The sequence below is a fragment of the Anthonomus grandis genome, chromosome 5 (genome assembly GCF_022605725.1).
Source record: "Anthonomus grandis grandis chromosome 5, icAntGran1.3, whole genome shotgun sequence".
NCBI classification, from domain to species: domain Eukaryota; kingdom Metazoa; phylum Arthropoda; class Insecta; order Coleoptera; family Curculionidae; genus Anthonomus; species Anthonomus grandis.
This window is the reverse complement of record NC_065550.1, coordinates 14,343,465-14,404,412: the sequence shown is the minus strand read 5'-3', so window position 1 is coordinate 14,404,412 and position 60,948 is coordinate 14,343,465. Positions and strand designations below refer to the sequence as shown.

Here is a 60,948-nt window from a genome sequence, read left to right as displayed (position 1 = left end):
ATTCTTTACGCTTCTCAACTCAGCGCTTAATTGCACATGCGTACTTCATCAATATCCTTTGTAGTTTGTTAATTGGGTATTAAGTTTTGTTTTATTGTTACAAATATTGTTTAAATAAAGAACTTCAAGTGAAAGTTTTTAAGTTGTTTTATGAAAAAAAGATTTAGGAATATACAGGCTAATATTTAATGCCTCAAATCAATGCGTTCAGCCGAATCTCCGCATCGATACTCTAGTAACCCAGCAGATTAGAGCTTAGGATCAGCCGCTAACGTCGGCTGAACGTTCCCATTGTGTGCCTATAGGCCATATTGAATTTATTTTGGCAGATTGCTGATTTGCACAATAAATTTAATAACGACGTATGTTCGTGACCATGTGGATAAAGCCTTAAGCTGCCATGTCATCATTGACAAGTATTGATTGTCACTTACAAGAATGTCAAACATTTATATTTTGTTTTGTTTTTAATTTTGTAAAAAATATAGGACTGTAAAAATTGAGTTTGACTTGCCGGAAATAAAATAGCCAAAGTTGTATTATAATCAACAACTTTTCTTTTAAATGGTCATTTTCGACAAGCCGTACAACTATGGCTTCCGCACAAGATGCTTGGTATCTTTCACTTTTAGGCCTTGCAGAGTATTTTAGGGCATCAAACCCCCCAATGATTAAACCCTGTATACAGTGTCTACAGGCGGTTTTTAATTTCAAACCTCCACAAAGGGTTGAATCGAGAACTCATTTGCAGCTTGGGAATATTTTATTAAATTATACCAAGAACATTGACTTGGCAAAAAACCATTTGGAGCAAGCGGTAAGGGTTTTTAAATTACTTTAAGCATCTAAAGAATTTTTCATAACTTAAAAATCAAAGCTTAAAAGGTTGGCTCAATGATGTAGTAAAGAAATGTATATATTAAACTTTTTAAATGATGCATATCAATGCATCTCAGCTTAGGACTAAGGTTGGAAAAATAGTTCCAACTTAAATATTATACCATGTTGTAAATGTTATTTTTAGATTTTTATTCTTATTCTTATTGTTAAAAATTTATATTAATAAAACCTAAAATTTATTATTTTTCTCATAGGTTAGGTTAATATGATTACTAATAATATTTCTGAGTTTTGTTAAATACATTTCTGTGGTATGTCACATATTATCTAATTAATGCTGTATACCATAATATGAGAAAAGATCTTATATAAAGGAGAACTTAAATGATATTTATTGTGTATTGTATGTTATAATAAAATTGGCATAATTAATTAAATTGCACGAATAATGTCAACTAAACAATTAATATATCCCCGGAATTTTCTAGTAAGTTAATAGAATATCTTTCTCTTAGCCCTGACACAGATCTCATGAGGAAAATCACAGCCAACTTTACTCAAGCCGTGAAATGATAACATCGGCAACATGGCTTCTCAGAGGATCATTTCTTCATGGGGATCTTTCAATTGAATAAACCAAATTTATCTGCATATTTAACAAAAACAGTACCTCTTCCTAGAAAAAGTCTAGACGAAAGAAATAGTGAACAACAAAAACATAAAGAACTTGCCAATGAAGCCTCCAAGCAACTTGATTTCATAACAAATTTTCAAGATCTTATGAGTAATTATTCCTAAAAAATTCTAATATCTGACCTGTGGAATGTAAGAATTGTTGGGGATACAAAACTATATTTCTATACTTTAAACTTGAATAATGCTTGTATAAATATTATTAATCAAATATCAACAGATAGTGACCCACATGTTAGTCTTTTTAAAAAACAATGAGTTGTCCCAAAATGACCCAAAATGGATTTTACTTTTCAAATTGAAATTAAATAGGTCATTTTAACTTGAAAATCTATTAACTATAATAAGGTATAAGTCTTCTGATTATTGTGAGCCTAATAAACCACACTCTTCATCTCTAGAGAAGTTTCATGACTTCATTAACCAAAATGCAGATTTCTTAAAACAGGCATTAAATTTATCAGAAAATTCTGATTCACACAACTTAGAGGATGAAAAAGAGTGACATTTGTAATCAAGTAGTAGTTTTAATAGACCAAATAACTTTACTTATTTTAAAGCAAAAACATTATTGCCCATCAACTATAGTAATGTCTTTTATGTTATAAAATATATCCCCTTGTGCATATGAATTGCTTAGAGATTATTTTAATCTACCCACCAAGAGGTACCTACAGTATCTTTCTTCTAGCTTTGATGTGTCACCAAATTCTGACTTAGATAAAACTAATGACTCCACTAATCATTTAAACATTGTATCCACTTCTTTAGCACCAACTGAGAAAGTTGTTAATTTATTAATTGATGAAATTTATATAATTAAAAGACTAGACTATAGGGGAAAAAGTGTAATTGTTACGTTGCCAACTGTTATTTCGCGGCTTGAGTAAAATCGGCTGTGGCAAAATAGACAAGAAAAAATATAGAAAGAACATTTCTTTCTATGAGTGATTAGTGCTTGCTAACCTTTTCTCTATGTCATTTATTATTATTAGGGAAGTTATCATCCAACTGTTATGCGATTAGATTAATAACACATTCTCTGGGACTTGATGTGGCCAAAATTGCCTACCATGCTCTTATTGAGTCTTATCTGAGATACGGTATTGTGTTTTGGGGTGTGTGCTCTCAGTATTTGTTCAGCTCTCTATTTATTTTGCAAAAAAGAGCCATACGCTACATGTGTGCAGCTCCCTTTCGTAGCCCCTGTAGGCCATTATTTTTAAAACACTCTGTCCTGACATTTCCATGCCTTTTTATTTTAGAGACTGTTTATCTTATCCACAAAAAATATCGCCATCAGCTTGGCCCCCCCCTCCTCGGGTTACAATCTCCGAACAACCTTCTCTTTACCTCTGCCTATCCCAAAAAGTGAGCAGATTAAGTCCTCTTTTGTGTACGGGGGCAGAAGGCTTTTTAACCACCTACCCCTTTATATAAGGCTAATAAATTGTGAAAAACGTTTTAGGAAAAATATAAAGAAACTCTTGCTTGCTAAAGCATTTTATTCTGTAGACGAGTTTTTAAATACAATTTTTTGACAGTGAAGAGTTTTGCGCAGCATAATGTGAATTCTTACTACCCTTTCTTTGGGTGTGTTCTATATTCTATGTATGTAAGAATTGTTAAAATTTTTATATTTTTGTAAAAGATTATGTTGTCAACTATCTTTAAGAGTTTATATAATGCTTTGTTAACAACAGATGATGTTACGTCACAATAAAGCTATTTTTGACTTTGGTATCTTTCGCCTTTTGACATTTTTATACTACCCAATCTACAAACATTAGCCTATTTTTATGGGTAATGGTATTTTTTACAGCCAATAATGTCCATTACAGAAATGTTATTTGACATTATCAATTTTTTAAGTTAAGTAGGCTTTGTTATTGTTTTTGTTTTCATTCGATGTTCATGTTTTACAAGGGAAATTTTTTTTTATAGTTTTATTATTGGTTTTTAAAGAACCATATTATAAATGAATAATAATAAAGTAGTAGAGTAATAATTTTTTTGTAATTACAAAAACATATTATAAATGTTTATTAATAAAGTAGTGGAGTAATAAAACTCATTTTATTCCTTTCAGAGGAATCACTCGGAATTTCCCAATTTCTGGGTATACATAAGCATGGATAAACTATATGACTTTATAAACTTAATGATCATTTTAAACCTTAATAAGGTAGTTAGCAAGGCAAGAGAATTTGTTGATTTTCAAATCTCTTACAAAAACGTGCCATACCCACAAGAAAATAAATATATCTTTTTTTCAATGTACTAAAAAGAGACAAAAGTAAATGCAAGACTATATAACCTCTTTCTATATTTCTGTTCCGAAGGCTGCCGATGGCAACTCGAACTCTACCCAATTGGAACCAGTTGAGATCGAGAGTAGGGTTTAGAAATTTTTTCTATAAAAATAAGACAGAAAGGTTTTTTCTATGAATTTAGAGAGTTCGCTCGTTGATTAAAATATGCAGCGCATGAACCTTAACTCCTATTCTGTACCAGATGTCCCACTTAGAATGGTTTTTAGCTATATTTTTAAAAGTTTTAGCTATTTTTTTTTAGCTATATTTTTTTTCTAGTAAATTTAATTTACTTTTCGATTTTGCCATCAAAATTATATCATGCAATTTAAATTTTTTTGTAAAAATCAAAGTAAGATTTTTTAATTAAAATGAATTCTTTTACCAATTTTACTAAAAATTTTCTCGTATTACTGGATACAATGTTTAAAAGTTTTCACTACCTTCTCCTAGTTTATGAAAGTCAGTATGCCAATGAGGTTTTAATCAAAATAATGGAAAATATTCCAAAGTTTCTCATTATATTAAAAAAGGTACCTTAAACTGACATTTTCTGGAGAAAATTAGAATCGAATCATTTACTTTTAATTACAGCTTCTCTGTGGCAAAATTTCAAACTTTGCCATAAAAGTTGCGCTCTCTAGTGCCAGCTCTAAGAATGAGAAAATAATTGTCAGCAATTTCTCATGGTCTCTGATGACAATTTTTTTTCCACTTAAGACCTACAATATGTAGCATTTAATCAAATCAAATATTTTTTAATATATTACAGTATGTGTTTGTACAAGTTAATTTGTAAGTCTATTGGCAAGAAATAAATATAAAACAGTAGAAATTGAAGTTATTACACATTAATATCTATACACAATTCATATAAAATATAAAAAACAGATTAGGTTTATGTGTATTTAATTATTTGGAAATATATAATTTAATAAACATAAACTCAAGTTATACTTCTTATGAACATGATTTAAACCATTTTTAATGTAGTTATAGAAAAGAGCTTTTGCTTATAAAAGGAATCTGACAGATCTCGAAATAATTGAGAATTGCAAATAATCTTTGTTTTTTTATTTCTCAAAAACAAATCCGTTGAGTTTTAAGTGTCCTATGGAAAATGTCATGTTAAACTATGAGCCTATTCTATAGCACCATTCTAGCAAATTTTTGGGTCTGATGATGGGCTTAAATTTCAAGATGCAATAAAGTTTCTTCTGATTGCTATGCTTTTAGCGTAATTTCTTATAGTTTAGATTTTGACATAGCTTATTATGCTCTTGTGGAGTCTCACCTGAGTTATGGCATATGTTTTTTAGGGCACAAGTGCTCAATATAGGTTTGACGCACTATTTTTACTTAAGAAAAAAGCAATTCGCTTTCTGTCTAAAATAGGAGTCGTGAGGTCCACTTTTTTGTTCCTTTATATTGCTCTGTTCCTTATATATCTTACAAACTGCAAGTTTTATAATCAAAAATCATAAAAACAAAATTATATTTAACGAAACGAGATAATTCTTTTGGTACTAGGCTCACTTACAGTTTCAGGTTGCCTATAGTACACAGTGAGAAATTTAAAACATTCATTTGTGTGAGAAAATCTTTAACCACCTGCCTCTTGAAATTAGATCAATAGACTGTCCTGTTAGACTTAAGAAAGCTGTAAAGAAAAAATTGGTCTCAAAGTCTTGTTACACTCTGGAGTGTAACAGGAAATTATTTCAATGTAATTAGCTGGAATTAGTAGTTTACATTTCTTTTATATAATTAGTGTCTTTTATTTTTTATTTTAATGTTGTTAAATTTTCAATGTATATTGTATACACACCTTTCATTTTTATACTCAAGAATATCATTCTGTACTTCATGATAATTGTATTTTATTAGGATTAATTTAGCTCATAGCAAGGCTACACCAACTCTGTGATAATAAAGCTAGTTTTGAATTTGAATTTAGATTTGAAAAAACAAATTGAATTTGTTACGTTCAGATGTGATGCCATCAGATTATGAAATTACTGCAGCATTATTAATTTTAAGGAGGAAATTAAAATACAATGAGGCCAAGTACTGTACCATGTATCTAAAATCAAGTTTTTTAGTGGCGCTATAAAATCATTCAAAAAAGTAGAATAACTGTCTAATATTATGCAGTGTTATATTATTTTTAATGACTGTAGCAATGTTCATTCTAATACTTCAAAAGTCTCATTTGCAAAGCCTTCATTTATAAAAAAACCAAAAGCTTTAATCACAAGTCTATAAATATAAATTGAAATATGAGGGTGGTTCCAATATGATCGAGACAAACGCTCTGACACATTTATTTGTAATCGGAAAAATTTTCAAAAATTTACAGTTTTTCTAGGTGCTTTCCCTTACTAGGTATATTTATTGTACCTTTTTAAAAGTTTTTTTTTAATGCCAGTAATTTTTTGGGCAACTCGGACAGCCATGTGCGCAAACAAACTCCTCTACTCCTCTACCTCATTGTTGGTGTTGAATTGTTGACCTCCGAGGGTTTCTTTCAGTGGTCCAAACATGTGGTAGTCGCTGGGTGATAAATCTGGACTGTAAAGAGCGTATTTCAGTACCTCTCACTCCAATTTCGATATTGTATCGAGCGTGTGACCCGCGGTATGAGGAAGCGTTATCCTGAAGATGAATCGCACTTCGGGTTAGATTGCTCCTTATGTCGCGCTACAATAATCTTATTACCTATTAGAACTCGGTAAGCCACATCTGAATATCCAACAAGTATACCACATTCAGCCTTATCCCATTTGGAAGTTCTCTTTTTTTAGGAATTCTAACAAATATTTTGCTAACATAAATTCTTAAATATTTGGCATCAGGCTTCTTTCTAAAAAAGATTTCATAAGGAATCAATCTCTCTATGGTGTTTGCTAGAATTCTGTTCTTTAAGAAAACAACTGTTTTAACAGCCTCAGGCCAATAGCATCGATTCATTCGATTCTCGTGTGTTTTCAGAAGGTAAGTATGCAGAGGGGTAGAGAAGTCTGCAGCATTGATTGAACAATGGGTGCACAGAAAGTTGTGCGCGGCATATTTTTTCTGGTGTGATGCTGGTTCGTGGTCGACAGTCATGTGGCACATTCTCGACTATTTCGCGTCCACCATTGAATGCTTTGGCCTATTTACACATCATCCTTACTCAGGCACTCACTACCGAACTGATTTCCCAAAAACGAGAAAAAGTTCCGTGTTTTAAACGCCTTTCCACACAAAAGAACGAATGAAAATACGTTGCGCAACACGATCGGTACTTGATGTTAACTCAAGGTCGTTAGCACGCGCGTGAAACTAAGCTCCCGACGAAAACTATGCCACATTGTTCGTAAGGGATCCAGTTATCACATACTCGAGCCACAACTGTCGTTTAAAACATACATGCAACGCTACAGCATTTGTCTCCATCAAATCTGAACCGCCCTCGTATATTTAAAAAGATGACACGTTTTTTGCCGTCTTACGAGGGATCGTCCAAGACCTAAATAAAGTACAGTTTTAACCTAAATAAGTTAAATGCATTGAATTAAAAATTTCTAAAACTACCTAAAATAGACAAAACAGCCACTAACACAACCAGGACGGAAATTTAAAATGTGCACATTATTACACACCAACAGGTAATAAACTATGGTTAACTTTTAAGAATGCATTCAGAAAAAATGTAAATAAAGTTAATAGTTGCAACATCAAATGAAAAAATAAAGAAATAAAAAATAAATAATAATAATAATAAAGAAATGAAAAATATATATTTTTTTTTGGCCTACCAAAAACAAAAGCATATGATAAAACAAATCATCAAAACGACTTGACTAATTGGGTTGGATGAAGCATAAACATGGTGAACATAAAGAATAAAAATTACTAGTTAATATTGTTGAAAATCAAACCGGGTTCAAAATAAAATACATCGTTCACACAAACCAAAAGGGGCTTTTCATGGCTCTAGTGGAAACCAGATTGGTCCAATCTTCTTCCTCAATTACAATGATATTTCGACGGCCGCCCAATCTTGTTTAGTTCAGTACTTGGTTATCTTTTTTAATGAAAGAAATATGTACTCGAGGGATACTGTATATTTGATCATTACAAATTTTAAGATAACTTAAACTTATACCATATTTTTTAAGGAAATCATTAGTCTGCCCTAAATAATTTTGATTAAATAATGTCTAGCATTATTTTTTGCAGTGGAATCTCTCACAGTCAATTTCATCTTTTGATGATGTTAAATTTGAAGCCGCAAGCATTTTGGCAGAGCTATTAGAGCAAGAAAACCAAACTGCTCAAGCAAAGCCAATTTTAAGGAAAGCTATTGAGTTATCTCAACACAATGTTTATTGGCATTGTCGTTTAATTTTCCAGTTGGCAGTAAGTCAAACCCATTTTGAATTTTTACATATAGCTCACATTTAAAGGAATTAATTGTATTTCTTTGTAGCAAATTCATGCAGTTGAAAAAGAATACGCGTCGGCAAGTAGCCTTTTAGGAGTTGGTGTCGATTATGCTCAAATTTCAAATGCTTACTACACTAGGATATTGTTTCTGTTAAGTAAAGGAATGGTAATTAGGCTTTCAATGTCTCTAAACATTAAATTTAATAATATCTTCTTTTAGCTTCTTCTAATTGATAAAAAACATTCTGATGTTCAACCTGTCCTAACCCAAGCTGGACACTTAATAGAAAACTGGACTGGGACAGCATACCAACGAGAGTATTTAAAAGTTTATTTTTTAGTACTTCAGGTTAGTATGCCATTATCAAAATCTGATGTAAAAATTAATATTTGTATATTTAGGTCTGTCATTACCTTATGGGAGGACAAGTTAAAGGTGTAAAGCCTTGCCTTAAACAGCTGCAACAAAGTATCCAAACAATTATGCAACAAGATGATAGTAAGTCAAATTATATTGATGTTAAAATTTGATTTATTATCGTCATTATTTCTAGCTTTTCCCTCAAGTAGTCCAAGCCAAGAGCAGTTTCTTTGGATGCCAAAGGAACACTTATATGTTCTTGTGTATCTTTTAACTGTTATGCATAGCATGCAAGCAGGTTATATGGAAAAAGCACAAAAGTACACAGATAAAGCTTTGTTACATATAGAGAAGTTAAAAAGTATGTAAATTTTAATTAACACATTTATAATTCATGATGTTTTAATTTATAATTTTTCATTCCAGTGCTTGATAACAAGCCAATCCTTTCAGTTTTCCAACTTATGCTCTTAGAACATATAATAATGTGCCGACTAGTCATGGGAAATAAAACCCAAGCTTTACAAGAAATTTCTTCTGCAGCAGCTTTATGCAAGAAAAATCCAAAACTGTTGGAAAGTCATGGAGCTCAGCTTCACACTTTATTAGGTTTATACTCAATGAGCATGGATAACATGCCGACAGCAGAAGCGCAGTTCTTGGCAGCGTTGGATGTAAATATTCAGTTAAAAATTGTGATTTTTTAATAGCTATTATATTTATTTTTCAGGCCTCACAAGAACGAGAGTTGTCGACGTTCGCTAATTTGAATTTGGCGATAGTGTATCTTAGAGGAAAAAGAGAGAGCGATTTTAACGCGTTGTTTGATAGAATTAATCCAGAAAATTTGCCCAGTCAATCTCATAGTTTAAAAGCAGCTGCTTATTATGTTCAGGGATTGCAAGCTTTTTTCCAAGGGAGATTTAACGAAGCTAAGTAAGTGTTTGATTTATAAATATTTCAGAATAAAAAGCAGTTAGTAATAAGCAACAAGTTAGGTAATTTGTTTTTTTTTTCTAACTTTCGTTTTTCGAGCAACCAGTGGCATAACTATCACTAGTTATTATTAATGCACTTTTACAAGAAAAATACTACGACAGTTACTTAGAAAATTATGACTTTGTGTTGTCAAAAATATTATATAGGAAAAAACACTTTTTTTAATCTCTGGGATCTGTATACTTTTGCCCCTTACTTCGGGCTAGACCGTTTTTTTGCTACGATCCTACCGCTTTTCTCATTAGGGTATGTAGAAGTTTATGTCTACTCGCGGTCGAACTTTTTTGTCTGAAGTACTTATTGTACTTGATACATATAGATCGTACGTGACTCCTAGGTATTATTTTGTCTAGCAAATATGTTAGTAGTTTATTTTTGAACAGGCGTTACATAAATGATAGGAAGAAAAATTTAAATAAACACTAAATATTAATGTATATGTAAAAAGTAATTATATAACGTATTTATGAATAGACACGTCATTAAATTTACTCACCCATAAATAAATCGGCAACATGTATTCTGAATACGTTGTAATCTTTGTTTCCATAAAATATATATTGTTTTCATATTTTCCATAAAATATGCACTCGGGAAGATCGAAGGTATTTCTTTGGAAACATTAGCTGCTAGAAAAATAAATTCTATTAAATACCAACAGTAAAAAACTCAAATAGATTATAAAAAAATCTCATCCATTATTCTCCAAGAGACCAACTTACAAAATAGACGAAAAACAAAAAAGAGAGAATGGTCAGCCAACATGTATGGCCTTATTGGACTTTAGTAGGGCTTTTGACACCATTAACCATGATATGTTATTGGCGAAATTAAAATATATTAGTATTTCAGAGAGCGGTATAAATTTTTTCAAGGATTATTTGCGTAATAGAGACAGTTGTGTTATGGTGGTTCGGCAGTCTGAAAAGCAAGCATTACTCGAATTTACACCTTTTAACCAGGGAGTTCCTCAAGGCTCTATAGTATCGCCGTTAATTTTCTCTATTTACGTGGCTCATATGTACAAAGTAATAAAACACGCCACTTTGCAACAATATGCCGATGATTCTCAAGTTTATATTCCAATTCACATTAATAATATAAATCTATCCTATCAAAATTTTAATAGTGATTTAATTAGTCTACATAAATATGCAGAAAATCATAATCTTAAGCTTTATGCCACAAAATCTAAAATTCTTATTATGTGCTCCAACTTTAATATAAGGCAAAGGCTCGAACACAACTTATCCTTAAATCCTATATCTATTGATAATACTTCAATTCCTGTTGTTTCCGAAGCAAGAACTTTAGGCTAACGCCTATTTAACAGCTCTCTCTCTTTTGAATTACACATAAAAAATAAAACGAAAACTGCTTATTTACGTTTAAAAATACTTTTCAAGTTTAAGCGAAATTTATCGGAAAAACAAAAGCACTTATTATGCGATAGTCTTATTTTGTCATTATTTGATTATGGAATTATGGTGACGTAGTCTATGGAAATTCTTTATCTTCACAAAATAAAAAAATTATACGAATTAAGTCCAAAATTCCTGTATGAGATCCTCTTATAGTATCCCCTACAGAAACCATATATCGCCTTATCTCAATAATAATAAAGTATTAAATATGAACAATAGAAGAAAGCTACATATGTATAATTTTTTATATCGCATAGTAAATAATAATCAACCATTTAATTTAAGAACTCAGTTTCAAGAATTCGAACATGCGCATGCCACACGAAATAACAACGTTTTTATCGTACCATTGCGTAGAAGCGCAGCATTTCAACGTTCTTTTAAGTATGTATCTGTTCAAATATGGAATGGCTTAAACAATGACATAACGCAAATGCCCTTGGGAGCTTTCTCTGGTCAAATAAAATCTAAACTACTTATGGAACAAATAATTGGCAATTAATTCAAGTAGGGTGATATATAAAATGTGATAATGCGTATAATAACATAATGCAAGAAATAGTAACATGTAACATAAGATATTTACATGTGTATATAATATGCTAATTTTCAGTGGAGTGTTCGGAGATTATATTTTAAAATTCCGTTTTTAGTATTATTCTTTCTTTTTCCGTAACATACATACGTATATTTTTTGATAGCCTAGGTCGATGCACGCATCTTGGGGTTATTTTTTAGAGTCTTTTTTCTCTCCTCTCGTCTCGTCTTTCCTCTCTCCTTGCGCTCGTCCGTTGTCGCACTGCCGCTGCCTGTCTTAAAATCTTGTAATTAATTGTATATCTTACTTTGCATTCCTAGATAAAAACGTTATTTTTATTTTTGTAACATTATTTCTGTAAATTGTATAGGGCTTTTTCATCCCTTCTTTGCTTGTGCTTACTAGGGAAAACGGTTTTATAATCGAGAGAATAGTCCTATTTGTCAATGTAATTTTTTTTCCTTGTAATTTTTATTGACTTATAAAACTGTAAATTTTGACAAATAAACCATTTCGATTTGATTTGAAAAAAAACATTATAACCTAAAAATTATTGTTTATTTATGTACTGTGAAGTGTGTGGATGGCTTTTGATGCTGGGTGGGGATTTTCGGACACCACATTTTAGGACCATTCCTTTCTCAGTCGAAATTTAAATTCAAATTATTATTTGAATACTAACTTAACTACTTAAGGAACAAATTTTGCCGAGTTTAAATGATTTTGCCGGGGAAAATCAAGAGGTTTGGTATCAAATGGATGGTTGCCCGGCGCATACTACGTTTGCTGTTCGGGAATATCTAAATAAAGATTTCAATGGGAATGTTATTGGCCCGCAACACGTAATATATTGGGCACCAAGGTCTCCTGATTCTGTGAGGCCATTTAAAGACAAAAAATAAAATTTACAAGGATTGAGTTATCTGAATCTCAAAGACTTAAAAAGTGCTATTCCGATGGAATGTAAAAATTTCAGTTTATCAATGAGCAAATGTTAGAAATGAGTTTTACGACCGTTGGGGTGATTGCTTAGCGGCTTACGGAGGAATATTTGAACATTTCTTATCAATTTTTTTTAAAGTTAATATTTTAGATTTAATAAATTATTTTTAATAGAAAGAAAGAAAGAAAGAAAGAAAATGTGCTATATTACGTAAGACAACAAAATCTTGTGTACAAGGATCCTAAAAACTAAAAAATTCCAAATTCACTTTAAATTTCAAACAAACATAACATCTAAAACACTTTACCATAAAATTTACACACATTGCCAAAATTAATCATAACAAAACAGATTGAGAAAAAAAAGCATCTTTTTGAAAAATTTCATTAAAAAATAAATAAAGCTGTCAATAAAACAGAATTTAGAGGAAGTAAATAAAATTATTTAATAGGAAACAAAACTAAAACGCTAAAATGATGTCAGAGCACAGGTTAAAAGGTATCATTAAAAAAATCGTCAAGGCTATAATATGCCCTGGATAATAAAAGTGATTTTAATTCCTTTTTGAATTTCTTAACTTCTAAAATTTGTCTGATACATAGAGGAACATGGTTGTAAATTTTTTTGCTAAGGTATATAAGTGAGTTCTTGGTGAGGGAGGATGTAGGGATTGGTAAGGGAAAATCGTTAACCTGGCGAGTCATATGACCAGTGTTAGAGGGAGGTTTAGGACATTTATGAATAAGAGTAGCTGTTTCTAAGATAAAAAGAGAAAAAAGAGTTAGGATTTTTTGAGATATAAAGAGAGGTATACAAGAATCTCTTAACCCAGCGGAACATAGGTATCTAACTGCCTTTTTTTGAATCACAAAAATTATGTTTAATAATCCCTTGTTGCTTAAACCCCAAAAAGGCAAGCCATAACGAAGATGGGACTCAATAAGAGAAAAGTACACTGAACGTGCAACTACCCCTCCGAGCTCATGCCCCGCCATTCTTACTGCAAAGCATCCAGAGGATAATTTTGATGCAAGATTTAGGATATGACCTTCGAAGCGATCATCAATGGTAATACCAAGGAACTTACAGGTTTCTTTGTTTTGCAAGGAGGAGTTTTCACTAAACATAAGGCCCTGAACGTCACACTTAAATCCCATAATAAAGGTTTTGCCCACATTAAATACAAGCCCGTTTGCAGCACACCACTCCGATAAAATCTTAAGATCCTTAAAAACCTGGGCTCTAACATTATCAGAATCTCTATGATTCCATAAAATGGTGGTATCATCAGCAAACTGAACCACTTTGCCCTGCAGTTTTAATGAACCCAAATCATTTACAGAGCAAAAATAATAGTGGTCCTAACACTGAACCCTGAGGTACTCTAGTTTTAAGGGATCTGGAATCGGATAAACATCCAGATACTGTAACTCTTTGGGTACGATTAGACAGATAGGATTCCAGCCATTGCAATGCCACACCTCTAAAGCTATAATTATTGAGCTTAGACAGCAGTATTCCATGATCTACACAATCAAATGCCTTGGATAAATCGCAAAACACTGCCGCCTCGGACTCTCTAGAATTTAAGGACACATAGACACTCTCCAAAAAGCCGAAAACAGATAAAATGCAATTATGGTGCAAAAAAGATAAAATTCTGATTTTTGCAAGTTTTTCAACTATCTTGGAGAGGGTAGATAATATAGAAATTGGACGGAAATTACAAGGCTCACTCAAATCTCCACCCTTATAAAGAGGGATAACCACTGCCTCCTTCAAACATGCTGGAAAGATGCCATTATGAAAGGAATTGTTTATGGCAGAAGCTAAGTCATGCAATGCTGAGTCAGGCAAAAGGAGTAGAAATTTTGATGATATCCCATCAGCTCCAGCTGATTTATGGTTTTTTAAGCTTTTAATTGCATCTCTAATATAAATTAATAAGTAAGGCTAACAGGATAAAAGAAAAAAGAATTTTGAACTGACACTTGTTGAATATAATGCAAAGGATCAATATTAGTATTCACATCCTTGAGCAATAAATGAGGAATATTACAGTAATAATCATTTAAACTATTTGGTCTTACTTCTGGTTCTGAAACTTTCTTGTGAGAATGCCTGAAGTCATTTATAATTGACCAACATTCTCTCTGCCTATTTGAGGACATATTCAAGCGGTGACTATAATATTTAACCTTTGCTGCTTTTATCGTCTTTCTGTATAGACTACGATATTTCTGATGATAAAGAATAATGTTTGCATTAGTTGTAAACTTGCACAACTTAGCCAAAAAACGGAGGTTTTTAGCTGAAGTTCTGAGACCTGCTGTTACCCATGGTTTTCTATTTTTCATTTTAAGCCTCTTTTTAGGAAAACACTGATTGATCTTATCACATAGCACATGAAATAACAAAGTAAACGGGTCAGGAGCCATTTCAACTGCATTCCAATTAACCAAAGCTGTAGTAGAAGAAAAAGCATTAAAATTTGCTCTGCTGAAAATTCTTCCTATATAATGAGATGAAGGAAATACAGTGTTGCATGGAATCCTAGCGAGAATGGCTTCATGGTCAGAAATACCAGATGAGAGTACTCTACATGACACATCATTTAAATTTGTACACAAATAATCAATAGTAGTTGCAGATGAGGATGTTATACGTGTGGGTGAAAGAACATGCATCTTCAAGTCATAAGATTCCAATATACTTAAAAGGGATGTATGATATGATGGCAAGCTTACATCAGTGAAGTTAATATTAAAGTCACCAGCCAATATAACTATGGAGTGTAGAGACAATGGGGATAATAGAGAATCAAGTTTGTCCAGGAACATACCAATATCTCCTGTGGGTGGTCTATAAACACAAAGAACATATAAATTAAATCGCTTACAAAAACAAAGGGAGAATTCAAAAACCTTCTCCAACAGAAAGCTATCATACTTATTAATTTTACAGAAAAAAGCTTCAATTGTTTGTTTAACTAAAATAGCTGTTCCTCCATGTATGGAGTGTTGCCGACAAAAAATTGATATAGGAATATAATCAGATATTAAGAAACATTCGTTAGGCTTTAACCAGTGCTCAGTTAGTAATACAATATCAGAAAAATCACATGAATCAAGTAAAAGATGAAGCTCGTCCATTTTATTTCTTAGAGACTGTATATTTAAAATAAAACTACTGAAACTTTTCGCATGCTTATTTTCAATATTATTTATAGAATGTGAGTGAGCTTCATCTTCTGTGTATTTATCTATAAAAAAGAATCCCTATCACAGTCAGTATCTAGAAGTCCCGGTTGATTACTTGGTTTTATTGTGGACACATTTTTTGATGAAATGCTACTTTGAAATGTTTTAAAATATGGGTATGCAAATCTGATCCAAATTTGCTGGCATGATTGGACTCTAAAATTCTATTTAGATTAATATTATTTGCGTGAAATATTCTATAGAGAGCCTTATTGCTATTATAAATTACATTATGGTTTGGATACATGTAAGGGCTTGTCATCACTAAACTATTGCTGTGTAAATGTATAAATTTTTTTAAAATATCGAATGATGAGCAAATACCATTTAACATTAAAATCAACATATCATTTTCTGTAAATTCCTTAACCATAGATGATGCAGTATAAATCAGTTCATTGTTTGTACTTCCTGGCTTCAGGAAATACTGGACTTTGTAGTTAGCTTCAAACTTCAGACGCAATTTCTTCATAATACTATTCTAATAATTTTTTTTTAATATATTTTATGGTTTATATTAAAATAATTAATTTGTATGCACGTGTACGAATTTTTAATAATAATTTAATTAAAACCAGAATTCTATTATGACAACTTTACTTGGCGGTTTAGCCTTACCTAATTTTCTCACCTTGAGCGATACCTGTAAGTACTGGGGGATAAAAACGATAAATTTTTCGCCAATATTCTTTAAATTACTCTAATATATTTTTTCTCTAAAATTATTAGTAGAGCCAATATTTGACCCTTTTAAAAATTATTTATTATTAATTTGTCAATATCAAACCAAAAACAGTAAGTCCTCGCAAATTAGTATAATCTATTGAAAATAGACGAAAACAAAGAAAAACACAAAGTCACGGTCTCACAACATATAACCACAGGCTACACGTGTTTCGCTCTAGTTGGAGCTTGGAGCATCATCAATTATTTGAAGTTTATCACCAGTCAAGGTAATAAATTTTGGCTGCCATAAAAGTCTTTACTAAAATTTGTTTTTTATTTATCTTTTTTTATTGCCGGTGCATATGAGGCAATAAAAAAAGGCAATTTTTTTTAAAGATTTTTGGCTGGTACTCCTAAATGTACAAACCAAAAATAATTAAGTTATTTTGTTGGTTGCAGATTGTGGTGCTCTTTAAATTATTCTAATACATTTTTTCTCTAAAATAATTAGGGGAGCCAATATTTGACCCTATTAAAAATTACATGGGATTTCCTATGTCCCGCCTAGCCTGCCTGGCGGTGCAACATCCTGTATGATTGTTTTAAGAATACAATTTTGGCTTTAATTAGAAAAATTAAAGATTCATTCAACTAAATGATAATAGAAGAAAACGTAAAGCTTGGGTAACATAGGAAATTATTAATTTTATATTACAAAGGGATCGAATGAAAAAATATTAAATTATAATTATTGTTTTAAAGAAAGGTACAAAATTTATAGTTATAGCAAATTAATAAATTTAACAAAAACTAACTATTACAAATTAAACACTATGTTTGTATGTATAAAAGTTAACGAATTATTTGTTTTTAAGTATTCGCGAAAAAATGCAAAATGAAATAATACAATAAGAAATGGTCTTAAATTAACCAAAAAATGATGTGTTTAAAAAAGAACGATTTCTTAAAATCAATACCACATTTCGTGAATGTTGGTTAAGCATAAGTTAAATTATATTAAGTTCAGCATCCAGTGAGAAATCAAGTGGTAGAAAATGCAGTGTTGGGTCATGTTGAGATGGAACCTAATAGATCTGCTCGAAAAATTGCTGCCACATCTGACGTGTCTAAAGGTACCGTTCACAAAATTTTAAAATTACTCAAATATCATGCCTAGAAAATCAAACTAGTATATGAAGATGGTTTTCATCGTCGTGTACAATTTTGAGTGTACTTTAGTGATAGGTTAAATCGGGAAAGAAATTTGCTGTACAATGTCTGTTTCTCGGATGAATTCTGCTTTTATTTAGATGTTGAAGCAATAGACATAACTGTCGATACTGGAGCGACACTAATGCTCATTTATTTCGAGAAACACATATGCGCGACTTCAAAAACTTAATGTATGGGCTAGTATTCTGGGAGATCATAGTATGCGACCTTTTTTTATTAATACAACCCTAAGGCTGAAAATTACTTCTGAAGGACGCCATCAATCATCCCAGAATAACTGAATACTTGAACAACGATAACCTTCTAGAAAATGAACTGATGTATTAACAAGATGGGGCATCACCATATTATGCTGTTGCTGCTCGTTATTTTTCGAACGACGTATTTCTTGGATGATGGATTAGCCGGAGAGGTACCGTAGAACGGCCTGCTAGATCTTCCGATCTTACCTTTAGATTTTTTTATGGCGTCATCTAAAAACTAAAGCCTTTGCCACAAAACCTGACTCCCTTGAAGATCTTCGAAATAGAATTGTTAACGAATTCAGTTAATAACGCCTGAAATGTTCAATAATGTGCGCATACGTCTTAAACAATAATTGTATTTTTATATGGAGGCCAATAGAGATCATTTTCATCATTTAATAAAATACGTGTTGGATTCTTTTTATCTTTTTTTTTCAGCTAAAAGAACTTTCTTGAGAACGAATTAATAAAATAAAAATAGGCCTATGTAGAGAATAAAATTACCTTTAATTCAAGGTATCACTTGACGCCTATTCCCATTTAAAAAAAATTGACATGAAGGCTCTGGAAGGTGAGGGGATGATAACAGAGAAACGCAACATCTGTCAATAAATGTCCTCCTCAATATTAAATTCCACATGTTAGGCCGTTTTTGGCAAGAAAAAAAATTTTTCAAGATTTTTAAGGTGGACTGTTTTGTATCGGACAACCTGTATATATTTTATACCTATATACCTATAACACATATTTTATACTTCAAATAGAAGTTATTTCAACTATGATCAATTAGATTTCATTTTAGTTCTGTTGAGAAAGTGCAAAAAGATGCCCCACATAAGTTAAATAATCAATTTTAAATTATATCTTTAATTATTTCTTTGGTATACATATGTATGTATTCTTCAAAAATTTATTTCTTTGAAAAATCAGAGTAAAAATATTTACAACTTTTCATGAGTATTATTATTAAAGTGGCAAATTAATATGTATTAAAAATTTCCAGGAGGTACTTAAGAGAAACTCTAAAAATGGCAAACGCTGAGGATTTGAACAGGCTGACCTCAGGATCACTTGTACTATTAGGTCACATATTTTTATCTCTCGGAAATAGTAGAGAAAGTATGAATATGGTGACCCCAGCAATGCAGTTAGCCAGCAAAATACCCGATGTTCATGTGCAGCTTTGGGCTTCTGCTATTTTAAAAGGTAAGAAAACAACATTATTAGTTTTATTCCCATATATTGGTTTATTTTAACCTCATTACAAAAAACCTATTTGATTTCATTTTATTTATGTGACAAAATTTAAAAATTCGAACTTAATTTAAGAAGATGCTTGGCAAAGATCTGGTACACGTAATCAACTTTCATTTTCGTTGATTGGCAGCCTCATGTCGAAGAATGCGCAGCCTAATTTGTAACATGTTTTTAATATCCTCCAGCTCTTGTTTTTTTTCAATTAGGGGATTTATTTCTCTATTCAAACAATCAGCAATTTTCTTGATTACAGCTTTACGGTAGTACGAGACTTCTTCATATTCACTAAAAGCAAAACATGTTTAAGTAAGATTTTAGAAAGACATAGCTCTTTACAAACATAGTTATACATAATTTATTTAATACGACATTCATAGTTTTTATTTCTGATTTGTGAGATATTGTAAAAAAGCATATTCTTGTCCACTGGCATCCTTAAAACTATACAAGCTGCCTCCGATTAAGTCGACACTATTGGTATCTTTGTTTAATTTAAGATATAGGTTCGGATAAATTAGTGAGATTTTCTCTGTTGATTAAAATAGTGAAAACGAAAAAAAAAATTAAACATCGCGTTTTTTATGTGAAAATATAAAAAATGTACTTTTGTTGAGTTTATTTACACTAATAGCTTAAAACTAAAAATAACAAAGTTATAACAATATTAATAATTTCATCAAAATTCACGCAAGTTGGCTTTGAAATTAATAATTACATCAAGTAAACTACTTAATTTGCAATAAATATGCAAAAACATCGCTATTTTGTTCAATACATTTCTGAGCACACTTAAGCACGCGTCTTGTAGCTTCATCTTTCAGCGCTCCAGATATTATATCTCCTGGTCAAAGTGCCATCATAAAACATTGTCGTATTATTTGGTTTTCTATTAAGTTGCACCAAACTTTTATACTAAATTGTTTTAAGGGTTTCTGGAATTAGTAAGGACAAGATTTTTTTGGGACACTGCTGGTACATTTTAATGGTTAAACATACCTTTGTTTGAAAAATTAGCCCAAATTATACATTTTAAAATATTATTATTGGCTTCATATGCCTTATGTAACCAGTTACAAAAAACAAGTCTTTTGTTACTGCCAGGCAACAATATTTGTACTGGTCGATACTTATATGGCACAAAATTTTGTTTCTTTAAGATCCGCCATACTGTTACTAAGATCATACCGTAAGCTCTTGCTAAATCTCTAGTTGAGTTTTCCATACGAGCTGCAAAAGATGCCACAATAGAAATTTCAACATCCTCGCTTACTATAAATTTGTTTTTTCTTCTAGTTTTTTAAAATATGTTTTCGTTATTAAATTTTCTGCAGAGAATTAAAACGTATCTTCAGTTTGGCAAGTTACGAGTCTGGAAACTCTGGCGGTACTCTTCTAGCGCCCTGTCGCTATTTTTTTGGCATACAAGGTAAGATTCTAACATATCACATTTTTCAATGTTTGTAAAAGGCATTTTGCTAATTTAGATTTTACAAAAATCACAAACTTTGGTAACGTGTAACTAACTGTAAGTATTTATTTACTTATTCTATTAATATTTACTTATTATTTAATTATATATTGTTATTATTTACTTATTCTATCGTTTTAATGTTTTTCTGTTTTCACTATTTTAATCAGAAAAAATTCTACCAGTTTTCTAATTTACCCGACCCTGTATCTTAAATATTAACAAAGATAGCAAGCCGATTTCATCACAGGCACTCAGTATATAGATATAATATGTATTTATAGAGAATTTAGATGCTTTAAACTTTTATTAGAACAGAATCGAGACAGGTTTGTATTAACAATTGTGTAGGTCGCCAGTAGTAAATGTTAAATGTTTTTGTAAAAAACTTTTCTGAATATCTTAAATGAAACAAATTTACCAACGTATTTATTAAGTGAAATAAAAAGAAACAATTCTTTACATCTTCACTATTTAAAAAAAAAACGAAAATATTGAACGAAACTCTGTATATGAAATAAGCAAATACGTCAACAAAACTATAAATTAAGTAAATAATGTAAGTTATCTTATGATAAATATTTAAGTTTTACATCCCTGATGATGTGAAAAGTGATAAGCTAAGCAGAATATTGGTTCTAGAAATTTAGTTTAACAATTTTTAGGCATTACATGAATGATTGCTGTACCAGTAGGATAGTATCTCATCATTTTGATATGGATCAATCTTTTTCATTCGTTAGTGCCTATTTTTAGATAAAGTAACAAATCTTATGAAAAGCATGGCTGAATGATTAGGCTTATGCTCTAAGATGATGTAAATTTAAGAAATCTAATTTTAATTGAGCTATAATAAAAATGATCTTAAGCGTAAGCATTTTATGATTTAAATGAATTTAATATAGAATTAAAGATTTTTATCGTTTACCAATTTTATCTTTGAATTTTTGTTTTTCAGCATAATTAAGAAATTTTTATTTTCTTTGAGGTTATCCGGTTAAATAAAATGTTCAATAGTTTCACTGAATCTTGGTTCTGGCATGCCAATGATGAGCCAATGTTTGAGATTGATTCCATAAAGATGGACGCAATTTCAGAAAAGCTATAAATGAGCCTAGAAAAGAGTATGCCACTATTGATAGCTGTTTGCCGCTAGCGAATAATGTCCTTATGTTATCAATCACTGGATTTTAGTATTTTTTTAATTGATGTTAATAATGATAATGATTTTGTGCTCAAAAGCAGGTGGATATATTTGAGAATAATTATTGTCGTATGAATCTTATCAATTTTTATCATTGATTTTCCATCAGGATGCCCATCAATATACTTTTTGACTAATTAAGCATCGGCTTTCAAAGGAAAAAATTAAGGTTTGTAATTGGTCTTCGCAATAGCGCGATTTAAATACTATATAAAAACTTTGGAGCTATTTAGAAAACCACATTTGAAGAAGAAATATCAAAAATCTAGAAGATGTATGTGAAGGAGATTTTGAAGGAAGAGCAGAATAAAATTTTTGTGCAAAGCTAATGCACTTTTACTATAGCTAATACAGCAGGAAAAGATGCTAGGCATTATTGAAAATTGTGAAAATAAAATGAATATTTAAATGAAACTAAGAACTTTAAAACTATAATTTTTTTAAAATTCTTCTATAGTATTAAAATCTTACACAATTTTTAGTTTTTTTTTATAATTTATCTCTGAGTACCTTGGCACATAAAACTGACAAAAATAGCAGTTTATAAAAAGTAATAATATTAATATTTACAATTTATGAAATGTCTCCATTCTTTTTTTCACTACTATAATTTAATAAGGTTTAGTAAAATTTGCTATAGAAGCATGTAAATAAAATCCTTATTGTGTATAAATTTTAAATTGCTTGAAGTGAATTAGCTTTATGGTTAAGGTTGTTTTGTAATAAAAATTTTTTTTTGAAATCCGACACACAGCTATTTTTTGACGTCGTATTAAAGAAATTATGTATTTGTTGCTATTAAGTCTAAAAATTTGTTTCCTATTAAATATTGGTATAATATAAATAAATTAATTAGAAAATACTTACTCGTCTGAAGGGTATTCTCTGTTAATATAGTCAAAATATGCCAAAGCGTCATCTTCTTCCTGATCTATCTTTTCTTCGATACTTCTTATAGACTGGTTTATATTGTAAAGCAGCTCCTTTTGGTTCTTAATTAGAAACTCTTTATATATAATTTCACCAGAGGTCAGTTTCTAAAATATTTTTGTTTATGTGCTGTTTATATCTCTTTTAAGATAAATTAAAAAAAAAAGGCTACTTACCACCGATTTATTATAAAGCATTTTTAAATTATATTCTTGCCGCGTGTTATTTCACTAATACTGAACTTTCACCGATTAGGTACTTAACTGTTAGGGTCTTTCCAAACTTTAGGTAGAAATGAATGGATGGTCAAATTTTGGGGGAGGGGATAGATAAATGATGTGCGGAAATGTTGGGCGATGAATAATCAATTTTATAATACGCTTTTAAATCCAGTTAATACATAAGAATTTCTACCTGAAAGGAGATCTACTGAATGTGATAAGAGGACCGTTTAGAGCAATGAAATAATAAAATTAAAAAGGGGTCGTTTAATATTATTTTATATTTGGCAGAAATACTCATTCATTTCTTATTTTATGAGACTAGTTCTAGAGAAGTAAGGTGTAAAACTTGTTTTAAACTGTGCTATCGTTATATAAAATCTCATTTTGAGACGAAAGTTTTAAATGAAAAAATAGAGCAAAGTGTATTTTTGTAACACAAAGTGTCTTAAGCGAGTTCGTAAAATTACTAAATAATAAATTATTAATTAAAAATAATTATTAAAAATATTAATAAAATTTAAAAAATTACCTACGTAAATAAAAACAGCATTGTGTGAAAAACTACGTCTGAAATATGTACTGCACCTCTCGGTGCCAATTTGTTAAACAAATAGAGGAGTGAAGATGTAAGATTAATTCTGTGGACAACAACACTGAGGTTACACTGAACTAAATTTTCTATACGAAGCCAACCCAACTCGTTGATTTTATATTATACTTATTATCCTTTATCTCATTTAAAGAGTTCTTAATGCGAAATATGCTTTTTTTAACAACTGAAAAAAATATGAAACTTAAATCTTAAGTCTTTTTCAAAAGGGAAAAAAGTAAAGTTGAAAAAAGTTTTAAGTTATTTAGCTGCGCGTATTTAAGTATTGCTTTCAGATCATTATTAATTTCCATTTCAACTTCTTGCAGATAATTGATTTTAAATGAATGTCATAATTGTATATCATCCGCAAAGTTTGTATTTTACATGTTTTTACAACTTCGAACATATCAGAAATATATATACCAAGTATCAGAAATATTATACCAAGAAAAAAATTGGCTCAAGGACTGAACTTTGGTTACAGCTGAAGTAATTTCACGAGAATGTGAAAATTCCGTTTTATCCACTACCACCATCTGTTTTCTTTTTCTTTTTTAAATAAGTTTCTTAATAAATAAAAGTTAATAAAAAAAGCGGTACAAAAATGCGCAACTTTCAAACTATTTAACCGACTTTATTCGCTTACTGTTTCTGAGAGCACGCTCAAATTTCTGATTTTCTGTAAAGGTTTATTTATATTTAAACAGCATTTGGTAATGGTATTTGTAAATATTCTGTATGCTCTAAACACAGCAATTGGAATAGTAGATAGATTTTTTAGGAACACATTTAAGGCCTGAAAGGATCGTATCTTGAAAAAAGCCTCAGGTAGCCCTTTTTAGGTACCCTCATTTTTAATTGAAATTACTGGGCAGTTTTATTGTCTCACAGGTAGTATCGGTTGTAGATTGGAGTTATTCAGACCTTAGAAATGGTGAAAATGGTGAATTATTTATTCTATAAAGGAAGCAGGTATTTCTGATTTGGCTTATTTTACCTTTTAGTGTTTCTTTAATAAATATTAATACCGTCGTAAAAGATCACCATGACAATATTTTTGTAAAATTTCTTAAATCCTATGGTATAATGAGTAGCTTAGACGTCGTTTTGGAATCACGTACCATGTAATAAAATACCGAATAAACTTATTAAAGATTATATTTATGTTAATCACGGCCAATCAACGGCAGAACAAAAGCGGGTATTTTGCACCTTAGAGGCTAAAACGATTGGTTTTACGAAAATATAGCTGGTAGCTATATTTTCGTAAGTCTTCTGGTAGCATTTTTGTATGTACCCTTTATATCTAAATTGAACTTTTTTTTTGTAAATTGCCCAACAAATATTTAGAAAAGGAATTAGTCAAAAAACAAATAAAACTGAGATCCTTTAAAAAATTAAATTTCGCTGTACATTGTTATCTCGCTTATTTTATTTGGATTATCAACCTCTTAACGCGGAGGTGCAGACAAACTACAGCTTTCCTATTCTAATCTACAAAAGTCAAGAAATAATGTCGTGCCCATTGGTTGTAACAATAAATTATATTTAACGCCCAGCTAAATCTTAAAAGATTTAAAACACTTTTTTTATATATTGCTTCAACAGCACAGGTAGATTTATGACCACGCCTCAGAATCCTTAACCATTTCGATGTGAATTGTTTATGACCGGAGCCCGTATTTTTAAATTATATTTAAATTTTGTAATGATCATGAAAATTGGATACGCTGCTCAGTTGGGAACGATGAGGTGCAAACTCCTAACGGTTGTACGAGCGGGCCTTATGTTGAGATCAAACTAACCTTTCAACAAAATCCTTTACGCGAAATTTAAATGATCCAACATGTTTATTCATATTTTATATTTCATAACTAAAGATCAGTTTTTCCAACTCGATTTCAAAAAGCCCCAATAACTCAAATAAAATTACCATGAGCAACAGTCACTAATGAAACCACAGTATAATAAAACAATTTGTAGCGTGTATGTATTATATTAAATGAAAATAAAACCCTTTAAGCGTGCAATCTAATGTTTTTATTTGTTAATATATACAAATCAGGTATATTTCTTTCATCATATAGGCATTCTAATATAATGGAGAATTTGGTTTCTTTGTTTTGTGTTTAATCCGATTTAATTTTTTGTTTTGGCGGCTCAAAAACCTAATCTAATCACATCTTTCTTTCAGATCTTCACCGAATATGTGGCGACACTGCTAGAGAAAACGAGGCTTACCAGAGGCATCTTAATTTTTCGCAGATGTTGAGGATGGATCATTTTAACGCATCGAAACTTTCGCAACACTGCCTGATATACTGGACTAAAGGCGATTTTCCACTTTAAATTGTGTTGCGTCTCGTACTTTTTTCCTCCTTTTTATTTTTTTTTTGTAAATACCAGCAAGTTTTAGTATAACAAAAACGCTTTGTGTACAGGGATTCGGGTAAAAAATATTATTTATTTCTATTTTTTTAGCTTTATGTAGGTTAATTTGCCTAATGGGTCAGTACAATATTTCAATAATTGTGATGACTCCTGATCAGTATTGGATATGAATCAGCTGTTATAAATTACAGAAATCAAACTGAAAATGTTGTTCGAGTAAAAAAAAAAGTTTATAAAATGCTAATTATCATTTATGTACAGGAGACCATTTTTTGACAGAAATAATTATTAACAAAAAATAGGTACAAGATGTTTTGCTGGAAAATGCAATAACATATTATTTTGCATATACAAAAAGCAATTGAATCGGTATATGCAGAAAAGGCACATCAAAGAAACCAATTTCCAACTGCCCTTATTTGCCCTAATTACTTTTGGAGCTTGCTTTATAAAGCAAGACACAAAAATATACAGTTTCGAAAGCGGAAACTTAGATATCGGATAGAAAATCTGAAAATATAATGTAAACTTTATTCAAAAAATGGTTTGTTACAGAGGTACAGGGTGTCGAAGTTTTAATTAAAATATTTAAATTTAGTATTAAGTAAACAGTATATGTTCAAAATTGCTTTAGATATTTAAGTGAAATTTGGTAGATTAAAATAGATAAGATAATCTCACGCGTAATCCAAGTTTCAAAAGTACGAAGTGTACGGTTATTTAGATTATTATTTGGGCAGTTTCTATTTTGTTTATCATTACCACTCAGGCCAAAGTTCCGAAAATTCTGACGAGTTTCAATAAAAATCTGAGCATCTGGAATTCAGGTATTGTAGTGTCTACGAAATACTGATAGTAATAATCTTCTGTTTCATTTCCTATTCCAAAATGTAAAAAAAGAGGTTCAATTCCCTAATAAATTAAAATTGTCTTTAGCAAATTACGTAGTGAATGAAAAAAAAAATAATTTTTTATTGTAAATTAAGCGAGAACTTCAGTAATAATTTTTATTGAAAATAAAATCAGTGATTCATAGTTTTTACGTAAAAAGATATATCTTATCTAACAAAGATGCCAAATAAATTTTGAAAATATAATCAAATTTAAATATTTTATTATTTAAAAGTTTGACACCCTGTATCTTTGTAACGAAGCATTTTTCGAATATACTTTACTTTACAATACAAAAGTTTCCGCTTTCGAAACTGGACCACTCTGTATACAAACTTTATAAAACTAGTTTAAATCAGAGCACAACAAAACGATAAAATTAAAAGGTTGAATAACCCTTATATGGCATATCACAGCTCGTGGTTTGTTGTCTTCAAAATACTAGTAATTCTGTAGTAAGCTTTCCTGAACAACATCTTCACCTTAAAAGATTTTTTTTTATACAATTCTCAGGACCGCAAACATCTGAAAGTATTAAGTCAAGAGTAAATATATTGAGAAGAATCCTCGAGATCGATTTCGTGAGTACATCGATTTTATACTCATATTTATAAAAATGCAGCTTTTTCGCCGATACTAGATGATTTGAATCTAATTGCGGCACTCAAGACACATTATGGACTTTTCAGTTCTTCACTCTTACACCAGTACCACATTTTATGAATTGTGTCATCCTCTGAAAGTCGTATTGTTGCTTTTCCTCCTGTATTCAATCAAGTGACTGGAAGCTCTAGAGTTTACATACCACGAAGCAGATCTATTTTTCCTTTATTTGAGCTATAATTATAGACCCATAAAACATGCATCAAAAATTACTTTCAGTGTTTTCATTGGCATTTTCCTTTTTAAACGCTTTGTACTTGAAACAATCTCATTTCTTGTAAAAATAATATCGCTTCCGTACTTCCATTACCACTATTTTTGTCATCCTTATATACTGATTTCATTACTTCGTGTTCGTTCTGATTTCCCCCTAAATCAGTTTTATTCGAACCACATACTGACTTAAAAGACAGTATTTTGCTATTAGTATTTGAAACAATTTTACTTTTAATCTGTAAATAGCATATTAATTGGCTAGTGGTTTATTATTCATTACCGTGAGTTCATGAAGTCAAAATCAACATCATTTGTCACCTATAAAATGAAAGCTCGAGAAAAATCTGTAAGTAGCTTCAGAACTTGCAAACCTTTGTGAAAGGCAATCATAACATGATTCTTGATTTTTAACTGACAACTTGAAACTTATCTAGTCCTGTATGAAAATGTCTGTATATCGTTATAAAAATGTTGTCCCTATCTTTTGTTTTCAAAACATGCGATGAAACATTTTTGTTAAACGCCTGCACAGGAGGTTATTAATGGTCACTTAAAAAAAATACACAACCATCATTAGTTCACACCGAAAGTGCTCTAAGCTATAATTTTTTTAAATTTGAATCACACTTGGTTTGATTTCTCTATACATTCACTTAAGCAACGCAATGTTTTTCCTAGTTTGTATTATTACAAATCTTCAGCACTATTTGAACATTATATTCACAGCCATAACCGATCAGGGTCTTTGGCATTAAAAAAATGTATAGGATTTACGAACAGTGATTTAATTCTCATAAATAAAATTAGTTTTAAGTAAGACTGATAATCTTTTAAGATTTTGTTTTTGAGATAACTGTAATGTATATAAAAATTTTATACGATTTGTTTTAGTTAAAAGAAAAAAAAAGACATAAGAGTCGAGGTATTTGTGAGTTAGTATAAGGAAAAGATAAATATAAAACTCAAAACATTTAGAGTAATTTATTTATTATTGTGTTTCGATACAAACAAAAAATACTTAATAAAAACAACGAAATGCCGCACCTTCACGCATTTCAAATAAAGTTGATTAGGATTCTGAAACATTTTCTAAAAAATCACCTTAGCATTCTAAAACTTATGTGTAAATAGACAGGTTGTTGGCGACATATGGTAAAATTACACAATATGGATCTTCTAGCAAACAACGGCAAAATACTTAGTATTTATGAGTTTTTATACGTTGTCAGCTAAAAGCCGTATTATAATAAATATAATTAATTAAAAAATTAACCAGAGAAGCTAGCAATAAACTCCTGTACGATTTTCTTCAATTCAGCATCGGTGCTTTCGGTAATTTTACCCTCTTTGGAGATGCTCTGCAGTATGTTCTGGTGTCTGCTCCTATAATTTAAAAAAATAATTTAAGATTTTATTTTATATCTGTAATATCGGATAGTGGCTTTATGTTAAAGCATTATAACAAAAGTAATTGCAAGAAGCGAAATATTCAGAGAAAAGTTATGAATTCTTTTTAGAAGAGGAGGTGTTTTTAGTTGAAATTTATAATTTACTTGTTCATTATGTTCACAATCAGTTTTTACATATTTAGGTTAGACATTTCCAGTAGTGAAGATACTGGGTTTTAAATACCGTCATCACAGTAATTGTAAGAGTTCGGATATACGTCGGAATACGACAATCCTTGCTTGACTGATAATAAAGACATATCTAAAAGTCATTCATGATGTTACAAATTTGGGGATCTAGGAATTCCAAAAAAGGCTAATTAATTTTAATTTTTTGATGATGGATGTTGGATGACGCTGAGGAACTGTTGACAGTTTTAATCTTCCCCTGAAGATATTAATTTGTATTAGTAAACGCGTATCGAGAATAAAATAAACATTACTAGCTTTAATAATGAAATAAGAGTAATACTTAAGTACTATTTTTGATGACAATTATTAAATACAGTATATGAGTGATTTTTGTCGACTCCTATGTAACCCAGAAACAAACAGGAGCAGGATGGCTTATAGTGAAAAAACAAAAACCCACTAACTGTAGAGTTCTTAAGAAAAATGACAAGTTAACATACATGGGATTAAAAAAAAATAAGACTTCAAATTTCACATGTAAATATGAACATTGGATTCTTGATTTTCTATTTTGTGGAGTTGGTACACATGTCCAGAACGAATATACGTTGACATTATTTAAAAAATGTACCAAAGAATCTGTAATATATTTTCTATAGAAAATAAAATTACGTACTCCTAGATACTTAAAATGTTGACTGCAGCATTCGGCAAGCCTACTTCAATTGCATCCGGCAAGTCCCAGTGGAGAAAGTGCGGTTAAGATGTACGCAGCTAGCGAGAAGCAATACGAAAAAATCGAAATTGTGAAAAACTAGTCACGGTAAAGGGCCATCTCACACGTTATTACGTGTTCATAATTTTTTACCGATATCAACAGCGTAATCATGCCTGAGCCGACGCATTTACCAGACTTGGCTCCCTGCCACACTGTCCAAAACTAACACGAAGCACAAAAGGACGGCGTTTTGCTACTACTTGAATAGATAAAGGCCGTTTCGCTAGAAGAACTTCCGGTTATACTAAAAACATATCAGACACGCTTCAGGTATTGGAAAATGCGCTGGAAAAAGTGCTAAACCGCCCAGAATGTCTATTTTCTCTATATTCCTTCAAACAAAAGATCACATTAAACTTTTCTAATAAACAGTTAAACAACTAACCAATATTGTCAAGTCATATCTTGGAGACCTTTTATAAATAATTTTTAACAATATAGTCAGAAAAAGTTTCCAATTCTTTAAACGTATGATGCAACATTCATTATACTTAGGTTTATTTTGTTAAGACAGGTGCTGGCAAACAATTTCCCCACTAGACTAGTGTAGATGGACCTTTTTAAAATGTTTAGATATTTTACTAATGCTTTTTAGTTTCATTCGTTTTGTTTTTGTTTCAAGAAATTGTTATTACTTTTGATGCTATACTAATAAGTAAGTAATGATGGCTGAAAACAATAAAAACTGCAAAAATATCAAGAACATCTCACAGAACACACACAGAAGACAAAGTGACCTCCAACCCTAACACTGGAATAAATTAGTACAGAGTTTAGGAAAATTAAGGAAAGCCATTTCTTTAATAAGTGGTAGTAGTTTTCTATTAAACGTTAGTTAGGAAAAAATTACTTACTTAATGTGTTCAGAGAATTGCTTCTCGAAAACAGTGATCTTTGAGGGGTCAAGTTTGTCCAAGTGTCCTCTGACACCGCAGTAGATAATGGCGACCTGTTCTTCAATGGCCATTGGTACATACTGTCCCTGTTTCAACAATTCGGTCAACCTGACACCACGGTTCAACAGTTGTTGAGTGGCAGCGTCCAAGTCGGAACCGAACTGGGCAAAGGCGGCTACCTCACGGTATTGGGCGAGTTCCAGTTTCATGGAACCGGCGACCTACAAAACATACACACTATGAATATTAATGTATTATTCAGGAAACTGTTTAGGACTGATAAGCCCAAAATATCTTATATTAAGGAAAAAGTCCTTTCTGAAGTGGAGTCAATATAATATTGAAAAGTTAGTAGGGGAAGTCTTTTCTCCACAAATAAATGCTAATCCTCTCATTTCAAGAGTGGTGCATTTCGGCAAGTGTTCTTGCCATTATCAGACTTGAGTTACTTAACACATACACAAATTCTAAACAATAACTACTATACTAAATACTACAATACTAACTACTGTTATTGTTTAGAATTTGTATATGTGTTAAGTAACTCAAGTCTGATGATGGCAAGAACACTTGCCAAAATGCATCACTCCTGAAATGAGAGGATTAGCATTTTATTTGTGGAGAAAAGACTTCCCCTACTAACTTTTCAATACCCAAAATATCTCTCAAAACAGGCACAATGTCTAAAAATATATAATTTATTTTATGTTTATAAAAGATTTATTTATTTTATTAGTGATGTAATTTGTTCGTTTTGGAACTGCTTAGAAAACATGTCTATAATTCAAATATATATGTCAAATAAAAATATACCGGGTGACACAGAAAAGAGGGAACACTTAATAACTTTTTTACTTTTTAAGATAAACTAATGAAATTTGGTATATCGATCAATAGAATAGTTATAAAAGCATCTTTTGAAATATTCTGTTGACTTCCATCACTTCCGGTTTAACAAGAAATGACACTAACTTTCTTATTTTAAATGGGAGACTTGGTATAAAATTACGTATTTCGAGAGAAAATAATATTCTAAAAACAATGGTACTCTATTTACTACTTTTTGTTTTATACTTATAGAGAAAATAATTTTTTTTTTAATTTTAAAATAGGGTGCCACGAATGCGTTGAAAGTTTTAATTTTTAATCAAGTAATCACGAAAAAAATTGTTTTCATTGCATTTTATGACTTAAATCTTTTACACGCCTATTTAAAATGTCCAAATCATTAATTTAGACATTTACATTATTTCTTTAAATAGCACATTATTGGGAACAACCACTTTTGAGATGCGGTTTCTTTCGCCTAATAATTTGATATGATTATTTTTTAAATCGGTTGATAAATAAGCCCATAGGAAGAAAAAGCTAATTCACAAAAATGAACGAACAGGAAGCATTGTAATGACACGCCTGCGCTTTTTTTCAAATGACATAACACATCGACATTTTGTCAAACGTCATATTACTATTCGAGAATAAAAGAACAAATTTTTCAAAAATTACATATTTTATTTAACATTTACTTAACATAACATAGCTACACACAAACGGTAAACAAACAGAAAAAATATTAGGTTTATAAATTATTTAATAGGAAACTTTTTACATGTATTGCTCAAAACAACCACCTTCTTGTCGAATGAAAGTACGTATGCGCGGGAGTATGCGTACGGCATATTAACTTTTTCTTCATTGGTAAACATTTCAAATGTTACTAACATTTATTTAAATAACAAATAATAATTACGCTTAACAAGATGTCATATATTATGTCAACTGAAAAATAAATGAAGAACGCGCCAAAACACAGCCGATTGAAGAAATCAAAGCCTTCTATGCTATTTTTATTAATTAAATGCGTTTATTTATGTGACTTAGTTTTTTTCTCTTTATCAACCGATTTAAAAGATAATCATATCGAATTATTGAGAAAAAGAAACCGCATTTCAAAAGTGTTTGTTCCCAATAATGTGCTATTTAAAAAAATAAATAAATGCCAAAACTAATGGTTTGGACAGTTTAAATAGGGTGTAAAAGATTTAAGTCATAAAATGGAATAAAAACTATTTTTCCGTGATTATTTGATTAAAAATTAAAACTTTCAACGCATTCATGGCACCCTATTTTAAAATTTAAAATTTTTTTTTCTATGAGTATAAAACAAAAAGTAGAAAATACAGTATCATTGTTTCCAGAATATTATTTTCTATCGAAATACATAATAATATACCAAGTGTCCCATTTAAAATAAGAAAATTAGTGTCATTTCCTGTTAAACTGAATATGTCGAAAGATGCTCTTATAACTATTCTATCAATATACCAAATTTCATTTGTTTATCTTGAAAAGTAAGAAAGTTATTTAGTGTTCCCTTTTTTCTGTGTGACCCGGTATATGTATAAGTCCGGAAAAAAAGCATCTTTTTGGTTTTGTTATTAAGGAATTATCCAAAGATTTTCATAACAGTGTAAAAAAGTATAGTTTTTTCAAGAGCTTTCGTTGTCTTTAAAAAGCCTTTAAAAAGATTTTGTACTTAGGTTCTAAACCTATATTGGCCAATATTTGAGATGGTTTGGTTTTTATAGCAAATGATTGTCTTCAATTTCTTAAATTCAGCAAATTATTTATTTCTACAATTAAAAAAAAACACATAAGCTGTACGGAATTTTCTCATTAATCTAAAGTCCTAAGAACTAAAAAAAAAGGTAAAATATCATTTACCTATAATACTAATACTATACACAAAACTATAAACAAGGACTGTCAGAATATGACTGCAGTAATTATGTTACAAAAATTTGGGAATTGAAGAAAGTTGAAATTGCCTCATTAATTTAATGTATCCACCAGGAGTTCTTGTAGGGTAGATGCCTTTTCTATTAACATGCCTTTTTTATCTTCATTACATTTTTGAATTTTCTGATGTTTAAATTTTTATAGCTGTTTGGTAAATTATTTAGCAGTTTTGGTGACATATATTTAAAGCTTTTTTAAAAGAAGATAGATTGATGCCTAGAATATAAAATTAAATTCTGTCTTTGCCTGGTGGAGGAGTTTGCAAATGTAAACTGGTCCTTGTTTTTATATACAAACATTCCATTATATATAATAAAGCTAAGAGTTTAAACTGCTTAAAATGGGGTCTTGCAGATAACTGTCTTTGTATTCCTGCTAAAAGTCAAATAACATATTTTTCAGTTTTGAATGCTATCTTCCAATCAGTTGAGACACTCCAAAACAGAATGATATATTTAATGCGAGATTCAAAACATATTACACAATTTTTTTCAATACACCAGTTTGTATTTCTCCCTTCTGAAGAATTCTTAAGCAGTTTTTAGCAGAATTCCTAACATATCCGTCATAAGCTGTACAGCATTGGCGATATTTAAGGTTCTGAAGTCTGCAACAGGTTATCCCCCCAGTGCAATTTGGGTTTTCCAAGTGGTTTTCTGTCCGTTGAATTTTGCTCCCGTACTAATTTCACCACTCGTTTGTCACCTTAGTCTTTCAGCTTTAACCGTTTCGATGATATTTGGTCGACGGCAGGTTTTCCAGTTCACTGTTGTTTTTGACCCGGTATTCTATTTGGAGTTTTCATCTTTCAGTTCTGCTATTGTTAGTCAGTTTTCATTTTGCTTTGTCATGGTTCAAGTTTCGCACACATATAATATCATGATGGGTCTGATAATACAGTGGTGGATACTTATTTTTGTTCTTTAAGAAAATATTTTAGACTTCATTATTTTTTGTAGTCCAAAGAAACAGAGTTTCTCATGACTGTCAAATTTATAAGCTTGCAATGATTTTACTTGCATATACCTAATCCATATTATCTGTATATTAAATTATATACATTCAATAAACTAGTTATTTAATTTATTTAAAAAAAACTATTAAAAGCTACCAGCGTTCAATATTAATTTAATAAATGTTCAAAGCAATTCTTGTTACTGTTGATTAACTACTTTTGTTTTCTGTAATGTGTTTTATGCAGAAAATTCTCCAGTATTATAGATATTGCAGTGAATTCGTCAATGTTCGAAAGTTTTTGAGTAAATATTATTTATTAAACGCATTTTCTTTGTTTAAAGAGGGTTTATTTGTTGGAACAATGAAATGTTTATTATTACCTTTAAAAGACCTTGAGGTAGATAACTCGATCCATATTTTTTAACAAGCTTTTTGGTTTCTGGAATTTTGTTTTCCTTTTTAGGCAAAAATTTAAATTCTTTACTAGCATTATAATATGATCTAACATACAGTAAGAACATTTATGACCAAGCAAAGAACCACAAACATGTGATGGGGCTAAGCTTATTAAGCTTGTATTGAGACTTAACATGGGGTTATGATTAACTTAAAAGTAATTTTCATGCCTAGTAATCAGCAGCCGTACTCTCTAACTCGATAAACATAGAAATAGACAAGAAAAAATATAGAAAGAAAATATCTTTCTATGCGCGATTAGCACTTGCTAACCTTTTCTCTATGTCACTCGGCATCGTTCGGCTTTAGACATTCTTATACTACCCAATCTACAAACATTAGGGTATTTTTATAGCTAATGGCATTTTTCACAGCCCACAATGTCAATTACTGAAATGTCATTCGACATTATCGATCTTTTAAGTAATAAGTATGCTTTGTTATTGTTTCTGTTTTCATCCTATATTCATAAGGGATGCCGATAAGGGAGAAGTTTTCTTATAGATTTTTGAAGTAATTTTAGGTATCAATAAGACGGCGAATTTTATGACGGATCCTCCTAATTTTATCTTATCTCTTTCCTAGTGTGTATTTATAATAGCATAATATATTTTCTTTTTTTTAATTTAAATATATTTACTATTAAATTTATATTTTAAAATTTGTCTTAAAATAGAGATTTAAGATAATAATATTATTAATTTTGCCTTAGAAATGGAAGAGAAAGAACAAACGATTGAATTAGGGATAAAAGGATTATACATTTTATTCCCTTCTGTGGAATCACTGGGAATTTCCCAATTTCGGGGCGTAAATAAGCGTAGATAAACTATATGACCTTATAAACTTAATGATCGTTTTAGACCTGAAAAAAGTAGTTAACAAATTATAGTTCACTCAAAGATATACCGTTGATCTTTTGACCGCAATAAAACCCTAATTATCTGTTGTAACTGATTTAAGTAAGTTATTTTTTGTGGACTTTTATGGTTAATTTTAACTAACATTTTCTAATAAAATCCTATTCTTTATTTAATTAGTAAGTTTCATTTAGAATCACTTTCAAGCCGACCATATTCCCTTTATCACTTCTTGTTACAGGTTAAAATTAGCATTTTATACTCTTTATTAAAAGCACTGATTACAGTTATATTTTCAAAATAGATATTTTACAAATATTAATGATTGATACTAGTAATGCCCTCTCTGTAATAGCCTCCCAAGTAACCCATAGTTCTGTTCTCTAGCCATTTCAAATTACAGTATTCTTTTTTTTAAGGACACATTTAGTTTTGTACATTTCAGCTTCATATTGTACTGGTTGTTAATGAAATTTTATTTATACTCTTATAAAACCCAGTTCTGGACTAAAGAAATATTTTAGAATTTAAATTATATCGCATATTGATTATTCCATACTTTATTTAATTATTTTATAACGAATAATGATTAATTGGGCATGTACAATTATTGTGTATGTTGTACTGTTCATAGTACAATATCTGATTTTGGCTTGACCATACCAGATATGCTGGTTGATTTTACTCGGACTGACCTATCTAATTTTTGTCTCTTTTTATCTTATGTAAATATTAGTTTTCTTGGAAGATACCAAGAAGTTGCTGGTCTAGGGAAAATCGAAATTGAGTGTCATAGTGACACATATTTTCATTGCCAACTTCCTTGGGCCATAAATTTAGTTATTTATTTTTTTATAAAAGGTTTTATGGTACTTAAAAAAAAAGTTAAGTTATTTTCGATTGGCAATACATTTTGTGCGTGATTGCTTAAATACGGGTTTGACCTCTGCGGTCGTCCCTTTTCCCAGACCGCCATCATGAAGTGAAGAGTGCTTTAGTTCTTTTTGAAATTCGTGTGAATTTTACCCATATGGGGATATAATTGACTAAATGTGGTGATAGTAAATCAACGTTTTCGGCGTAATGCTATAATTTGTTGTTTTGTTGAATTTACTGGCCTTTATGGCGATTTAAAACCTAATAATTTTTCACGTGCCCTCGAACATCGGCAAAATGGCGGTCCTGATTGGTATTCTTGAATTTATCGTTTATACTGATAGTATAGGGTTGTTTTTTTTTTCTTTTGGCTACTAGAGCTACATAACATGGATTTTGGACGGATTTTTTTTGTACGGACTTGATTTCTTCATGCCACATGGTACTTTTATTTTGGGGTTATGTACTCTACTGGCTCGAATCTAGAGGAGATTTTAAGCAACTGTGAGCTAACGTCTAACCTAGACCACTACCAGAGCTTGGCGTATTGTGAAGTGGAAGAGGTGAAGCCTGGAAGCCTGCAGTTTTTCTTTGACTGGGAATTGGATGTCTGGGAGAATCTCGAATCTGAAGTAGAGTCTTCTGTGTGTGGAGCTAAGTGACACAACATAACATTTTTTTATTCACTTATTTTATTTTTATTATCACAACTTTTATCTTTTGAGTTGAGATACATACATATATGACTTTACAATCTGAGCGGGGTGAAGCCGAATTGTGGTGGTTAGGGGATGTAATTATTTTTCTCATTCAAAGGCTGGATATATTTATATTATTCTGATAATCCAAAGACCCACCAGGTTCGACTGTACTTTGTCTCAAAAGTTTATTTAAAATTTTATTGACATTATTTAATCTATGCTATTTTATTATTGAATATTACTGATAAGAGTACATATATATGTGACAAGTTACTCCTGTGAGGTAAGACGCAGCCGGCTTCGTAGTTCTACGAGTATATACTTGGGTTATATTATTTATTTTCAAACTACTCCTAAGATGTCAAATTTTCTCAGATTAGCTAGTAAATATTAGAGTAAACTAATATAAAGGGTAATTTTGATTGGGGAAGCTTCAACAGTTAGGATTGTCATATTTTTTTTTTTGCTTAGGTCAATGTCCGTGGCGGGATATACCGTGCCATGTAAATTGTTAGTTTAATTCGAATTAAAGATTCATTCCCCAAAAGGTTTGGGTGTAACAAATTTATTTTATTTTGACAACCACACTTTTGATTGTGTATTTTTTTTTAGATATATTTCTTATAGATATATTTCTTATAAACATGGTCACGAATGACAGTGCACCATTCTGGAAAATTTAATTTTATGGCACATTATCTGTTGACAACTTTGTTTTTCTTGTAATTAGAAACTTAAATGTTGTGGTTCCTTATTACCAACTTAAATAATTATTCCTCTTGAAGATAAATAAATTAACATAACATAATTCTCTGTGATAATCAAGACTTAAATAAATTGTTATTTTCTGTTGTTATTTTGTTTTTCACTTGAGTTGAGTAGGTTAGAATATCATAGGTAATTTGGAAATAATAGTGTATACCGACTTGACTTTTATTTTGTTTTCCAAGTTTCGTTTTGAACTTGCCTATATAAATTTTGATAAATATTGGGCGTCCTTTGGGATTATATAAAATCCAAAACTTGGTGGCGCCATACTGATTTTGACATTTATTTGGGTAACTCTTGGGTAGTTACTACCAAGAAATTTTGGTTCATTTGGTTGAGAAAGAAGCTAGAACCCACATCGGCTTGAGCTAGCAGCATTGTGAAGGATTCGTTCTCTGGGCGTTTCAGGTAAGAGGGGTTAAGTTCATCCGGGCATCAACAACTTTTAGAGACCCTCTTAAGGCCATAAACTTTCACTATTTTTAGTACTTCTTTTCTTTTGATTAACTTGGCATTCATCGGTTCACCATTTCATTTCACTTTAGAAAAAAAAAAGTATAACATTCTTAAAAACGTTGGTCCTTGCACAATGGGGCTTAATGGTCTAATAGGAGAATATGAGAATTTGTTGATTTTCAAATCTGCTACAAAAACATCCCCACAACAAAGATAAATACTTCTTTTTTTCAATGTACTAAAAAGAGACGAAAGTAATAGCAAGACCATACATTCTCTTTCCATATTTCTATTCCGAAGGTTGCCGACGGCAACCCGAACTCTACCCGATCGAAGCCAGTTGAGATTAAGAGTAGGGTTTAGACTTTTTCTCTATAATAGAAAGAAATTTTCTTTCTATCGAGTTAGAGAGTTCGCTCGCAGTAGTTGTAAAATAAATATTGCTTTGTACTTAAGAAAAAAAACTGACTTCATGTATGCCAAATATGTGGTAGAAGGACGATATTTAACAAAAAACTGATTATTGAAACTTCTTACACAAGATTGACTTAAAACCTGCTTAAGTTGGCCCCTTTTAGTCTTATCCTAATCTCTGGTTGATTAAAAAGGACGTTATAATATTCTTAAAGGTAATAACTATGATTTTACCAGATGTTTTAAAATAAATGTCTAAAATTTTTTTAAGACTCTAATTAAACTGTTTTGTTAAGTGCCCGTACTATATTTTATACCATTTTATAAAGTTTGCAAAGAATTGCCATTTTAGAGGAAATAGGAAAATATATTTATAATAATTAGAGTATGAATTTTAACAGTTAAAGAAAGGTTAATTTGTTGACATGCTCCAATCTCTATTTATCCTAAGATTAAGGGGCCAAATTAAAAACATTATGTTAAAGAAAAACAAACCTGTTTCATGGCTTTGGTCTGGGCAGCGGAACCTACACGGGATACAGACAAACCGACGTTGATGGCGGGACGGATACCCTTGTAGAACAATTCAGTTTCCAAGAAGATTTGTCCGTCAGTAATGGAAATTACGTTGGTGGGAATGTAAGCGGATACGTCACCGGCTTGGGTTTCGATGACGGGCAAGGCGGTGAGTGATCCACCTCCATGGGCGTCGGACATTTTGGCGGCACGCTCGAGCAGACGAGAGTGAAGGTAGAATACATCACCGGGGTAAGCTTCACGACCTGGGGGACGACGCAACAGCAGGGACATCTGAGACACAAATTAGTTAATTAAAATAAATTGCGAGTTCCTGTGCTAAATGATCTATCAATTTGCTAATAAAAAACTATCAATGCTAGCAAAATAGTGTATTCGATTATATTTTTCTCTACAAAATTTGGTAATATCACAAAACCATAACTACGTGTCCGGATAAGGGAAGAGAACGGCTATATCCTGCAAATGGTAAGGCTTAGAAATTTTAGAAAAAATCTCTTTAAAAAAAATAGGCAAGAAAAATTGTTGGTAATAATTTTGAAGTAAGATCTAACCGCTTAAAGGAATATAAACTTATACTTTATCTTGGTAAGCTATGTGATGAGGTATAAAATGTGAAAAAAAATAAACTATGGCTTTTCATTCCTTTCAATTTCAATATTCAACATAAAGTTAGGTAGGATATTGAAAAGAAGAAACAAGCTCAAAGGTCTATCTATAGATAAAACCTCAGCTCTTGAGTATATAAAAAAATATATAATACCTTAAGTAAATTCTTGTATTTAAGACTTATTGGACTTAAATCAAATATAACAAAAGGTATCGTTAGATTTAAGTTTTAGTTTAAGAAGATTTAAGTTCATATTTCTTCTAAACTCGTGAATAAGATTATTTTCTTCTTCCTTTCAATAATTGATTGTATGAGGTAGTATTTTCTAAATTGATTTTTACTATAACAATGACACAATACCCATCAAAATGACTATGAAAACATAATTTGATAGCTTGTTTAAACATGATTATTTTGCCTTTTGATGATGATGATGACATTTTCTCATATACGAATATATCATTATGAGGAAGGGGATGTGAGTTCAACCGATTTTAATATTTCTTTTGATTTTGAGCAATTTACGGTTTTTAAAAGAATATTTTTTTAAAATTATATCACTTAAATTGCTTGTTTTTATTAATTTTTGAATTCTGCCAATATTTTGCTGATAATCATTTGTTAAGGGATTTTTAAATAATGATGATTTTTTTTCAAGGCTAGACAATATGCACACCAAAAAAATGGTCATACATATTTGTTTCAGCTATTATTGTAATTAACATAGGCAACCCAAATAACGTCAAATAATTTTTTTTTGTCGCGGATAAGAGGGCTGGAAACAAAAGTATTGCGATAATCAGTTTAGAGTACTTGACATTAGATGTCAAATAGCTTATATTTTATGATCTTTTCTGCATAATTTTAGTTAAGTTTGCTTCTTTTTTTCATTCTGATACAATGTTAAAAATTTACTTTTATATGCTGTCACGGCAACCCAATTTCAGGAAAGACGTCAATACACCTGAAAACCTTTTATAATTTGGCTAATCTAAGAAACTAATAACGATATACAATCCCTTCGAATACTCATGAGTTGACAGCCAATGAAGAAACAAGTACTGGCATATTGGTTAACTTTGACCCCTTCTTAAGCAGGAGAAAAATTTCCACAATTTAGGACTTTCAACAAGCGTTAATGAGATCGTCCAAAATAATAAAATACACCATAACTGGTTATTCAAGAAATTCCTAATGAATTAAATCTTTCATGCTGTGGGAGTATAAATTGGTAAAATATAGAGTATTGGACTGAAGAAATTCCATAACATAAGATTGTGTGTTGTAATATTGATCCAATAATTACGTGTAAACCATTTAATCCAGTTGTTACAAAGAAAGTTGAGCCATAAACTCTGTCTAAAATTGTAAATGGAGATTTAATCCTTAAAGAATTGTAAAATAAAATCCTAAAAGAACAATAATGGCAAGACTTGAAATAGCTTGGTTGTAGTTATTTTCTTTGATGATCATAAAATGGTAATACCTAAATAAAGGAGAATTATAGTATTAACTAGGGGAATTTCTAATGGATTAAAAGCAATAATTTGTTTAGGTGGTCAATTTAATCCTAATTTGATTCTAGAGGAAAGTCTGGCATAGAAAAATGCTCAAAAGAAAGCAAAAAAGAAAAATACTTCTGATGTAATAAATAGAATTATTCCTCATTTGAGGCCGAAAGGTACTATTAAAGTATAAAGGCCTTAAAAAATACCTTCTCGAGTTATGTCTCGACATCATTGGTATATAATTATTAGATTAGTTTATTAAGTCAATCTCAATAAATTGAAATCATTTAATAAGTCCTATTATTACTGAGAAAGTACTTAATGAACCTGATGGTCTTTGAATCAGAAATCAGTGATTTTTATGTGGTATCATTAATTTACTTCTCTCCAGTAAAGCGTTGATAGAATTGATATTATAAGAAGCATCTCAGGAGCGGAAATTGAAGTAGTCAATTGTTGCATAGATTACAAGTAGAATAGAAAAATGTATTAAAAATGATAAAAGATATTGTACATATTTGTTGATTGGTGAAGTTAACCAATAAGTGGGGCGTTCAGTTGCAAAACTGCTTAAATCCATTTTTATTCAAAAATGACATATGTGTGGCGCTGTCTTCTTTAAGACGTTTGACATAAGATGTCAAATTTATTTGGCCACAAAACTTGATAAATCCCAAAGAAATTGCCTTCGAAAAAGTAGTAACGGTAGCAAAACTTTTTTAATCCTATGTAAATAATGTTTCAAAAATGTTTTGATCCATTAATCTGCAACGTTTTCAAAACTCTTTTCTTCCATTTACACTTATACCACAGTAATAATACGCGGAATCAAAACTGTTTTGTTCCGCGAGATCCTACAGGCATGTGTTCCACAAATAATAGTTTTATGGTTTAGTTTTGTTTTGACTGCGGTATAAATAGGTACGTTGATTTTATTTGTGCAGTGCTTGAAAGTTAATTTGTGCTGTTTTTGTTAAAAATCTCTAAAAGTCTTACACACATTGTGATCTGGAAGACTCATTTGTCTTGCTACACCTGGTAAAGGCCAAAAGAAATTGCGAAATCCATCAAACTGGAAGAAAGCAAAAGATAAAGTGCAAAGGTAATATTTTAAATAAATTTGTAATAGTTAGGTAGGTAGGTACTTAAAATATATTTTTATTGCAGGTATAAGCCTAAAACTCTACCTAGACACCCCAAATGTCATCATAAAAAAAGTACTTTTGCCTGTGAAAACTTGTCTGTGCAAGATATTCGAAGATTTCATGAAAAATTCTATGAAAATACTACGAAAATTGCGCAAGATAACTTTATTCTTAAACATACAGAACCAAATGTTCCAAAAAGGCGTCGTCCAATAAAAGGAACTCGAAATAATTCCGTTTCGTTAAAATATTTTATTAAAACTAAAGATGGCACTTTCCAGATTTGCAGTAAAGCCTTTTTATCTATCTTGGACATTTCAAGGTTTCGGGTGCAAAACAGCTAAAAATTATTTGATTGACACTATACCACCCAAAGAAAATAGAGGAGGGGATAGGATAAGTACAAAATATGCCGAAAGAAGAAAATGTAAAAGCATTTATTTTAAAGTTAAAATGTGTTCAGTCTTACTAAACTAGGAATAAATCTCAATGACAGTATATGCCAAGTGATCTATCCATAAGGCAGTTGTGGAAAATATACTGTGATGAAAACAGCAGATTGGCTGTAAAATATGACTATTTTCGGGAAGTATTTACAAGGGATTTTAACATTAGCTTCAAGAGTCCTGCCACCGATGCTTGCTCGGAATGTATAAGACTTAAAAGCTTAATAACTGCCAAAACCAACAGGGATAATAAGGCAAAGCTAATATGCATGCTACGTGTTCATAATCTAAAAGCAAAGCCATTTTATGAAGCACTTAAAAAACTTGAGGAAAATACTTTAAAATTATCCTTCGACTGTCAAAAAAATATGGTGTTGCCCCGAGTCCCGGGTCAATCAGCTTACTATTCCAGGCAGCTCTATCTATACAATTCCACAGTATGTGAAGGAAATTCCAATAACAAACAGACTAAGGAAAGTATCACTTCATACACTTAGACCGAGAATGTGTGCGCTAAGGGCTCAAATGAAATATCTTCACTAGTTAATCATAAACTTTCTATGGTAGACTTGACTGATGTTACCTCAATCAAACTTTTTTGCGATGGGTGTCCTGGCCAGAACAAGAACGTAACAATGATGGGTATGCTGATGTAATGGCTGTATCACTCTAACTCTACAGTGAATGAAATTATTGTGACATTTCCTGTGGTTGGTCACTCTTTTTTACCGGCGGATCGTGTTTTCGGACGAATTGAAAAAAGAGTTAAAAAAAGGAAGTTATAATTAATCCTGATGAATATAGGAATTTTTTTAAAAATATTTGTTTTTAAATTATAAACTTTTTCTTAATTAAAACTCCCTAAATCCTACAGATACTGAAACAAAACTTTTTAGTTGCATGGTGTGGTAGCAAAACTTGGTATATCCCTATTATTTTTGTCGATAACTACTTCTTTTAAACAAAAATTTACTACTTAGTAACAAATATTTAAATAAACAGTTGTCATAAATGTGTATTTTCATTTTAAACCACAAAAAAATTGTTCTTACAAGAAATCCGAAGTTTTTCTCTTCTCCTGTAAAATTGGTTAGCACGGATCTAAAGAGTTTTGGAATTGGGCGTCTCAAGTGTATTCTAATTACTATTTGTTCTAATAATACATTTGAATTTTTTAGAAATATCGTTTTATTGTTCCCTTTGATGTTTTCAGTAGGCTTTAGACAGACTTTAGCTACATGTAAGCTATGCAATTTGTAACTTATTTCTCGTATAAGCTATAACAATCTGTTTGAGGTACCTACATTTCCTTCTCTAAATCAAGAACTAATGAAGATATAGCCATGCGGTTTTTAATAGTTATACTTATGTATGTAATTGAAGAAATAGTTTTTTGTGATAAAATAGACTGGAGAATTTTATACTAAACTTAGTCAATAGTCGATCAATTTATTGTGCAATAGGCACATTCATAATTTATGGCTGTATTTACAGATGGCACAAGTAGGTTTTATACATTTATGTTTACAATAGCTGATTGTGTGAGAACGCTCGCGATACCGACAAACTAGATGCGAGCAATTCCGAAAGCAGAGAAACGCACACAAAATTATCTCTTCGGCAAAGCAGTGATAAAACTCGGTAACGTTTACCACCGAGAAGAAGCATAATTATGTGTAAGTAGATTCTAAATAGCAGTCAGAGGGCTGTGAGAAACCTATTTAAAACACCTAAGTGCTTTTATGTCTTGTTCTTCTAGCAAATATATATGATTTATTCGAGGCTTATGAGAAAAACGGATTAGTGGTTTTTCGAATGCTGATAAATCCTAGTAAAAAAAAGGTGGGGGTTTTAGTGATTCTTAAAGCAGTAAGGTTCAATAAGGTTTAAAGCTTTTTTAACGCAGAAATCTTATATTGTCAAAAACAATATTCTCAATTTTTTCCCTAGGACGGCAGTACTATCAAATGATGTTTTTAAACTTATGGCTTATCATGCTACTAACCGAGATAACTTAAAAATGCTATTCCTTCATAGCGGTTACTCTTCCTAGCGCTACCTAGTCAAATTACAAACTTTAAATTAATTACCAAGAATTTTCTTACCATTTATTCAAAAAGTTTTTTTCTTAAGCTTCTATACCTTACCGTTGTATAGATATGTCCCTTACCCAGCCATCCTGCTATACGAGTATGTGGCCGGATAAGTGGAATCGGGATAAACTAACTTACTTGACGGTAAGCAACAGCTTGTTTGGACAAGTCATCGTAGATAATCAAAGCGTGTTTGCCGTTATCTCTGAAATATTCACCCATAGCACACCCAGAGTATGGAGCAAGGTATTGCAATGGAGCGGCATCAGAGGCGGTGGCAGATACGATAATGGTATAATTAATAGCACCGGTGTCAGTAAGACGTTTTAAGATCTGGGCGACGGTAGATCTCTTCTGACCGATGGCGACGTAGATGCAGTACAGCTTCTTTTTCTCATCATCGGCATCGTTAAAACGTTTCTGGTTGATGATGGTGTCGATAGCCAGAGCAGTTTTGCTAAAACAAATTGAGCGATTTAAATAAAGATAAGACTTGGCAAAAATACCCTTTTTTGTTGTGACGTATTCAATTTCTTTCCCTTTCAAATGTTATGTCATGATATGACAACATATTGTGTGATTTTCTTAGTTTGTGTGGAGAGACATTGTGTGAAGAGACATTATTAAGAAAATTCTAAAAAAAGGGGCAGACTGAGTTGTATAAAAGTTCAAAAAATTAAATTAATTATTTCTCCCCTAGGATATACAGGGTGTCATTGAAATGGTGTAAAAAAATTCGGGGGGTGATAGTACTCCTAAAAATTTTAAAAAAAGTTCCTATAACTATAGGGCGGAAAATGCATTTTAAGGGAGTTAGGGGCACTGAAAGGGTAAATTTAAAAAACGGTTTTTTGAAATTGTAGGCTTAAAAAACGAGATAAAATTTCGAAAAAAAATCCTCTGCCATAATTTTTCACCCAACCCAACCCAACCCGACCCAACCCAAAATCAAATGGTGATACTGAAAAATAATTTGGAAAATCGGAAAGGGTAGTTTTTGCAAGGGTAGGGGGTTAATTCGTGAATAACTTTTTTTAGGTTATTTTTTTCGCAACGTGGGTTCATTTTTTAAAAACTACATACTTTTTCCTACAAAAAAGGTACTCTTGTTGCACATCGCCCAGAACGATGGTTTTCCAATTACCAATTACCAAAATTCCTTATTAAAATAATGCATTTCTTAATTCATTCATAGTAAATGTTCAAAGTGACCACCATTCATTTCAATGCAGACATCTGCTCTTCTTCTCCATGATCTGCGTACCCTGTGGAATATCCCTGGGGTTGTACGAATTTGATTGGAACAGTCGATAATGCGTTGACGTAGTTGCTCTTCAGTATTAATCGGCACTGAGTAAACCAAAGTTTTCAAGTGGCCCCAGAAGTAGAAATCTAATGGATTAAGATCTGGTGATCTTGCTGGCCAAGCTTGTGGACCACCACGTCCTATCCAACGCCTCTCAAAAACTTGGTTTAAATGATTCCTCACCGCTAGCGGAAAATGAGCTGGTGCACCATCATGCATAAAATACGTGATCTGCCTCTGTGCTATGGGAACTTCCTCCAAAAGTGCTGGTAGATCATGTATTAGAAAATTAAGGTAACTTTGACCATTTAGCCTAAAATGTTTATTATTATAAAAACAAGCGACTTTTCAAAAGGTGTCAAATTAACCTCGGGGGTAGAAAAAATGGTCCAATAAGTCTATCGCCAAGAATTCCCGCCCAAACATTAACTGAGAATCGAATTTGGTGTCGACTTTCCACAACAGCATGAGGGTTCTCATCGGACCAGTGATGTGTATTATGGTAATTGAAAATTCCATTTCTTGTAAACCCAGCTTCATCCGTGCATAAAATATTTGCCAAAAAAAGGGGTTCTTGTACCTGTTTTCTTAATAACCAATGACAGAAGATGACTCGAGCGGGATAGTCTGCCGGAGCAAGAGCTTGTACCCTTTGGATGTGATACGGATGCAGGAGTTGAGTCTTAAGAGTCATCCACACAGAATGGCGACTGACGTTTTCCCGCGCTGCAATTCTCCTTACAGATATCCCCGGATCTTCCTCTACATGTGCTAAAATGCGCTCCTCAACATCAGGTGTACGTACCATCAAGTTACGGCCACGGTCTTGGTTTCTATGTCCAAATGAACCTGTGTCTCTTAGGCGCTGATGAATTCTCATCATCTCTCAAATCATCTCTCAAATCATGAAATTTAGATTTTTCAATTAATTATTTAATAACTACTTGTTTACTTTTGAAACCCCATAACTTTCATAAGTTTATGTTGTTTAACCAGTTAGCAGCCCATCAGAGCAAACTTTTTGCCTTCAATTTTCTCGAAAACCATCGTTCTGGGCGATGTGCAACAAGAGTACCTTTTTTGTAGGAAAAAGTATGTAGTTTTTAAAAAATGAACCCACGTTGCGAAGAAAATAACCTAAAAAAAGTTATTCACGAATTAACCCCCTACCCTTGCTAAAACTACCCTTTCCGATTTTCCAAATTATTTTTCAGTATCACCATTTGATTTTGGGTCAAAATTTATGGCAGAGGATTTTTTTTCGAAATTTTATCTCGTTTTTTAAGCCTACAATTTCAAAAAACCGTTTTTTAAATTTACCCTTTCAGTGCCCCTAACTCCCTTAATATGCATTTTCCACCCTATAGTTATAGGAACTTTTTTTTTAAATTTTTAGGAGTACTATCACCCCCCGAATTTTTTTACACCATTTCAATGACACCCTGTATGCACTCATGTAGAGGAGATACCAGCCCTTATCATCTTAAATCATCATTAAGTGCTTGTTTTTGTTTAAAAAATGGGTTTTATTTTAAATATTGCACGTTATCAACTGTTTCAATATCCATTGCATATAATATACCTGCATATAGAAAAAGTTATTATGTACTAGCAATAGTACTTACTATTATGCCATAAAATGTTTTAGATCATTACCATATAAGATACAATTTCATATGCTTCATTATTGAAGAGAAGAAGAAAATACTCAAATTCACATTCTTAGAACAATGATGAACATCATCCTTTAACAATACAAATTAACAAATAAGTCAAATATAACACAACTGTCACAACCAAATAATCATTGTTAAAACACATAAAAAAGAATGAAACAAAAAGACTAACTAAGAAGTAAATATAAAGAGGGAGAAATATTAACTGGTAAACAGTCATTTGCACTTTTTTCCCACCATTTTAAAAGATTTTCTTTTTGTCTATTTTTTGGTTTCACATACTTTTATGGTTTCTTCATCATACTCTTACATGCTTTGTGGTACTTTCATTTCATATAAGCACTAATTCTCTAGGTTTGATAAAATTGATTAAATTTATGGTAATATTACAAATTGTATTTTTAAACCCTTAGATTGTTTTTTCAAAGGCTACAGTATTTTTGAAATCTTTATTTTTTAATTGGAGTATTTAAATGTGTGCACTTTGCAAATATTAAGCTCTATATGAAATTAATGGACACTCAAACCTGGTGTTCAATATAAGTTTTAGAAGAGCAAGTAATACCCTTTCAAGATTCAGGGAACCTTTACTAACCACTGTACAAGTTTACAGAAAAAATTACTTTTGACAGAGTTTAAACGTTTTTCTCTTCTCAAATCTCGGTGGCCATTTTATAGCATCAGGGAGAAACAAAAAAAAATTTAAGTATAACTTTTTTTCTTTTTCACTTATAAATGCATTAGTGAAGCCAACAACCTCCAAACCAATTAATTGACATTCCTATTTTCTTTTTTTTTTTGTTTTAATTTAGGCAAAGTATTATAAATCAAGGCAAACTTAAAGTATTTTCTTTACCTCATCTTACAACTCCACTGCAAGAATAAACGACATCTCTAACGTTAAAAAGAAAAACCAAATTTAAAGTCTATAACACAGAGACACTATCAAATGTATATAACCAGAATTGTTTATTTTCTCATTTTTTTCGAGTTTTAATTAATGTTAAAAAATTAACTCATAAAGTTTATGATACTTTTGGAGTTCCAGTTTTATATCTATCTATGCGACATGATAGGCGCGGGTTAACACCTGTCAGCCTGTGAAACACGAATAGTAGTGACTTACTAAAATTACTTATAAATTGATTGTTTGCTTAGGGAAGTTTCATTTTCAAATTTGTGACTTTTGACTATTATTGTTAACATTTATTTTTTTTTTTACATTGAACTCTAAATCCTTACCCAGTTTGACGATCACCAATGATCAATTCACGTTGACCTCTACCAATGGGTACAAGAGAGTCTACAGCCTTAATACCAGTCTGCATAGGTTCCCTTACGGAAATACGGGGAATGATACCGGGAGCCTTGATACCGACACGGAAACGTTGTTTGGTGTTTAGTGGTCCCTTACCATCAATGGGATTACCTTAAATCAAAAACAAAACTTACAATATAGAAAATATAAAAAGAGCTATATCATTCATCATTCAGGTAAATTCATTCAGTTTGCAGATGAATCCACAATTTTATGGCATGACATGAGTGCGATGAATCTAAATACCACAGTTAACAGAGTTATTGTTGAAATCAAGAAATGGTGTGATTCCAACAAACTGTGTTTAAATATTTCAAAAACTAGTGTTATGAATTTTAAATGCAATTTAATTACTGTGTTTTTGGAGAATCACATTCTAAACAACTTAGACAAAAATTAATTTTTAGGTTTATTTATTGATAATAAACTAAAATTTGAGGGCCATATCACGCAATTGTGTAGAAAAATATCAGCAAATTGTTATGCTCTTAAAGTGGTCGCAGAAGAGGTTGCTTTTGACATGGAGAGAAATGTTTATTTTTCTTTAATTGAGTCCCATTTAAGGTATGGTTTGTGTTTCTGGGGTGCATGCACACATTACTTATTTAATAGTGTTTTTGTTTTGCAAAAGAGAGCGATCCGACGTCTGTGTAATGTGAGTATGAGAGAGTCTTGCAAACAGCTAACAGCCTGCCTTATTTATATTGGAATCTGTTTGCCTCATTCATAAGAAATTTAGAAATGTGAACACAACTAATAGGCATGAATATAGCAGTCGACGAGCTAATGATGTGCTCTTGCCTATGCCTACAAGTTCCCTGATCAAAAGAACTTTTATATTTGATCGTAAAAAACTCTTTAATCATCTTCCTGCAGATTTGAAAGGTATAGGTAGCTGGAAACTTTTTAGAAAATGTGTTAAAAAACTCTTAGTTGCAAAGGGCTATTATGAAATAACTGAATTTTTGTCGGATAGATTTTAGTCATTTTTACCTTTTTCTTGCAGGACTTTAGGTATATTCTTTATATTTTTTACACCATATCATTTCGCCTAATTTATTTCTGTGATTAATTTTTTTTTTACAATTTTACATTTAATAAAATTGTATATTTTGGGAGTGAATAATATCTGTTTGTGTTATACATATTGATACTCTTGACATTACATTAGCTTTGTATGTTTTGGTTCAGAGTCTTGGAGGAGTATTTCTGAAGAATGGGGATGTTGTTGGTTTTACCGGTATAGGTAAACCATATTCATGGAAGCCGAATGCCTTTAGGATGATGGACCATAGCATGCTAAATAACCTTTTTACATGTTTGTGTATTTCTTGTTTTCTTTTTTACATCTTTGTCAACAAATTTACTTTTATGACAATAAAGCATATATTGATTTGATTTTGATTTGATATAATGAAAAATATAAAACTAATAGATTATTTAACTCACCCAAAGCATCTACTACACGACCCAAAATGGAATCACCTACTGGTACATCTACAATGGCACCAGTTCTCTTGACAATATCACCTTCCTTGATAAGTTTGTCGTTACCGAATACTACCACACCGACGTTGTCGGGTTCCAAGTTAAGAGCCATACCCTACAACAGTAAAAAAAGTGATAAGTTCATCCAATACTTTTTTTTCTTAAAGTTAACATTGTGTAGTTAGATTAGTTCAGTTTTGTAGGTCGTAATCACAACGATTCAGGTGAAACACGGACAAAAATCTCATCATTGTTTTTTTTTTCTTAAAGGAATTTTAAACATGATTATAGATTTTTTTTTAAGAACCAAACTCACCTTTAATCCGGAAGAAAATTCAACCATCTCATCGGCCTGAATGTTATTCAAACCATATACACGGGCAATACCATCACCAATGCTCAAGACACGACCAGTTTCATCCAAATCAGCTTTTGGGGCAGAACCCAAGATGCGCTCTTCCAAAACTGAAGAAATTTCAACTCCATTGTTGGCTGGAGTCGCGTGAATTTTTCTTACAGCTGCCGAAGTAGCTGGGAAAGCTGCTCCTGCGGCCTACAAATGTTTAATTACATTTTTAATGTGAAAAGCTATTTTCTAAACAACATAAGACGCATTTTAAAAAGGGTGTATTCAAGAAAATATGTTGAGCAACAATTTTTTTGTTTCCTATATTGGTACAATAAATATTTGCAAAGAACCCAACTTTTTGAACAAATTATACATACAAAAGTAAGGACAAAAAATGGATTTAAATACCTTGCCAATTTTAGGTTATACTGTTCAAAAAGCAACAATTACTACTAATCCAATTTCAAGATTTTTGACCATAAAAGCACTTTATTAATTTAAGGATTATCTCTTAATTTTGTGCATATTATATTGTTAAACATAACTTATTTTGTTTACACAACTGTATTAACGGGTGTTTCTGAGGGTGTTTTAATGTATTTTTAATTCTCACTTAAAAGTTGTTGATTGACTTATTTTGATTATTGCAAATTCAATTTCAGTATAATAAAATGCCCTCTTTTCCTTCTTTATGATAGAGGAGTCATTTTTTTAATCATGATAATACTCCCTACTTGCTGGTGTTTTAAATTTCAAACATTTTGGGTTAACTTTACAGTTTGTGATTTAATATTTTAGCCACTGACTTTGTTGATGGTAGCTCTGGAATATTGCCCCATCTCTTGGATAATTCATCAGACTAGGGATTATTCGCATAAGTTAATACTATCATAATTTTTTAGATAAATTTAGATAATACTATCTGATATGCTCAATTATTAAAAAGAAAAAGAAAATAATTCTTATTAAGAAATTTATTTAAAAATGTACCTACTTCTACCTCACTTTTTAGCAAAAGAATGGATGTGACATTAAAAACTAAACATGTAACTATGCATTTAACATTATAGATGCACTCCCTACCAGTTTCCATAATTTTTAATGCTAACATCAAGGAAGCAGCCCTTAAAAAATTTGAATTGAAAATACAAAAAAAAATTACAAAAATACCATTAAGGTGTACAGGTTTTACCTATATAAAATTTACAACAAGCCCAAGGAATATTACAATATTACACTTTTTATTAATTCATGTTCTTTAAAAGGTTTTTGTTTTAATAGATATCATGTCTTTTATGAATTTAAATTAAGCTCTTGTATTAATTTTTTTGTAAGTTATTCATTTAATTTTATCAGAAAATCCAGGTATAAGGAGTAGAAGTATTTTCTAAGCTTGGTATTTATTAAAACATAGTATAAGGATGTATATTTCATATTTATTTAAATAGAATAGGTAACTAATTATAAATTTGTCACACCAATATAGATTTTACTTAATGAGCATCCATTAAGTAAAAAAAAATTAACCCTGGACAAGGAAGATTCAAAGAGCCAAGTTTCAACAAAAAACCTAAACTGTTTTTACACCAAATATATACAAAATAATACACCCACTACTGCCAGCTAATAAAAGGTCTCTTAAAGATTTAATATTTAATTATTAAAAATTAAAAAAAAATCAGATATTAAAATATATATGATAATTTTATGATCAATAACAGGCAAAATTAATAGGTTTATTCATGGGAAGTAAATTGAATGAAGATGATGTCATCAAAAGAAACAAAAAGAAAGAACCCTACAACAATATTAATTTACTATTTAAGAAATCACACTGGCCAAACAAAAGAAAGGAAATCTTTAAAACTCACCTCCCTAGGTTATGTTATAAACTTATAAATCCTTAAAAATCTTGGCCATCCTGCTCCAAAATTACAATATAAACTGTTCCCAAGGGAAACCAGGCAAAGGATTATCCAATGTAGACTATATTGTCCATCCATTGCTTACTGAAACTTTGCTTCTAAGAAATTATTGTTGGCAATTTTTTACATGTACATGTGCTCCTATCTGCAGCACGTGAACGTGAAAAAATCAAAACCGAAAGTGACGTTGGCGAATGGCGCCTGACAGAGCAGCCACTGATCACCCCACTTCTTAAATATCCAGCCAATAGAAAGCTGCGATCAACAAGCAAGAAAGTGGGGAGAACAACTACAGAAGTGTAACTGATAAGAGTTATTAAACAAAATTGGCATAAAGGATGTATGAGAAGAACCATATATTTACGATTTGTTAACATTATTTTGTTGGAATGAAAAGGAAAGTTGTGCAAAAAAATAATTGTAATTTAGCATTTTATAAAAATATTATTAAGTGTCAAAATATCAATAAACCATTAACTAATATAAACATATTTATCATTTTATACAAAATGTATAGAAATATATAATTATACACATACATATTTCAAATTTCAATTATACTTATTTCAGCTTTACATATCCACATTCATATTCAACCACATTTTAAATATAGCAGTGTCATACTCTGAGCTCTCAGTGAACAATTTTATCATCTGGAAACACGTTATATACAGGTCTTAATTTAATATGAAAATCACCTGGGAGTCAGGTTTATTTTTGCATGCAGACTATCCAATTTGTTGATAATGTTGGTTGTGCTGCTGGAAAAAAATTATGATTTCCACTTCCGAATGTTTTGAATGTTGACTTAGTTTAATACACACTTTATTAGACACTACAGAGCAATCCTTGGGTCAGAATTTTGTAGATAGAGATTGCTCATGTAGGTCAAGTGGTTTTTAAACCTTAAAGCAACTTCTCACATCTATAAAGATCTTTATACTTTCTGTTAAATACTAATCACAAGTTTTGTATTTGTGCTTACATTCTTATCTGCAACTCTTCAAATGTTATAGTTTCTCTGTAATTAATTGGGACTGGCTGCTTAAAAGCTAACTGCTTTACTTTAATTTGTCTCTTCATATGTTTAGGAAAATGATGGATGACATAATATAGTTTATGCCAGAAAAAAAAACTAACATTACAAAAAAACAGTAGTTTTCTACATAAATTAATTTGTAGGTAGATTTATTTAGAACCCATGGTTAAGGAATTGGCCAAACTATGGTTTTAAATTTTAATCTACAGACAAAATTGAAAGGTTCAATATAAAAATTATTAATCTTTGTAAAACCTCTTAAAAAATATATTTGTGAAAAATATTTTTTTCTATAAATTGTTATACACAACAAGAGATCATGCAGAAAAGCAAGAAAGATTAAAATAGATAGTGGAATTAATATAATTCAGATGTTATAGTTAATATCTATAATTGGCCTCTGGCTGTTGGTACTATTGGGATAAATAAATAAAGTTTGATAAACAAATAATTTCTGTGTTCAATAGGCAGAGATAAAGAACCAGGTACTTTCTTTGTTTATATTGTACAAAAAAGATGCAAATATTGTATAATAAACTACAAAAATAGTAGTAGATCTTTGTCAGAACTATTTAAACAAAATCATAATAAAAATATTGCTTTCTTTGGAGTTGATGGATGCTGTTGGGGAGGAAGTATTTAAGAGGAAAATAAAAGATGCTTGACAACATATTATGATGTCAAAGAATATAATGATGACCTGAATGAAAACTTTTATTTATTTCACATGTTTTAATTCTCTTTTTAATCCATTCAGTTAATGTAATGCATAGCAAAATTAATCTGCTTTTTTTTTAAGGGAATTTGTAGTGTCCTTTTTCCTGTTGAATATTTAAATTATGTTGGATCTCTTTTAAGACAACACTATGTGTATGTAAGAAGGTATGAATCCATAAGAATGTATCTACTATACCGGGTAGTGCGTCGCCGAGCGGAACATAGGAAATCCTATGTAAATTTTAAGGGGATTAATTATTGGCTTCCCTGTACATTTTACAGAAAAAATGTAAGATAACTTTTTGAAGAGACCAATCTGGCAAACCCTCGTGCAAAGTTTCAAAAAATTTTATTAAGCAAATCTTGAATTATTCAATTAAATGTAATTGCAAAATTACCAAATTTTCGGTTCAGGTAAAACCAGACACCAGCAAACTATTTGTTATAAGGCTTTGTCAAATCTGACGTACAGCCGAATAAAGAAATGTTTTTTTTTGCTTTATCAATCTCACAACCATACATTCAAAGTAAGACACATTAACATTACTTTTTTATCTAAACTTTTATTTAATATAATGATGAAATTAAACCAATAACAATTATTATTATCGATTATTAAAAAAATAATTTTATTATACTTAGAATTTAATTAAACCAATAGCAGTATCTGAAATATTTTCAATTTATTTTCCCATCAAGCCTATCTGGTCCATTTCAACCATTAAACCTATTGTTAGTAAATTTGAGTCTAAAGACATTGCAATAAATAATTGTAAATGTATAACTCAGAAGATCCGAAAAAAGAGAGAACAGAACTCTTAATATTTTACTAAGTGTGGAAAAATAAAATAAAATAAAATACAATAACTTTTTTAAAAATAATAGAGAATTACATAAAAACATCAATTAATCAAATGTTCCTAGTATGAACAAAGCAATGTTCATTTTCTTGGCTCCAATACCGGCAATTCTGAACATTTGATTCATTGTTGAGGGTAAATGTACATGCATCGGTAAAACAAATATTTCCTAAAAAATTCCTATCATTATTTGCTCTTTCCATCATTTCAAAACAAAATGCCATTCTTCGCTCTTTATCTCCTTTCTGCAGCTCCTGATGTTTTTAATTATTTATACGAATAATATGTGTGTTTTTTTAAAGTGTGCAATACCGTTGTATGATGTTTATTGATTAACCATCTTGTTTTCCTCCACACTCAGTAGAATATTAAGATCTCTCTCTTTTTCTTCGGCTCTATTTTCAATATCCTGAGTTGAACTTTTACAATTATTTTTTTACGGTACCTTTGGACTCAAACTTATTGACAATACATTTAATAGTTGAAATGGACGGAATGGGCTTGGTGGGGAAATAAACTGAAAACATTTATTACATTGATACTGCTCTAAAACTGTTTCCCGCATAATGCCACTTAATTATGGCTATATAATAATAATTCATCCTTGTTTTCAAATATCGACTGTCACTGATTTATTGACACTTTTCCTCACATCAGTGACAATATTCATTTTACTAGTGCCCATTTGGTTTTACCTGAACCGAAAATTTGCTAATTTTGCAATTGCATAATTCAAGATTCTCTTATTAAAATTTTTTGAAACTTTGCACAAGGGTTTAACTTAGATAATTTAATTTAGAAATAACAAATATGGTAATGTCATTTACTATCAGTTAGAACTCGCAAAACCTTTTTTTCTGTAGTTCATTTATTTTGTCTAAATTTCCATAGTTCATTTATTTTGCCTAAAATTTTTAATACTTTCCTGTAAGAAATTAAATATGCAATGAGTTTCAATAAAATTAAGGTCAAAATTGATTTGGGACTAAGTCGCCAAATAAGTGTTTTACTAGCTAAATATTATAACACATAAATTAAACTATAATCAATAATTTAATGCTTACTGTCAAATAAAATATTTTAGATACTTGGATAAATTTGGTCTTTATGGGTTACCGAAACCAGTTGAAAATGAAATAGAAAATAAATAGATATGAATTTATGATGTATGTAAAAAGTACAGATACAACCTAGTTTTCATATAGATAGGTTCTCTCAGATTCTAGGTTTATTTTTATTTACTGTCTATGTTACTGATATAATTTCAGTATTAGATGCAGAAGAATAATCTTTACTGACAATATTGTAATAGTGCAAACACATGGTTTCTACATTATCATCTAAATTGTTGAAACCAATTTTAAAAAATTAAGTTGGATGGATCATAGTGAGTATCATATGAACAGGAAAATAAATGCATATAAACAATTTTAAAAATGTAGAAAAAAACAATCTCAAAGATAAATAAAAATGCTTGAAAACAAGCTCTGGGATTGATTGATAAAGCCATATAGTAAAAAAAGATCTATTATACTCCATAAATTCCAGTATTGCATTATATAAAAATATATAAAAAACAAATGGCTTAAAGTAAAAAACAGCTGTTTTTATATAAAACATAAAATTACAGAAGTTCACAATTAGATTGAAATTTTTATGTAAGTTGAAAAGTTTGTAGTTAATATTATAGTTTGTTTCATAAATGAAAATCAAGAGAAATTCTGTATTTGCAAAACAAGGTTCTAAATTAAAAAAGTTGCCAATTGATTATTTTCTCTGGGAATAGTTTCCTCTCACACATAAGTCATTAAAAAAGCCAAACATTTGTCCATTTGTATTAATATATCAATAATTTAAGACTTTGGGTAATAGGTGTAAAAGATTTGGTGGATAATAAGTCTTGATTTTTGAACAGTATGATCTAACAATAAAATGAGTATGGTGATGACAATCTGCTGAATAATTTGAGAATAAAATTTTATCTAAAGAAATCCTCTCACTTAAAGATCGTTTGTATTCTATAAAATTCTTCAAGTAATTGCGTCCAAGAGCATGTAGGGTTCTTAATGCAAGAGTAAACTTTGACATAAGATCCCTTATTACATAACATCATAACCATTAAAATTTTAGGTCATATTTTACAATAACAGTTAAATAAACAAGCTCTTTTGCATACATAAGGAAGTCTAGGTGATAGTAGTATAGAAAAATATCAAATGTTAGGGAAATTTTAGGGAAAAATCATGAGGCTCCAGCCCATGATGTTATGTCACACTATCGGCAAAGTCCAACACATTTACCCACAAAATACACTGAATGTGAAAAGCGAATGGATATAAAACTGCAATAAATAAAATAAGTCCTACCTGAGTTACGGTTTTAGGGATGTTTCGGGCCACAGAGGCAGCTAAACGAGCGGAAAGTAGCGACATTTTCCAACTTTCGGTTTCCCAGCACTCACAAAAGTCGAAAGGATGGACGACGTTGACTTCCCCTTTGCGAAATTCTCCCACTACCAAATTCAATTGACAGGCGAAGCCGGATGTAGCTAGCGCCATCTGTAGGTTCAGTTACGAACCAATCACTAGTTTTCTTAGACAAGGTAAGAGAGAAAATTCGTAAAATGTTTGTAAATGGCTAGATGAAGCAAAAGTTTTGGTAACAACCTTTAAATTTTGCGCTTTACTTATAATTTACATTTTTACCATGACATTTCTAATTCAACCGAAACGTCGACACAAGACCCGCAATGAAAATAAATTATTTAGGCAATGCTGAACCCCGAAAGGTTGCAAACACTTTGAGCCACAGAAAACGCATGACGCTGCCCGTTGGCATCGCAACCACAGATCTACTCGCCGATCCATAAGGCCTTCACACGGTCAGGATATTTATCCGTCCGTCTGATCGCCCGGCCGGGCAGCGCCCTGGAGCGCTCTTCACACGGGAGTTTGCGAAACTCCGGACCATTTGGTGCTAGGTAATTCAGTTTGACGCTGATTATCATGGACAATAGGCGCAAAAAGATTATAATTGCTTTGTTAATACATCGGCGAAAAAAGCAGCGTAATAGACGAGTTTGGGTTCATCCGTTGCTAGAAAGCCGCTACTTGAAAGGAGCCTTCTTTGTGGTTTTTCAACAATTAAAATAAGACGAAACTAAGTTTTTTAATTATTTTCGTATGAGCGTTACTTCTTTTTATGAGTTGTTGCAACGTGTGCAGCCCGAGGTACAAAAACAAGATACAAATATGAGGAACTGCATCCAACCTGAACAAATGTTGGCTGTTACATTAAGGTAAGTTTCTATAAAGTAAATAAAAAACAAAGTATACATTTTAGGTTAATATTCTATTTTAATAAAAGAATACACATATTTCCACTTCAAAAAAATCAAAAGTCAATATCTGAATTCTGTGAGAAAGGGGATGACAAATCGTTATAATTACTCGTAGATTGTGTATCATTAGAATCAGGAGACAGGTAAGGTGGAGATATTACGTTAGTAGAATTGTTACTTGATGGAATGGTTTGATGTTGATTGGAGACACTGGGTAGCAGTGAAGTGTATGAAAGGCCAGAAGACTGATACTGCTGAGAGTTCTGCAATGGATTTTTGCAGGGGTATTGTTGTGTTTGTTGTTAAGAGTAGGGGAGAGTATAAATCTGCAGCTGTTGATGTTGGGTTGTTGGAATAGAAACAGCGTTCTGAATGTTTTTAATCACCTGCAGAACTCCTATCTGAAAATCTACAATCTGGTTGTCATTGAACTTTTGAATAGAAGGAAGAATGCCCTTAAAAAATTTTATATTACGGTCCTCTTGGTCTCCTGCCTCAATCGATTTTAGCATCCTTAGTTCAAATTCGTCGAGAGTTCGCTTCCTCTTTCTCGTTGACTGCTGTACACCTGTAGTCTTTACGGTAAGGGTTTTTGCAGATGGAGTTTGCGAAATTTGGTGGGTTATATCTGGAGTCTCCATCCCTCGATCTGCTGATTGGAGTTCTTCTGTTTCCTGCTGACCTGCCTCATCTGTCTGCTTATAGGCCATGTTAGACTCAGTTGACTGGTGATATAAGCCCTTCTCGAGAAAATTTAGTTGTTCGTGATACACATACTTTCTCAGTTTTGATGAAGCAGCTCCTGATTTTTTTGAGTTTTTGTCTCGGTTCTTCCTTTTGAGCCACTGGTCTCTGATATTATTCCACCTTTTAACAACCATTTGACCTGTAACAAAAAATCCACAATAGTATCGAATTTTTAATTTTTAATTGATTTTTTTTTTCAATTTCAGGTACCTGGCTAGTGAATGTAGCTTCACAGATCTGTATTACAGCTATCGATTGGGAATTTCTACAAGTACAAAAATTGTTCGGGAGGTCTGTAACATTCTCTGGTCATCTTTAGTATAAGAATTTATTCCTAAACTTACGAAAGAACTCTGCGAGTCAGTTGAAACTGGATTCGAAAAATGGGCAAATTTTTTCCACTGCATTGGTGCGGTAGATGGAAAACATATTAGAATTGTAAAACCCGAGTTTAGTGGTTACGTTTAGTGGTTCGTTATACTAATTATAAGTCCTATTTCTCAGTTGTGTTGATGGCAGTCG

General features: G+C 31.1%; 2 protein-coding genes and 1 long non-coding RNA gene across 3 annotated transcripts; 1 reads left to right on the top strand and 2 right to left on the bottom strand.

The window, feature by feature from the left end:
- The first annotated feature begins 454 nt into the window (after nt 1-454).
- On the top strand, nt 455-28,755 carry LOC126736587 (MAU2 chromatid cohesion factor homolog). The gene is made up of 10 exons (XM_050441011.1): nt 455-817; nt 8,070-8,249; nt 8,320-8,442; nt 8,497-8,625; nt 8,679-8,775; nt 8,831-8,998; nt 9,064-9,311; nt 9,368-9,573; nt 18,949-19,151; nt 25,815-28,755. The coding sequence occupies exons 1-10, from the start codon at nt 593-595 to the stop codon at nt 25,967-25,969; spliced, it is 1,734 nt and encodes a 577-aa protein (XP_050296968.1). The 5' UTR covers nt 455-592; the 3' UTR covers nt 25,970-28,755.
- On the bottom strand, nt 19,209-23,605 carry LOC126736615 (uncharacterized). Its single transcript, XR_007660706.1, has 4 exons — nt 23,562-23,605; nt 22,981-23,218; nt 22,742-22,911; nt 19,209-19,487 (listed from the first exon to the last, which is right to left on the bottom strand). It is a non-coding gene; the product is annotated as an uncharacterized LOC126736615 (long non-coding RNA).
- LOC126736586 (ATP synthase subunit alpha, mitochondrial) lies at nt 28,748-58,872 on the bottom strand. The gene is made up of 8 exons (XM_050441010.1): nt 58,706-58,872; nt 51,766-52,002; nt 51,411-51,564; nt 49,886-50,072; nt 45,800-46,118; nt 39,818-40,132; nt 30,994-31,256; nt 28,748-29,164 (listed from the first exon to the last, which is right to left on the bottom strand). The coding sequence occupies exons 1-8, from the start codon at nt 58,769-58,771 to the stop codon at nt 29,050-29,052; spliced, it is 1,656 nt and encodes a 551-aa protein (XP_050296967.1). The 5' UTR covers nt 58,772-58,872; the 3' UTR covers nt 28,748-29,049.
- Between the last annotated feature and the right edge of the window lie 2,076 nt (nt 58,873-60,948).

Bases quoted from the DNA above. Each gene is read 5' to 3' on its own strand.
- LOC126736587 (XM_050441011.1), top strand. From the start codon at position 593: ATGGCTTCCGCACAAGATGCTTGGTATCTTTCACTTTTAGGCCTTGCA. The intron at 8,776-8,830 runs GTAAGTCAAATT...CATTATTTCTAG, and splicing joins AATTATGCAACAAGATGATA to CTTTTCCCTCAAGTAGTCCA. The intron at 9,312-9,367 runs GTAAATATTCAG...TTTATTTTTCAG, and splicing joins AGTTCTTGGCAGCGTTGGAT to GCCTCACAAGAACGAGAGTT.
- LOC126736586 (XM_050441010.1), bottom strand. From the start codon at position 58,771: ATGTCGCTACTTTCCGCTCGTTTAGCTGCCTCTGTGGCCCGAAACATC. The intron at 51,565-51,765 runs GTGAGTTTGGTT...TTACTGTTGTAG, and splicing joins AATTTTCTTCCGGATTAAAG to GGTATGGCTCTTAACTTGGA. The intron at 40,133-45,799 runs GTAAGTTAGTTT...TTTGTGTCTCAG, and splicing joins AAGCTGTTGCTTACCGTCAA to ATGTCCCTGCTGTTGCGTCG.